We start from the raw sequence: 70,655 nt of genomic DNA on the forward strand, positions 1-70,655 counted from the left end.
AGTCACAGGTTGGTCATTTGTCAGGGCATTAGCACCACATTAGGTGGAATGTCTAACTGGAGATTGGCTGAGATCTCTTCTCTAAAAAGTGCAATGCTGACATAGTACTAACTGTGCAAACATCAGTCACTGATTGATGACTTGTGTCACACACATATCCACAAGAAATGGACAGAAATATCTTGATAGAAAATTGAATCAATTTGAAAAGCGTTTTTACAAAGAACCTTTTTGCAGTTTTCAGTGAATAGCAGAAATGACACTCACTCCAGTGCATGGTCTTGTCATACATTCAAGAAACAGCCCACCATCTATTTCGTTCCAACGAGAAGCTTCTCTCTTCAGAGCTGCTCTCTAAGGCTCAGGGCATCCCAGGTAATGAAGTGTGTCCTTACAAGAATCCAGCCAGCCGGTCATTAAAGAGGCAGCAAGTCACTTTGATATGGAAACCAACACAGACCAGCAACAAAGGGATGGGAAAAATTGTCTAAAAAATGCATGCGAGGAGAATGACTAGATGTCGTCCCTTTTAAAGACATGCACAGAGTGTTTCACAGTAACACAGCTGTATTGTGATGCCATGCATATTGCTACATGGCTAAGCAGCTGTCTATAAACATCTGTTTGAATAAGGGGAAGTTAGCTGACATCACGGTGTTAACAGTGTTTCTTTGCCATGACCCTCTAACACAGCATTAGTCATTATTATAAATTATAAAGTCATTATTTCCAAGCTCAACCACCCACAGAGTCTATAAACAAAAGCTGCTATGAGCTGTAAAAAGAAGTAGAAGTTCAGAAGTGACGGTCAGAAGAAACCAGGAGCCAGCCGTTGTAGGAAGTTTTGTTTCGAATGCAATCCATGTCAACATCGTTTGCCTCATTTCTATTGTGACTCGTGTCAATGACGTTTGCTTCGTGTCTATTGTGACCCATGTCAACATTGTTTTCCTTATGTCTGTGACCAGAGGTGTCAATTCCAGGTTCAGAAAGTAATAGTCCTCACCAGGATTTTGCTCAGGCTTCCTTTTACTTTCCGAACCTGGAATTGACACCTCTGCTCCTGTCAACATTGTTTGCCTTGTGTCTATTGTGACCCGTGTCTACGTCGTTTGCCTCGTCTATTGTGACCCGTGTCTACGTCCTTTGCCACATGTCTATTGTGACCCGTGTCTATTGTGACCCGTGTCAATGTCCTTTGCCTCATGTCTATTGTGACCCGTGTCAACATTGTTTGCCTCATGTCTATTGTGACCCGTGTCAATGTCCTTTGCCTCATGTCTATTGTGACCCGTGTCAACATTGTTTGCCTCATGTCTATTGTGACCCGTGTCAACGTTGTTTGCCTCATGTCTATTGTGACCCGTGTCAACGTTGTTTGCCTCATGTCTATTGTGACCAGTGTCAACGTCGTTTGCCTCATGTCTATTGTAACCCATGTCAGTTTTATTTTGGAGCAAATACAAAGAAACAGACGTTTTTCCCAAGGGAAATCGGGAAGAACACCTGGGAAAAAATTCAAGACATCACCTCAGAAGGACAGAGAAAGATGTTACGTTTCTTTGTAACCTCATGAATCTTCTGTAATGGCATAAACATTTCCTCTTTTCTCCCTATACACACATAGGTGTACCCACTGGCCCTAAGGGCAGAAGACATAAAGCAGACCAGGTTGAGCGTCTGACTGTTCCTTTGTATTATCTACACAACAATTGTGTTCGCGCTAACGTAACCTCTAGCATTTCTTATGTCAACATGTCAGCTGAAAGGTTAGAGTGGATCAGAGCTGGAATCATAGCTGGACAGATGAGGTGGACTGTTCTGACCTCAGCTCCCAAATAAATGAGAGAGATGACCTAACAAATTGATATGCTTTATTACATTTTGTCTGCGTTGGGGGCTGGTGTATGTGGGGCACGTGAGCGTGCCTCTCCGTGTGCATGTGAACCTATATCTCTATAATTCCAGCAATTGTCCTGGAACTGTGGAAGATCAGGCCAATAATCTGTGTCCTAATCTGTATCTATGTCTCTAACTTCTGGAAATATCACTGGTATGGTCATTGATGGGCTTCACAACATGCCTGCCAATGACAGATCTAAAAGTTCTTTACTTTTAAAAGGCTCTTTGGATTTTTGTTAGCGAGAACGCAAAATGATGAGTGGGAACCCGAGCCCTGTCTTCAGTAGGCCTTAATCTGATCCGACATTATTCAGTCATTTACTTCTCCCCGGCCCACCTGAATGAAACTCGGCGGTCAGAGCAGCACCTGGGTACCGTTGTTTCTGATCACATCCTCTTACACCGCTGTTGGCTGCAAACAGCGCGTTATATGGGCTGGACCTCGAGTGTCAGGCACACTCAATTGGCAAATGCCCGCCTGCCCACAGGAGTGCAGGGAGGCCCATATGGGGCACTTTAATTCTCAGAAAAATGCATGAAGGACCAAATTGAAAGAGTAATGGCAACGTGACGTCAAGCCTGCGGCTCAGTGCGGGAGGACTCAGCCTCGATTTATCAAGAGTCATTCCGCCATCATTAGCTTTAGGGTTTAAAAGGCCACCCGGCTGCGGGCCACAACGCTAGCTGACACCCCCCACCCACCTACCACCCTCTCACCCTCACACCCCCCCCCCCTCCCCATCTGTGCCACTCCCAGTTAACACACACAGGGGAATACAGGTGTGAGCTATTCTATGGAACCGAACCTCAGCCAATGAAACATCACCAACCACAAAACAGGTATGTACCGCTTATATGTAATAAAGAGATCTATTTCTAATGTTGTGGATCAGTGGTATGTGCAAGTCAATTGTGCATACATGAGGGTGATTTTTGTGAGTGCTATTACAGTCGAGGCAGAGAGCAGGTTAGACACAAGGCTTGCCAGAGAGCCAGTGCCTGACTTCAAATTCAACTCAGAGTTGATTCAGGATTATGAGTCTGAACAGTCATGTCTGGGTGTGATATGGGTGTGATTTAAGAGCACTAAAAATAAGTTGTTTTAATTATTACTGTCTATTTCTAGCTGGCGAAATAAGAATCGAATAAGTAATTTGGTGAGGCCGTCATTAAATTCCAGCATTTCAAATTCAGTCCCAAAAACGGAGTTATACAAGCATGTCGTTAAAACATGCCAGTGTGATCAGTCCCAGCAATACGAGGACTGTTCAAGTGAAGCGAGAACGATCGGCTGGAGAGGCACCACAGGTTCACACTTTTCGCTTGCAATGCCATGAGACAGTGGGAGGTTGACGCTTCCTCGTGACCTTTCCACAGCAACCGCTCCCTTAAGCGCTTTCATTTCACGTTATCATCGTGACTGAGACTTAAGGAAAAAGAAAAGAAAAAAAGTGTTAAAAGCAATTGTTCTACACTACATAATGTGTTATGAATTGGCACGTTCGTGCCGGTACAATAGTGGAACAATAGGTGAAAACCTAATACTCTGTTTTACACTCTTTTATCACACTTTCTGAATAATTCTTAAATGGGTTCAAGTTTAGAGATGCAATTTGATCTATATGAAGTCTTTCTTTGATGTGGGATCTATGGGACACCAAAAATCCAGTAATCCTTTTACTATTTTAAAGCCGTTATTTATTTAAAGACTTCAATTATGTTTAAAGGACATTCTCACAGTACCTTTGGACCACTACAACAGGCCTACTAACCCTAACCCTAACCCTAACCCTAGCTGAACATAAAATATATTCAGTATTACACACTAGGCTTTAATCGAGGACACTTTTAACTGCATTTTTCATACCCACAGAATAGAAAACCTTATTGGAAAAACCTCAGTCTATTACTCAAACATATTACCAAAGTTTGATTGTCCTCTTTGAATCTTGACCATGATGACTTCATTTCAGTAAATGGTTTGAGATTCCCCGTTCCCTTGCTATCACAACACATCTATTACTAGTTGAAAGGCTGTGTAAAGCTGGACTAATTTCATGCTTTGTTCTACAAGTGGCCCAGCTGTGATCGAGACACTTGGAGTACATGTCTGACAGGTCAGTTCGGTGTTTATACAAGACGTTCAATCTCAGGTTCTCTCATCCCTAGTCCATTTTAAATAATTGCACCAAAACACACACTTACAGAGAGAGAGAGAGAGAGAGAGAGAGAGAGAGAGAGAAAGAGGGAGAGAAAGATTATATGACAGCATCATTGGACAGCTAATGAGCTGTACTGTTCAAGCATCCTCATGGCTTGTTTGCTTGGTAGTCTGCGGCTCAGTGTTAGAAAACAAGATGAATTTCAGTGAAAGTCTTTATGAGAATAATATTTTATTCCTCGGGTTTGTGCCAGTGGTCAAGAAAGACAGATTCCATATTTCTCTGACAGGCACACTAACATGTTTAGTCAAACTCTGATTATATCAGTGATGTAGTAGACTACTTCAGTGTATGTCATATGTGTATGCCCTATATCAGACCGAGTTGAAACTGAAAGTGTTTTCTTCCCTTGCTTTTGAATTGTACTACTTTGTTGAGATTATTGCTGGGGTATGTAAGAGTTGCAAAACAGAAAAAAAAGGTCAGTTAAAACAGGTCAAAATTCTATTAATTCAATGGTTCCCAGCAAGAAGCAATATTTTACAAGATGTGAGTAGTCACAAACTTGAAAAGCTGTGAACTTCTAAATCGTCCCAAGGTTTTAGCCGCGTAAACACGAGGACCACACTGGGACCGGCTGCTGCTCACATGTCAGCGGAGTGTGTTGACATGTGTTGTGTAGGAGTTTACGTTGTAATAACACAGGAAGAACGCGTCTAGCAGCCCCTCATTGTCTCATTGCAGGGACCCTATGCCTCCTCCCGGGGTTTCCATGGTTACAGGCATCCCACACCCCTTCCTCATGGCTGTGACATCTAATTTTCTCGGGGATGGTCTCAGAGAGGCAGAGTGTAGCAGGATAATGATATGCTTTTAGCCTGTGCTGACTAGCAACGCAATCATGGTCCAGCACCCCGGGGCTCATTAGCTCCTGCATGAATATCTATTACTCCAGAACTGGTCACCTGTTCAGCTCAGCACAATCCCCGTAAGCTCGGTTCGACCACAGGGACACCCGCCGACGGGATTCGTTGGTCTCGCTAACACTAATGTTAATGGCCATGCAGTGCTTTTCTGATTAGAAGGCAGATGGGATAAAAACTTGTATCAGTTGATTTGAATTTGCTCACAGTCACAATGGGATGAGTTCATACGGCACGGCTGATCCATTTTATTTTATGACAAATAGTTAATGTAGCGGCTCTGTCAATAAAAGCAATTAAAATCATTATTTACAAATGATGAGCAATGCTGAATATTTTAGGTTATAGTCATTGCTTGTTCCTCATATTGTTCACAGCAGTTTTATGTTTTCAAACAAGAATCTTATATATTGCATCATATTCATCACAAAGCATCATTTTCATGTATGATTCCTAAGTGGCAGTAATCCTGGCACCTAAGTCCCACTCAAGGGTCTCCTAATATCACTCTGCCGTGTCACCACGGCATGGAGCTGCAGTCTCTTCGTGCCCTCTCATCACGCTCGGGGGAGAGAAGCTGCCCGTGTTCGTCTGACTTCGCGGTCAGATGTGAGCCAAAGCAGAGACCGAAGCCACGCCACTCCGTGGGGCTCTCTGCACAAACACGCACTCATGGCATAGATGGATCGATCCTCTGTCATTTACAGCCATTTTTCCATAGACGACACATCATTCGTCCTCCTTTGTAATTTGTTTGTGTGTGTGTGTGTGCGTGTGTGTGTGTGTGTGTGTGTGTGTGTGTGTGTGTGTGTGTGTGTGTGTGTGTGCGTGTGTGTGTGTGTGTGTTTGTTTACTACTACTACTCAGCCCTTATGTGTTTGCACAAGGCGTACTACTCCTCCCATCTTCAAATGTCACTGCTAAAACAAATCAGGCATAGCTGACTATGATAGATAAAGTTGCCGGGGGCAATAGACTGCCATAGTTACCATGTTGCAGAGAGGGTAACCTTGGAAGCTTATAGCCTGAGTAGCACGGAGCTAACATGTATCCATATGCAGTTTATTTAGGATTTAAAACATTAGTTAGCTCTTACCTGCTGAAAAAATATAAAAAGTCTATGAAGGAAGAGGCAGGCCAGATCTTTTGATTTACAAATCTCACTCCACTGACTCGAAACGCATTACACACAACGACAAACGAGAACAAAACAAATGCCCAATCTCTTAAAAATGTAACCGTGTGTCCTTTCCGTGTCCTTTGCTATCACCTTCCATTTGTCACCTCTGAGGTAATTTCCTCTCACTTAGGTAGTGATATTGTTCTGGCAGGGAGCAGAGGCATCATAATAAATGAGTGGCCCCTGGTCATGCCCTGCCTTCTCACACGTTTCCTTGAAAGAAAAGGTTTCAGAAATGAGGTGCGAATTTCACTGCCTCAAACTACTCAAGGCCAGAATAAGGGGGAGTGTGGCATTTACCCCTCCGGAGAGGTACATACTGCGTGTGTGATCTAAACAGGAAAAGACGTGGAGGTGGCGCTCGACACCTGTTCAAACACCGTGCCCGTTACGACTGACAGTCGTTTAAGGAGGAGCTTTAGTTCAACTTTAAACGAGATAGGACTACGTAACGTACTGATTTAAAAGTGGCACGTGCCTTAGCTGAAAAATCTGTCATTTATTAGTTTGAATGCAATGCTCTGTAAATACTAAATGTAGATATTTTTTTAATTAATTGCAATAGCTCAAAAGTTCTTTATAAATAAATATATTTTTCACCAAAAACATGCATGTTAACCATTGCTTTAAATGGTTACATTACAAGCATATTAAAATGAGAGGCACATACCATATTCACCGGCATTCAGTCTGTGATCTTTACACATCTCATCGATGGGTTTAATAAGTGGTTTTGACTAATGTAGAGTGCCAGGGATGTTCTACAGCGATGGAAAGGCCAGCTTCATATTTGTCCAGCACAGTGTTGAGGTCCTGCAAATAGAGTCCCCAACATTCACAACACACTGGGCATATATGACAGATTATAGATTACACGTCAGAATGTTGCTCTTTAGAAAATTCTTTTTTCATACAAACCTTACCTTTAACGTCATTCAGTGAGAGAAATTGCAGTCATTTTGCAGTCAGGGAACCTCTTCGTCTGTGGACTTCCCACAACTAAATGCATCAGGACTTACATACAAATTTCTAATGCACATGTAGGTACTGCATGCCTGTACATCAAAGGGAAAGCAATCAAAAAGATTTGGTTACAGGCTGCAGCTTTGATGTCTGTTCAGTATGCATTCATCATGGCTTTAGGGCACTTGCATGGTGGACTGGATTTCCTCCAATACACATAGCACTAACTGAAGTCATCCATTTTAATCAGTGCATCTATCAATAGTCTAAATAAAAGCGTGGAACTGGAGAGGATGAAAAAGCAGACATGGGCAGCACAGACACAAACAGAAAAATAATGACTAGTGGTAGCAAACTAACACTCAGTGCTGACGTTGCCCGGGGCATCGTGATCCCCAGATGAACCCTGACCCTAACGCTAACGCTTCCCTTTACTTACCCACAGAGGCCCTGGTTTGAGGAGGGGTGTGCTGACCAAAGTGGCGTGTAAACAGTCTGTTATGACAGCAAATTCACCAAACTGCCGAATGGCATTTGAACAGGATATGATCCTGTGGTTTTGTGGTAGTGGGTTTGAGATCACCCCCACAGTCGAGGGAGAAGTGGGAATGTGACAATGTGGCATCCAGTATTCAGTACAGTAATCGGTCTCAACATCAGTGTACTTTAGTAACTCCAACGTTTTAACTGATATTCAATATTTGTGTTATTGCTCATGCCAATTATTTACTCCTTTAACAAGGGCCGGGGTTCTCTAAGCCTGGTCAGATAGCAGGGGTGGACAATAGTTCTCATTTCTTTTCACCCTGGTACTAATTTGTTCCATGGCTAGAATCATGATGCCAGTAGTAACTTGTCTTCTATACATACAAGATTTATATTTTGTACATAAAAGGGGTCATATCTTATATTTTAATAGAAATTAAAGAAGGGTTTTAAGTGTTTAATGTATCAGTTTCATAATAGTACAGAGTCAAAACTTTAATATAAAAAGTAAAATAAAGTAAAATAAACTAATTTGGCATGTCTAATAATTACATTAATTTAAATAAAGCACTTTTTAAAAAAGCACTTTAGAACTTCATAACATTTAACTTCATTTGACTTTGAAGATTCCACCTCAATAATATTTCAATAATTTCAATAATATAACAACATTGGAACAAAATTTTAAATATTGGGATATTTAAATGTTGAAATATTTAAATATTGGGATATTTAAATGTTGGCATCTAAATGGGCACATTTGCTTTGTTGTGCATTGTCTTATTAAACTTTTACTGAACATACAGTCAGCTCTAACTGATACACTGATTTAAATACGCCTATAGCATCTAATAAATATTACCAGTCCAACAAAATAAACCAATCAGTCACTACTTTAAAATAATGAAATAACATACTAAATGTTTCTGGAACAGACCAAACCTGGACCTCCTCACTCAAATGTATCTTCCTAAATGCGTTTCCACCTATTTCTATGATCATGAGAAGGTTTTCATAGCTGTTATCCTCTCTGCTTGTCACTGGACACACGGTTCTCACGTTTTCAAACCAAACATTTAAAAATGCTGTTTGATATTTTTTGTTAACCAAATGTAATAAATTTCAGAATACATCCAAAACATTAATCGCAATAACAATCTGTCACGGTCTGGGACTAAGCAGTGATGATATGAACAGCAGAGCAACAGGAACAAAATGTTTCTATGCAGATATTCATAGAAGGCAGGAGGACCCAGCGGGTCAGGGTGACCTGGTGAGGTCGGACCTGAGCACTGTGTGGGTGGGATCACAGTCTGAATGGCTTATCGTGATTGGTGTCAAAGTCATTAATTCCCTCAGCCTTGTCTCTAGTGCCTTAGGCTATACCATGCTGAGGTGAAATACCATATTTGTTTTCCGCTATTTTATTCAATTTTTTTTTCAGCAGGAGAGAAGTGATTAAATAAGTAATCATTTGAGGCTTTATTTTCTTTTTCACCAGCACTTTTTTGGCATTTGTTAGACTGGAAATGGTAGCAGTAGCTTTTCTAGAACATGTAATACCAGCCAGTAACAAACCAACCGATTACACGTTCAACCCGGTTTGATCATATGCTACATGAGGGCAACCTGAAGCACAAAGAGATTCTTTCTGAACACACATGAATATAAATCAGGCTTTCACAAAGTCTGCTTTGCAACCTCAAACTTTTCTCATTCAAATGTATGCTGCTGAGTCATTCCTGTGAGCACTTGGGGTGATTTGCGTTCACTGAAGGTTTTGGACAACTCTGTCATGTCTTGACGTCATTCCTACATGCGTCCATTTCAGGGTGTTGCGGGAGATTAGATGAAGTAAGATGGAGTTGGGAGGTGTGGAATATATAAGACTTGCTTCACATCTTCTGCTCCAAAATCGAAGGCTTATTTACACTACAGGGAATCAAACATAGATGCTGCGTCTACTGTGTTACTCATTCCAGCAGAATTAACGTTGTGTTTACTGACACACGCCTGAGATGTCTGCTGCATTCCTGCTCTTATATAATGTACTCAACACATTTTAGCCAAGAAGCTCATTTTAAAAACTGTAGAAAAACGAAAATGCTCCGTCCTGCACCTTTTATATAGTGCCATGGTGTCAGAAGGAGGTGCACCTATCATGAGGAGTGAGTGAGGAGTGTCCAGCAGGTCAGACGCCTCCTACTGGTTGATGGGGGCTCTGCACACTGACGCACATCACATAAGACAATCTCCTCATTGCTCTTTTGCCCACTGCTTACTCCTGTATCGTTTGAAGTATAGTTTTCAACACGAAAACAGGCAATACAAATAATATAGGACATAAAGAATGTTCTGGATGAATTAGCATTTCCTAAAATTTTAATTAATCCAGTCTCCCAACATAAAAACACAAGCATCTGACCATGTGATCAGTAATATGTTTATTATCCATAGGGATAAAATGGTTTAATGCCTTTCTGGGGGAGTTGACCACAGAGAATGAGACGTATCATCCCGTATCAAAAAGCAAATATCTTAACCATGCTTTATTGGTTTGTAATGCTCCAAAACAGACAAGGCAATTAATAAAAAATAAATAAATAAATCAGAAGATGAATAAATAGATAAATATTATCATCGATATCTTTAACGAACCAGCTGCATCAATAAAGTCCAGTGAGACCCTTCTTTCTGATGGTGCTGATGGTGTGTACACTGTACGGTGTAGACAGTTCATGTTGGATTTTCAAGGAGGAGGAGAGAGGGGTTTATATGTCAGGAAGCTGTTAGCACGACGTGAATGTCTTCCAGAAGAAATTCTTGCAGGGGGCTTTGCGGTCCCTCTGGGGCAGCTGCGTTAGCCGGTTGTAGACCGCTCTCCGCTCCTCCAGCCGTGGCTCCACGGGTTCCTCCACGTCGAGGGGCATCTCTGCTTCGTTGTCCACCCCGTCCAGCAGGCTGGAGATCAGTTTCAGGATCAGCTCTTTGCGCTCCTTATTCAGCTCCTGCAGAAGGTGTGCCCGGGTTAGTCATGGGTCGCTTCTCACAAAAGTGAATTAACGAACCAAAACAACATGTGAGTCAAGTGAACGTGACCAATTAAACACTGGATTCCATGTCAACACTCTAGCACCCTCGTCAACAAGAAACACACATTCAAAATAGGTTGAATTGTGAATGGTCGCATTTACTTTTTTATAAATTTTAAACATTTTAAAGTTTAAATTTAAGTTGAATTGTTTTTAAATCTATTTTATGTTAAATTTTAAATAATGCCTGTTTTACAACACTTCAGTGCTGGTTTCCAATACTAGATAAACTAATAATAAGAAAAGAGTGCTCCAGGAAGTGGAGTGATGGAGCGGAGAGGCAGACAGAAGATGAGTACTCACCCTGGGCTGCACGGGACTCCTCTCCTCCACTGGGAGCACAGACGCTGCTCTCACACTGTACAGCACCAGCAGACAATTCACCAAGCTGGCCAAAAGCTGCATGTTGACCGGAGGACAGGAACCGTGGAGAGAGGACAGGAAAGCACGAGATAGAAGCAGAGCCGAGAGACAGAGAGAGAGAGTGAGAGAGAAACAGAGGGGGAGAAAGAGAGGGATAGAGATAGAAAGAAAGAGAGAGAGAGTCTGCCCCAAAAACAAGAGCCCAAGTGTGACAAAATGCCAGTGGTGGAACTCGCGTTCGGAGTGTTGGCAGAGTCAGAGTTAAAAGGTGTGTGTGCTTCTCCTCCTGTTCTCAGCTGGAAGGTCTTGGGCTGGGGATTCAGGTGGCAGGCTCTTATATAGCTCCTGCTCCTGCTCTCCTCTTGACGTAAGGGCTACTGGGAAAGGGGAGGGAGCTGAGGGTGTAGGAGGATTAGGGAGTACAGAAGCCCCCAGGTACCAACCCCCTAACTGCAGTCACTGCGGTGGAGCACCGGGCCACCGTGCTCACGTCAGAAGTCTAAAAATGGTCCCAACATCAGTAAAATTAATATGACCCTCACTGACAACCATTTCAAAAAAAGTTTGGCAAGTCTTTCTTTTGGGTGTCAATGCAGAATTAAATCTATGTCCAGGATGTCAAACATTCTGACATTGAATTTTCAGATGTGATTTTTATATGTCTTACAACCTAGACTTACTCAGTCCTGTAAAGAGCTGTCATTTCAACATTAATCAGCTCTCCGAGTTGGATTCTGGTCTCTCCGATGCCCACAGATTGCTATTGAACTGTCTGACACCTATACTGGCTGGGGGGAAGAGTCATTTATAGCCTTTTGTAAAGGTTAGAAAAAAACAGATGGGAATTCAAAGCACTGCACAATAAAATGTATTATTGTCAATGTAGATTATTTGCATGGTATGTGGAATCGTCTGATCACTTTGTAAATATATATAATATACTATGATGTGATTGAACCAAATGGTGAAAACAATTATGGTTAAGATTAGGACTAACGTGTCATTCATCGTTTCATAACTCCATTTGTACAGAATTCTATAATAGTACTTACTGTAGTTCTTGTTTTTTGGTGAGATCCATAATTTTGTGTTTAATGTGTTAACCAATGTCACCCCAGTGACTGCTGTTTATCTGTATGCTATAAGCGTTTCTGCTAAATGTTTATATGCAATAGAATATTTCAGCCAATCACTGTTGAGAACTTTGAGTTATGCCATATATATTAATGTGTGTGTGTGTGTGTGTGTGTGTGTGTGTGTGTGTGTGTGTGTGTGTGTGTGTGTGTGTGTGTGTGTGTGCAAATCACAGGCTTTACTGAATTACTAAGCCTTAAGCGATAATGATAAACCACTGCATAATTATAACATGACTGATAAAATGTAAAATTGCAACAAAACATTCTGAACATTTTGTTATTTTCAGAATGTTAGAAATATGACTGATCAAATCTGAGCCATGATTAGAAATTGGTCATCTGATTACTGGCAAAGTTTTCTTTGTATCCAATAATAATTAGACATCTTTAGCATCACTTCATCATCACTGTATTTCTGGGTTTCTTGCAGTGTTTTGCCCCCTGTTAGCACAGGGAAATGTTTCATTTGACAAGTAGCTTAAGCTCAAATGCTAATTTCACTAACAGTAAATGAAAGTCAATAGCCACCCAGCAGCATGATATAATTTACATAATACTAACTGATGGCTGTTCACTTACATTCATTTCTAGTGATACAAGGACAGAATTAGTGTGATTTAGCATAATACTCTCATTAAGGTCATCCTCCTCCCAGGACAAATGTGGGATGTTAATGGACACCATTTTGGATTTGCAAGCGTGTGCACACACTCACACATACAAGTATGCACACACACACACACACACACACACACACACACACACACACACACACAGCTGATAGTTGAGGCTTTTACCCATTTTTCACAGCAGTTTGGCATGGCCAGATTTTAGGGCCCAGGGCCCTGCAGAGATTAATGCAGTGCCAAGATGATCTGGCCCAGTAGCACAAAGCTTGACACACGTCGTTTGAAGAATTCATGCCAATTGCCCATCGCTGAACAAATATATGATGTGTGGCACAGACGTTTGAAAACAACACCGTTGGCTCTGCTCACTTGACTGTGTTCTACATTTGACTGGAGTTGGGGGGGGGGGCTCTGTAAGATAAGAGGACCATACACTCACTTTCTCATCAACAAAGTGTACTTGAGTCAACAGGACACATGAAAAGTTTTTAAAGTTTGAGGAATGAAACATGATTTGATATGTCTCAGTGAGGTGGTCGGAAGGTCTTCCAGAGATGAAACTGTTTTATAATAATAATAATAAGAAGAATATTGTTGTTATTAATAATAATAATAGTATCACTATTGATCCTCTCAAAATTAACTCAAGATTAACTTTGATTTCAATACCATGAAGAGATATTTAAAAAGTATTTTTGTTGACACAGACACAGGAAAATGTACAAGAAAAAGATTTTATTTATTGACATTAATTACATCAATTAGCCTCACAAACCCTAGTATTCTTGTAAGCAAGAAAAGGTAGTAACAACTGCTTGACAAAGATTATGCCTGAGGCAAAACAAAAAAAAAAAAAAACAACTGAATCCAATGTACAATGAACCAAAACATTTTGTGTTACCCATAGTTTATGTTCCAGCAAAGTCACATACGGTCACATATACTGAGGAGAGTGGAGGCCCTCAATGTTGGCAGCCTGTTGCTGGACAGTGAAGAGGGGAGTTCTGAGACCAAATACAAGCATTCTTCACATTTTAAGTGTAATACCAGCTTCATTTAAGCAGTAAACACTTATTGTAAAATGTATTTGATTTGTTAACTTTATAGGAAGTGCAATTCATTCTAAAAACAAAATCAATTTCAGTGTAAAAGTATTAAAAGGTCTGCTTATTTTGCTTTGGGAGGAAAATCATTGCTCAGTTTAGTTATTACGATAATACAAATATGAAATGTAGACCAAAATGTATATACACACCTCTAATATATTTATTTTAAATGCAGGCTTACTCTGCTATAGCTATTTTTATTAGATAAATAAAAAAATGACATACTCACCAGCCACTTTATTAGGTATACTTGTTCAACCACTCCTTAACACAAATATTGAATCCCAGGGAATACCCTGTTTAGGCAAACATGATCAAGATGAACTCAAGATAAATTCGAGCATCAGAAGGGGGAAGAGAGGTGATTTAAGTGACCCTGAATGTGACATGGTTGTTGGTGGTAGACGGGCTGGTCCAAGCATTTCACAAGCTGCTGATGTACTGAGATTTTCATACACAAATAAAATAATGTTTCAGAGAATGGAAAAAAAATATCTAGTGACCAGAAGTTCTCTTGAGCAAAGATTCCTTGTTGATGCCAGAGGTAAATGGCCATACTGGTTTGAGCTGATTAAAAGGTAACAGTAACTCAAATGACCACTCGTCACAAACAAAGAATGCAGAAAAGCATCTCTGAATATACAACACATCAAACCTTGTAGCAGGTGGGCTACAGCAGCAGACCACACCTGGTGATACTCCTAAGAACAGGAACAGAAGCACGGTTCACACGAGCGGTTCACACTTCTATCTCTATCCCCCTCTTTCTCTCTCACACTCTCTCTCTGTCTCACGACACCTGTACTGAGGAACAATGAGAAATCATCTTCCCGTCTGATGAGTGTTGATTTCTGCTATACTATTTAGATGCATTATGAATATGGCATAACGGATCCATCCTGCTTTGCATAAACACGTCAGGTTGGAAGAAATAATTTCTCTTTCAATAATAATGTAGGGAAAGTTTCTAGGAATACTTTGGGCCCAATAAATACCTAATTTAGCATTAATTAAAGGGCAAATGCATTGCTACTTACCACGGTCATCGCTTTATGACCAATGTACCCATATACCACTTCCAGCAGGATAACACGACACATCAAATCATCTCAAATTGGCATCTTGATCATGACAAAGAGTTCATTGTACTCAAATGTTCTCACCAGAGCTCAGTCCAATAGAGCGCCTTTGGTGTGTAGGAACAGGAGTCACATCACAGATGTGTGAACAACACAACTAGAGCAACTGCACGATTCCATCATGACGGATCCATCATTACAGAACAAAATCTCAGAGGAATGTTTCCAGCACCTCGTTTATTCTATATGCCATGAAGGCAGCAGCTGTAAAGGCAGAAAGGGACATATCCTGTACTATCCAAGTGCACCTAATAAAATAGCCAGTGAGTGTATATACTTCAGTGAGTGGCTACTGTCCTTTTAGAATTCCCAACCTTCCTTTTAACACTTTGGATTTCACAGCAATATTGGCTGTGCTAAAGATTACTGCTGCCATCTTGTGGTCAGCAATTCCATGTACACCGACACCATGTGTTCATAAATGCTTCAAACGTGCACTCTTACTTCGCAAAACAATTTTTGCTGGTCGTAAATGTGAGATTCCAATGCTAAGATTTAGATAAATGACAGCATTTTATTTTGTAGTTTATTATTTCAAAAGAATTTATGAATTTTGCAAAATCTGCTTAATCTCATGAATATTATGATAAAGGACGGACACGTTTTCATAGCAAAACAACAGCAGGTGGCTGAGGCAAACGTGTGCTCTTGAAAGGTGAAATGCCCTCTCACACAATTTAAAAATGTTAGCAGTGCCTTGCTAGTTTCGGACTCTTTCATTTGACAGTGTTGCACATTGCACTTGGTGATTTCTTACCACAAAAGGTTAGGAATATGAGTGACAGCTCACTTTCCACATGAAACCAAGATGCACACAAAACTTTGCCAAAATAAGAATACACAATTAATACCATATGAGATGCACATAATTCAACACAAGTGTTATACAAAATACCTACATTTCTATGCAAGTCAGGCTCACTTTGCGTTTTATCACTACTCAGGGTGCAGGGCGTCAAACCAGCGAAACACAGTTACCTCCTACATTCAGAGCCCCACAGGTTTAGATCACCCACAGACCAAACACTCAATGATCATAAGAAACAGCATCCACTTTAAAAGGGAGTGCCAGAGGTCATTAATAATTAAATGGCTATATTAATAACTTTTGAATGAGGTTATTTGCATTAGCCTACATTGACTACAACTAGTAAAATCATATTAGTTCATTATCTTATACTGTCTAACTGGCCAATCATTCGCCCTCTCTGGGCTCACCATGAATACAATGTTGTAAACAGATGCAGGATTTCTCTTCAGCTGCGTGTCTTATTGCAGACGGACAGAGCGACCCAGAATAATGACGGCCTCATTCCTAGCAACGGCAGACTGATCCTTAAACAGTCATCAAATTCACACGCTGCTTCTCCCATTCGACTGCCATTTTAAAAGTTGTTTGGTTACCTTGGTAGCAGCAAATAACAGCATTAGTGGAATGTAACACCAACTTTCTGAGGTTATCCAACATGATATAAGACTAATTTAGCATTAATCCAAGCCAATAACCATGTTATGCTGAACGCGTTCCATAACGCACAGATATGTTTCTGATGAAAAAAATTCACCCGGAAGATACCCATGAATGTGATCAGGAACAGAACAAAGCAAATAAATAAACAAACAAACAAACAAACATATGGCAAATGGCAAGTCTGTATCGCAGCAATGAAAGGAATGAGAGCCGAGAAACTGTCCAAAACATGCAGAAAGCACCCCCCCCCCCCCCCCCCAACCCGACGTTCCCTTTGTCCTGTTGAAGCAGAGCAGCAGACCGGCTGGGGGTGGGGGGTGGGGATGTTGCACGGGTGGAGAGAGCCAGGAGAAGCACTGCCACTCACACCTCCACCCTTTTTTTCTTCCCAGAAGGCAGTGCAAGTCAAGATGGCAACAGGAAGGTTCCATTTATGCTTCACTAAGTACCTGGAAAACAAAACACAGGTATTCAGATACTGGACTGTTTTTGCATTATTGTGTTTTCCACAACTGTGTTGTACAAAAATTAGACTACTTTTAGATGACAAAGGAAAATGAATGTTAAGAAACTGGGCATTATTTGTAGTTTGGTGCTGTGTATTTTTCCATAAGTTGAACCTTTCTGGCAAATTCTGGAAGGATGAATGCTGCTCTGTGGATTTCAGGGTTGTAGTATTTTAAGCTCATGTTCTCAATCTCATCCCCAGACAATTCTCGCACTGGCTCCCGGAAATTAGTTTCCTGGAGGAATTGAAACACACAAGCATGAAAAACAATCTTTCTGCGGAGTTCAACATTCAGATAACCGGGGAGTTTGAGGAAGAGTGGAACAGTCACCGAGTTTTTACTGCAGAGCATGAACCCGATCTGGCCGCTGGGGTACGTGGGAATGGTGCAGTAAGCGTAATCCACCACTGGAAACAGCGTCTTACAGAAAGTTCGCATTTCTTTAATCAACTCCAAGTGAAGCCACTGACATTCTCCTGCAAAAACCCCCCCAAACATCCTTACTTATGATCACACATTTCTCCGAGAGATTTTCCACGATGAAAAAGTGTGGAAGTGTGTGACTGCATCAACCTTGACAGCAAAGAATTCCACCATCACGAAGCGCCGTCTTCATGAGTTGGTAGTAGGACTCTTTGAACAAGCTCTCTGCTGGACCTGAAACAAGGAAGTCTTCTGTCAGTAACAAACCAAGCACCTCTCACAGCTACACTTCACGATAGACCAAAGGCTCGTTCCGAGGCATCCACACGTCATTTGTTCATACCGACAGGGTCTGAGGAGTCCGTTATGATGACATCAAACGCATCCTGGTTCTGCTTCATGAACTCAAAACCATCCCCTACATTCAGAGTCAGCTTGGGACTGAAGAAACCCTTTGCCATCCCCGGCAGGTACTTCTTTGACACGTTGATGACGTCCTGTGAGGAAATCACAACACAAAACAGGCACAGCAGTCAATGGAAAATACACACTTGTAGGTATAAAAACTGAAAAGCACAGAGACATATCAGCATTTAATATCAAAGAATTAGTTTTTAATAAGTCACCCCCAACTGGAGCTGAAATTCCCTCTGCTACAAACCTCATCAATCTCACACTGAACTACAGACTCAACCGTCGGATGCTTGACCACCTCTCTCAGCACACCACCATCTCCTCCTCCAATAATCAGAACCTGCACATAAACGATGAGAAGAACGTGTGCGAGGGGGCCAACAGGCAGGGCACGCTTCACCCGCTCACTCAATATGGTCCGTGTTCCTCTCACACGTTACCATGGACGTGTGTTAAACCCTCCCACACACTGTTCTGTAAAACAGACTTTTCCTTCCATCATTTTGACTATTCAGAAGTGTGTGCGCAGATCTAAATGAAGCGATTACCTTTTTGGGTGAAGGATGACTGCACAGGGGCAGGTTGGCAATCATTTCCTGATACGAGAATTCATCTCGTTCTGTACACTGTATTACACCATCCAGAACCAGGACGTTACCATATGTCTTACTGCACAAGAGAAAAGAGACAGACACGTTAGTTTAGAATAATGTGCACTAAAAGCAGACACATGGCCTTGAACACAGACATGCAGGTATATAGTGCAGTTATTTCATATCTATCTGGTTGTATTATTTTAACGTTGGGCTGTGGCGTGACAGGGCACAATACTGGACATGTGGCCACAACTAGGACTGGTGCACATCTGAACCAGCTGGATACGGATCATTAAGTTAAAGGAAACGACATGTACGTTGACCCGAGGACCGCACACAGGACACCGGGCCGTCACACTCGTGGTCAGGGGCCGCTGGAACAACTTGATGGCCGCTTGGCTTGGAGATCTAACATCACCAGCAGCTAGCCAGCTACTTTAGCCAACGTGGCCGTTTACATCAGCAGGGCTATTTCTGGAGACTTCAGAGAAAACGAGGATGGCGATGATGGTTCGGCACGACGGTTGGACCACCCACCACCACGGCCGAACCAGACCAGCACCGGCCGAACCAGACCAGCACCGGGCGGACACGACTCACCTCTTAAACACCATCACATCCTGAAACTTGGACCGTTTATCGTACAGCACCTCCTCCACCTGAAGACTCATCGCTTGGCCGGGCCATAACGTACACGTCTCGGTGAACCAGCCGTCTTTTATGTTGTCCATGGTGAACGAGTATCGGCCCGGTTATCGGCCCAGTTACGCCCGCGGGTCTCGCGTGTTTCTTCTGAAAACTATCGGTGGATCCGCTACACTGACACGTTGGGCGTTCTCCGCACCGCAACCAACCTAGACACGGGAACTGGCCAATGGGAGCGAGGCTACTGCCCGCCCTCGCACCGACACCAGCCAATCAACCGCGAGTACGGCGGGGTCTCCGTACAAGCTAGTGCGGCTTTACAGAGAACAAAATGAACCCACGTGAAACTTGACGTTCACGTTAAAGTGTCGCGACGTACGTTGTGCTATTGCGTATGGGTTTTTTTTTTTTTAGAAAGAAAATGCGTTCATATGTATTAGGGAGACGCAAAATCATTGTTTCCGATATGTATTTATTATTTTTCTGTGCATTTATTAAGTTAAACCAACGATTCAATTTGCAGTTAATACATGCTACATTCAAACTAGATGTGCTAGTTTTCACTTACACAGTAGGTAGTTCAGAAGATCTTGGAATGAGTTTTCTTTGTGTTCATCATAAGAGATGGCAAAGCAAGGCACGATATTTAAAAAATAAAAACCAACCACGCAATGCATCATTGTAACAATTGCAGACTCTTGGAATGTAAACACACAATATTTGACCACAATAACGTAATCAGCAGAATTCTTATTTAAATGTAGTTTTAGGTTTTGTGTGTGTGTGTGTCTAACATATCTGACAAATATTTTGTTGCTGCTCACGTGTCACCACACATCACCACTGAACAAACATCATTTAGCCACGCCATCCGTGTTGTGGCTTTTATGCACATGACAACTCTCAGAAGTACAACAACGATTCAAGGACACACACGATGGTGCACACATCACAGAGTGGCTGTCTGTTGGAGACTACAGAATAGTGCTGTCTAAAAACATGTATGTATGTTCTAGTGGTCAAAATCTGGTGACCTAATCATTGGGGTTTGGATTGGCATCAGGATACTGTGAGAGGTCAAAAGTCAGTACTTTGCTGATGACACAATCTCCTTGCTGTGAAGAGATAAACCATTAGAATTACCACACACAGTGATAAATGTAAAACCGGTATGCACTGGCATGCATGTATTTAAAGTGGTAAGAAGGGGTACTTTGCATTGTGTGCTATAAGAACAGCCATGTTTTTCTTTTACTGAAAAAACACAAACCTCGGGGTACACTCCTATGAGGGAGTCACCCTTGGTGTAGAACTCCTCTTTCAGGGAGATGACAATTGCCTGGAAATTCTGGACTGACTGGTCCTTTATGTAATTGGCCACCTGTGGAATATTTAAAAAATCAAATTACTGTGATAATTTAAACTTAGTCATAGGGCAATGATGAGCCGAATGATAATTTTTCAGGTCTATCCCCTAGCAGTTCCGATCTAATTATGAACGACAAACACAAACCTTGCCAATGTTGGTGTTATCAAGTGCAGCGTCTATTTCATCAAGGACAAAGAACGGCGCGGGCTTGTAGCTAAGATGGAAACAATATAAAACATTTCATTAGAAAAGGCAACATGTTTGCAGACTACAAACCATTCAGTCACAATAAGGAACAGTAAAGGACTTTAGCTGGTCCCGTCTCACCTGTGGATGGCAAAAAGCAGAGCGAGAGCCGCGACCGTCTTCTCCCCTCCAGACAGGTTGTCCATCGGCCTGAATCGCTTTCCTGGAGCTACACAGTTGTAATTAATCCCATCCAGGTAGGGTTCCTCAGGGTTCTCCGGTCCTAAGAATGCCTGAGCAACAGAAAGACTCGTCGCTAGAAGTCTCATTAAGAACAGGGCATTATATGTTGCACAGTGATGTCAGAATATCAAGATTTTCACAATTATTGTGGCCAAAAGAAACCACAGTAATATTACTGTGATTTCTACAGAAAATATAACACCAAATATGTACAAATCGCTGCTTCTTTGAGAGAAACTGAACCCACCAATCATGCAGCTGCTTGCTGTCTGAGCAGCCAGTTACAGAGCCTCATATAAGCAGGTTACAGCTTCTTTAGCTTTTCAGACGTTTGTGCTGTGCAAGCATGACCTAAACTAATATTTGTCTAATTAATATTTACTAACTAGATTCCAATTTATGCGCTAGAGCTAAATGTTTGTAGCTGTTTTGTTCTTTACTGTATATTTCAGATCACAACACGACTCAGGTTTCACTCCATTGTATTAAAATCAAATGGTCTTTCAAGCAAAGTTAACTTCCAAAATTAACATGCAAACATCTGCCTTAATTATTGGTACTGGATTATTTACAATATACTAGATTATTTACGTCAATACCAGAGCATCACAACACGCTGAATGTGAATTAGGCAGTTACTCTAACACCCAGCAATCACTGTAAGACAGTTTTATTGTTTTTAAAAGGAATGTTGGTTACTTCAGACCTGTGCACTGCTGTTCCGGGAGAGGGCTTTGTAGATCTCATCAATATTGGTGGCGACAGACTCAAAGCAGGTGTTGAATCGGTCAAACCTTTCTTTCTTGATCTGCTCAAATGCCTGCTTAGCTTTCTTAGCTCTCTTCCGTGCTGCCTCAAACTCTGGAAAACGCAAAAACAAATAAATAAATGTTTCCTCATCCGAGTACCTACATCAAAATCGTTTACCCAGAAGATTTGTATACAAATCTTTCCTCCTATAGAAGGAAACTTTCCGGGCTCACCGTCGCTGGTCTCCTGGAACTTGTCCCTCACGCTCTCCAGCTTCTCCATGGCCTTCATGTTGGGCGCGCTGATACGCTGCAGGACGCTCTGCTGCTCGTTAAGACGTTGTTGCAGTGTGTTCATCTCAGCTTTGATCTCCTCCTCACACAGGGCGTCCTGCGCGCACACACCAAAACAGTGCTGCCTGCTTTGTTCTCACTAGACGCCACATTTGCAAGAGCGTGGGATTTGGGATTTTTCAGCGCTTGTAAATACCTTAAGGTCCTCGTTAAGGTTGCTGTAGTCGATTTCTATGAGGGCTTCCTTGGCATGCACAGAGCTGGACGTTTTATGGCTACTGATGGACTCATCAGTTTGGGAACTTCCCTGGATGTAAAACCCACATCACAACAGCATGCTATCATTTACAGCGTGTGACTTCAGACATCTGTGGTTCCTGCCTACATATGTCTGTTCACATTAATAGCCATGGTCTATATACCCACTAGACTAGTAATGTTTGTCATAGCGCTCTATACAGTTACGTGACTCCACCTCTACCTGGCTGATGTCGTCCATGGTTCCCGATTTGAGAGGAAGGCGAATGTCCTGCATCTTGCAGGCCTGCAGGAGGTTGTGTCTGTCACTGCGCTTTTGCTCCAGTTTGGTCTCGATGGCCGTCACCTCCTTCTGGAGCTGGGTCAGTTCTCTAACATCACACCACAGGATCACACACTATGAGGACAAATTATTCTTAACGGCTACACATTTACAAACAAAGCAAGGTTTTATTTGTAATAGATGCCAGATCATATACTAGATTACACTTGATTCAGATTTAGACAGATTCAGTGATCTGAACACAAAGGCAATTAAAAGAAAAAGAATACTATGTAGATCAGCAATCGTTACTGATCATTTCTCACTTGTTGGCAGCCCCAAGTTTTTTGCGAATATCCTCCATCTCGCGGTTCTTGTCGTTGACCTCTCCTTTCTTCGTCAGGTGCTGGTTTTTAAGGTCCTGCAGCTGAGCCATGGTCTCATCAATGATCTTCATGTGTCTGTGTTCCTCCTGAAGTACATTTGAGAGAAGAAGGCTGCACCAGTGAGAGCGGCTTTCAGGTGAGCACGGACGCCATCAGAGGAAACATCTCTCTAAGAGACTAGGACAACTTGCAGTGATGAAAGGAATCCAGTTGGAGACACTGTTGTCAGATGTTGGTTTACTTCTCTGTGTTACAATCACCACATGCTGGGCCTACCTTTTTTTTTTTGCACACTGGCACATACACCCGAGCAAGTCAAAACCTCTTACACCACCACACACACCTTTTTGAGTCTTTCGATCTCACTCTCATCCTTCTTCACCGTCTGTTCCCACATCATCACCTTCTCCTGGTCCTCCTTCAGCTGGTTCTTCTCATAGTCCAGCTGAATGCCCAGACGAGTCTTCTGGGTCTCAAATTCAAGTCTTAAATGTCAGACATAAACTGCTGATGTCAGGGCAGAAATAGACACTCGAGTAAGCAACAAAGTCCAAAAGTCAGAATCAGAATCAGAACCTTTGTACCAGATGTGATGTGATGTGTGCTGTGAAGTGCATGGGCGAAAAAGACACGCATGTCAAAAGCATACTCACCGTTTCTTGGCAATCTCATTCTGTCTCTTCACTTTCTCTTCTTCAAACTCTCGAATGTTTCTCACCCCAATTTCCTTGCAGAATTCAATGAACACCTCATCCTCCACCTAGAAAATATCACCATCAATGACAAAGTGTCACTGTCAGCAGCTACAGAGAACAGCTTGGATGGACGCTCACCCATCAGAGGTCTTACCAGGTTCATGCGGTCTCTCAACTCCGTGATGTCTCTCTCACGTGACTGGATGATTCTCCTGATGTCGTTGATGCGTGGGCCAAAGTTTGCCAATTCGCTCTCCAGCTTTGACTTCTCCTGCAAAGGGGGGGGGGGGGGGCGGTGTGACACCTCACAGTGTGAGACCTGACAGAGACGGCATTAGTTACTAGAGACCTACTTCCTGCAGGCCTCGTTCCGTGGGCGCACCTGCAGATTGAGGGACAGGTGGCGGGTCTTGGTCTGTTCCAGGTCACTCTGAGAGTACTTGAGCCTCATCTGAAGTCCGTGAGCCTGAGACTGCACCTGCCTCAGCTCCGCCTCCTTACGTTTCGCCTTCATCTGCTCCTGAAACGAGCAGTGACCACAAACCAAGCATTAGGAGACCGTGACAAAACAACATACATCTTGTTCAATTTGAGCTTAACATAAACGAGCCATCGCTCCATACGCCACTTGGTCGAACGCGTGCTGCTGGGTTCAGTAAGTCACCTTGAGCTCTTCTGTTAGCTTCTCTTTCTTGTCTTTGAGTTTGTCCACAGCTTTCTCATCCCAGCGTCGGGCCTTTGCTTTCAGGTCACTGGCTCCTCCAGAGATCACGCCAGACTTCTGGAAAAGTGTGCCATCTAGGGCCACAGTCTTCAGAAGAATAAAAAAGGAAAGTGATCAAGACCAAGATGGATAAGGCACCCTGTTCAACCCCTTAGTAGAAAATGCTATACTTTAAAACCACATCCAGATGTGTGTGTGTGAAGGCCTATTGGATTCCATGTTGTTTTCACACTGTATTCTGTGAATTCACACTTTTCTGTATGTTGTGTTCATAGTGAATTCTGTGTGCTGTGTTCACACTGTCCTCTGCGAATTCACACTAGTCTGTGTGTTGTGTTCACACTATGTAATCTTTTCATGTGTGTGTGTGTTTGTTTTCACCTTATGGCGGTAAGGACCCCCAAAAGCGATCCTGCGTGCATCCTCCACGTTCTCACACACGAGAGCGTTTCCACAGGCGTACTGCAGGGCTTTCTTAATGTGGGGCGGCTCATAGCGGATCACGTCGATCACCAGCTTGGCCCCACGCAGCTCCCTCAGCTTCTCATCTGTGGGCTTCACCTTCAGGGAGGAACACGAGAGGAACCGTGCTGAGAACATCTAGCATGCGGCAGAAGATATGGATGGCCAATCGGCTGGTTCCGCTAGTGTCTTGAAGAGAATGCGGGTCAAACCTCCAGGTAGTCCAACGGCAGGAAGGTCTCGGGCTCTCCTCGCTGCTCCTTGATGTACTGGATGCAGTCTCTGCCTGTCTTCTCAGAGTCCACAATGATGGCGTCCATATTCTTTCCTAGCACCTTTGTCACAGCAATCTGGTATTTCTTTTGTGTAGGTTGGCACAAGTCAATCAGCCTGCCATACTGATTGGATACATATAAGAAAACAAGTATTAAACCCAAGCACCCCCCCCCCCCCCCCCAAAAAAAAAAAACAAGCTAAAAGTCTTTTTTTTTTTTAAAGCACCATTCACCACAGAGCCGGGGTAGAGTCTCTTAATGCTCTCCATGATCTCAGCTTTGCGCTGCTGACGGCTGTTCTCCTGCCTATCGATTCTCGCATCGCCGAGCTGCTCCATCACCTTGGTCAGGCAAAAAAAAAGGAGACACACAAAACATTCACCATTTGCATTACTGCCATCAGGAAACAGTGTTCTTGGTGTGAGAGGTCATGTTATTGTGTGAGTTTTCACCTGGTTTAGTTCCATGTTTATCTCATCGATCCTCCTTTTGGCAAGTTCCACTTCTCCCGTTAGTTCCTCCTCCATCCGTCTCTGTTCATCTAGAGATTGTCTGGGGAGGCAGGGAGATACATGAAGAGCAACACTTTGTGCAGCATTACAGGGAAGCAAAACACGAACCACTCAAAAGATAATCACATGGATCACCTGCTGGTTGCAATGTAATCCTCCAATTTCTCTATGCGTTTCTGGTTTTCCTCGATCTCTCTTATTTTCTGCTTAATTTTGGCCTAAAAATCACAGTGGATCACATCATTTAACACTCATTTCAAATCAAGTACAATTGGTGAAACGCCCAGCAGCCTGTGTGTAGAATGACCCTTAAAACCACAGGATCACTGTCTGACGGGCACATTCCCGCTAAGGTCTGTCTGTGCGCTCATGTGTGAGGCCACCTCTGTCTCCACTTTCTTCCTCTCCTCCAGGTCCAGTCTGTCCTGGTCAGCCTTCTGATCACGGTTGAACTTCTCCAGCTCCTGGGCCAGAGTCGCTGCCCGTTTGCTGGCCTCCTCCTTCAGCCTGTGGTACTGCTTCACCTGAGGACCATGCAGAAGGTCACAGAGAAGATCACATGATACATACATTATTTTTTTTACTGAGCTAGTAACAATGAACTGAAAACAAAAAAGCAGGAAGTTAAGAAATCTTAATCCAAATGTGCTATTTCTGATGCAGCCATTTTCTCAGAGGCACATTTCTGTCACGCTGTGTTGAAACTATATTCTGAGTGTCAGTCTGGTAGGCCCATTTTAACCGTAGCTCCCCCTGGCTAAAGTCCAACCACATATGTAACTTTATTCTTCCCTGACTGTTGTTGTGACAAGTACACACCCCAATGCCTCCCTCTCTTCACTCTTTATTTTTGTGTCCATTTCTCTCTCTTGTCCATACCAGAGGTCCTCGGGACATGAGCTAGGACCATCTAGAACCGTAGTCTAGATTCTTCCCGGACCCAGGCTGCACCTCAGTCTGGTCGGTCCATTTAGTAAGACACACATAAATAAAATGGAAGGAAACCTTTCAGATGCTCACCTGGTTCTCCTCCAAGGTGAGATCTTGGCCCTGACTCTGAGCCTCCTCCTCCATGCGTTCCTCAAACTCCTGCCTGGCCATCTCCACGGCACCCTGCTCCCTCTCCAGCTCCTCCATATCAGCCTTGCGCTTCTTATACATCTTCTGAGCGTTCTGCAGAGACTTGCGTGCCGCCTCCAGCTTCTTGATCTTGTGAGAGGTGTTCTCCTTGGCTTTGATGTACTGTGGCCGTTTCTGGTTCAGCTCTGCATCCTTCTCTCTGTGATGGCACACACTGATTTCAGACTGACAGAATATCCCAAGGGCTTATTCCTAGAGTACAGACACTGGATCAAGACTACTGTTGGTTTTTAAAGGTACTTTTTCATAGTTTAACACCCTGATCTCGGGCGATCTCAAAGATTTAAGAAAGTTCCCACGTACTTTATTTCCTTCTCAACGTTCTGCTGATCCCTCATCATCCTCCCCAGCTCTTTCTTCTTCTCCTTCAGTTCCTCCTCGATATGATCCATCTTCTTCCTGTCCTTCTCGATCTCGCGGTTGCGCTGGGACAGCTCCCGGTTCAGCTTCTCGATCTCCGCCTCGTTGTGGTAGAGCTTGAAGAGCTGCAGCTGTACGTGGGCTCTCACCACCTCGTCCTTCAACCGCTGGTAGCGCTCAGCCTGCATGGGGACACACAGTTCCCGTTTGCTATTTTTCTGAATGAACAACACTGCAATAACATACTACAGTAGAAAAAAAGACACAAATGAGCAAAACTGAACTGGCTATTATATTCTGATATTCAATATCTGGTTTTGTAAACCATAAAACGTTTAGCAGGCAGACCTCCTCTTTCTCCTGTTTGGCTTCTTTGCGCTCAGCTGCAATGTTCTTTTTACGGTGGTAATTGAACTGCGTGTCCTCCTCGGCCTTCACCATCTCTTTCTTGCGGCGGTCGTACTCCTGCGCCAGCTCCCCAGAGCGGGAGATCTCCTCAAACAGAGCAGTCCTCTCTTTCGGGTTCTTCATGGCTATGGACTCTACTGCACCCTGGGGAGAAAACAGCAGTGGAAGAAAAAGACCAACAAATGATCTCAGTGAGGATCCATCTTCCAAATTATCATTTCATCATCCAGTGATGATGCTCTCATAAAAAAAATTTACCTGAAACACTAGAAAATTCCTGGCCTTGATTAGGATACCTAGTTTCTCGAGTTCCTCACTATACTCAGAGAGTCCAACCACCTTGTTGTCAATCCGATATTCTGAAGAGGACCCTAAAAACAGATACACAGACTGTCGGTGTAAGGTACCTTAAAGAAAAAGATTACTTATCGAAATAAAAACAAACGTATCTAAATTTGATTGTACCTATTATGACCCGCGTAAATGTGCGTTCACCCCCGTTGTCCTCGTAATACACCATGCTCACAAACGCCCGGTTAGAAGCTGGTTTTCCTACTGGCGCGCCATGGATCAGATCCTTCAGGGTTTTGACACGGAGGTTACTGGTCTTCTCTGCTAGCACAAAACTGATGGCGTCCATCAAGTTTGACTTTCCTAAATATCGTTTTAAATGAAGTGTCGAAAATGAAATAAACCACATAAAAATATAAATGTTAAAAATATTTGCGTTTGTGAATTGCTTAAGATTTTGACATGCAGAAGGACACTATTTTGCTATTGAACTAGGATAGGGGGTGTGGCTCCAATCAGAAATAAAATTACAATATGTTTCCCACACTATTGTGTGAACCCTAAATCTACTAAATGTTTTGTATTTGGATTAGGGAAGCGCATAAAACAGGACGAAATGATAGGCAATGTAATTCTATGATTTTAAATATGATTGACAGCAAAACAATCGAGAGACAATCTTTTAGTGCGAGTCATTAACATCGGACTTCACATCCGCACTTACCCGATCCATTTGGTCCAATTATGGCTGTAAATTTGTGGAAAGGTCCTATTATTTGTCGTCCTTTGTAAGATTTGAAATTTTCGATCTCAATTAGTTTCAAATAACCCATGCTGACTCGCACTGCGACACACAAGCTTCGTTTAAAAAAGAGTCTTCGCTTGTCTTCTGATTATAGAGCTATAATAGCTCTATGGTTTTTTTGTGCCATTTTGTTGTCGACTGGAGTTATGTTTTTATTTTAAAATTAGCCCCTGCAGTCAGACCACCTCCGTCTGGCGCGTTACCTCCAGCAGGTCCAGATCTCTGCACGTCCCTCTCGATAAACGCAAATTAAATCAGTACATAATAAAAGTCAGCTCTTCATCGAAACACTAGCAAGGTTTTGGAATTTTTTCTGACAATCGGGTTATTTTATAAATGACTGGTTGATTGCCACATAGACATTTGATACTGCCTAACAGAGGTCCATTAGGAGACTGAAAGAGTTGTTCACGATGCTAAATTATTTTCCTTATTCCTATATTGAGAGCTAAAAGAAAATATGCACTCGCCAATCTCAATTTAGTTTACATTTCTATGGAAATAGGAAATTTCTTTTCGTTATCATCTAAGGGAACTTTGCTCATATTTGAATTTTGAGGGTTTTAATTTTGGAAATAATAATCATAATGTCCTGATCCTATCGTGATCTGTCGTTATTTTATAGTGGTCTGTGGAAACAGAAAATGGCCTTTTAATGGCCTCTTAACCCATATGACATTTAAAAGGTCTTTACGTTTAAAACGAACAATCATAACGCCCTGATCGTGTATGAGTGACATTGTCAGACTGATGTGTTAATTGACCTGCGGCAAAATATCCTTTCTCATTCTCATTTGAAATTGGAGAGAATACAGATAATTTATGACGTTTTAAAAAAGCTTTATTTTTTAAATGAAAAAAAAAATGCAGTTCAATAAGCGTTTAGAGCTGTCTATTAGAACTTTCACTAAATATTAACACAATTGAAATGACAAAGCCTTTATTTAGTATCCCTATATTTTACGTATTCGCGTATTTATTATTTATTAATGTATTCATTGGCGTCCTATCACGTTCACCGGAGCGGCGAGTTTGTCTCTTGCCTAATAATGTCCACACATTCACAACAACGTGGACAGGCGTGACCGCAGGGTTTATACCACAGACCGTAGGCCTATATAGATTAGACAGTCTCTGGTTTATACACAAACACATTCTGTATATATTTTACAGTCTATCTGCGTGACTGCAGCTTTTTGAAGGATTCCTCATGTACTGCGCATGTCTGATTACCATGGACACGCAGACCTCCCGAACACAAAACCACCGAAACTGTGTTGCGCGTCTCACATAAACGCGCTTGGCCAGTTTGGGTTTTGGTTGCGGCTTCGTTCGTCGTTTTTCGGTGATAAAGTGGCAAAGTGTGACGCTCGCAACTTTCGTACACTTGTCACTAAGACTACAAGTCACTCTGTGAGACATTTAATGCCATAGAACTCAAAACATAGAACAAATTTAGATATCTAACGAGACCCCGGTAGACCCACTCCACCCTGGAGGATGTTCAGGCTGGACCTGCCCGTGGACGAGACCGCCATGAAGGCGCTGCAGCGGCGACGCTCCGCGGAGGCGGCCCGCCAGAAGCGAATCTTCAACACTAGGAACCGAGTCATGGGTTTGGACCTGCAGACGCTTGAGCGACAGATGGCCGAGCGGCGTGAGAGGGTCGAGATAGAGAAACAGCGGGACGTGGCCCACGGTAGCCCTTCAAATGGGTCGAGGCCCGAACTAGTGAATAAAGCAAAACTATAATGTACAATTTTAAGGTGACTTAAAGCGCATTTTTTCGTTTTCCCTCCGTTATACAGACGCACTGCGTGTATGCGCTGATGAAATGCTTATGAGGCAGCAGAGAGAAGAGGAGGAGAGGAGAAGAGATCTGGCTCGGGACCTTGTGGAGTATCGGGCAACGCAGCAGCGCGCAGGAGACTCTCGTGATGCAGATCTTAACTGCAACCGCCAGGGGGCGCCTGGCGTCAACGCACTTGCTCCAGAGTCATTCGGGCCTGCAAGCATGCAGGTGTTTCAGGTGCAATATCCCCTGTGCGATTATTAAACATTAATTACTAATTTTATGACCCAAGGAAACGAACTAGGCATTTAGATTTAGAATGTTAGAGGTTTTTGGAGTGATCTGTATGTTTTTCGCACATGTGGGTTCAGGGAGAGGGAGTTGGGGAGGTTGAGAGGAGGAGTGTTCAGATGGAGGTGAACGAGAGAACGCTCCGAGCTCAAAAAGAAGAGCGGGACAGGCAAAAGGAGGAGCAGAAGCACAGAGGTAAACACACACACACACACACACACACACACACACACACACACACACACACTCCCTCATTAGATCAGTGCTATTACCTCTGCCTCTTTATTGCATCCGTAATTATGCGTATGTTGGGTAAGCAGTGAATGTTGTGTGTGTGTGTGTGTGTGTGTGTGTGTGTGCAGAGCTGCTAAGAGGCAGAGAGGTGCTGCAGCAGGACCTGCGTGCTGTGCAGTTGGATGTTCTGGAGACAGAGTGTAGACGAGCTGCCTCCATCGCCCTCAAAAGCTACAACCAGGCACAGGTGGGTGGGAGGGTGGGGTCAGAGGGAGATAGAGAGAGAGGGATGGAGAGAGAGAGAGAGAGAGAGAGAGAGAGAGACAGACAGAGGGAGATCGATCTCACAGGGCTCCTCACAGAATCTTAGCACATCAAACAGTGAGCCAGTTCCTTTGAGTATATATATTTTTTCATGTGACAGAGCTCATTATAGTTTGAAATGTTTTTCAACCCTATTTTTATTATTTTAAACTGCTCGGCTTTCGGTTGGTCACTGTCATTTTTGATCAATAGTTAATAACCCTCCAAGGACATGAGATGAGATGGGAGGGTAAAAGCTGATGAACTCTGACCTTGAGTGGCATCTTTGTAGGCGGAAGAGAAGCTGGAGAGAGAGAGACAAGACAGGATGAGACGGGAGGGGGAGGGGCTGGCGGAGATACAGCACATGGTGACCTCTGACCTGCTGACCGAGTGCCCGGAGGCTGCAGAGAGAGCCCCTCGCGTGCTACCCGACCGCTGGAAAGGAATGAGCCCCAGTCAGCTCAGCGCCATCTACAGGCAGAGAGAGGAGCAGCGCGCTGAGAGAGAGGTACAGGAACATCTCCCTTGCTTTCAAACGGTGTTCTTCTGTCTCTACTGTGGAAGTACATCCCTGTCCCCCCCCCCCCCCCCCCCTCCCCGACCCCTCCCCTCACCCCAGAGGCTCACACAGCTTGAGAAACAGAGGGAGAAGGCCTGGGGTTTGCTGCAACTACAGCAGGCCAGGCAGCAGGTGGAGGAGGAGAGCAGTGTGAGGTTGATGGAGAAGGAGAGGAGAGCACAGCTGGACTGCTACAACCAGCAGCTGGCCAGAGAACAGCAGGCACGGTAAGGGCCACATGCCATCCGTCACACGCCACACACACGCCACACACACGCAGAGAGCCCCGCCCAATGCTAGCCCACACCTCTCAGACCCTTTAGCTTCTTCACACTGAAGGTTCCTCTGACAATGTGAATGCTTGTTCTTTTGCCATTTGTGCGGTAGTAAGTCATGGTGGTATATTGTTAAAAGTTTCCTGAGGTGATATTTTGTTAAGCTCATATGATGTTCGTCTTTGTCATGTACAATTGAACAAAAATCAACAAAGTATTTTTCAAAATTTGTTTCGTAGATACAAATGCCACAAAGACATTTTTAAAACATCTGTTTTAGAATAAATTTATAATTTAGGGAGGTTTTGAGCAGGCACTGTACTTTCCTTTAAGTGAAAACTTAATGTTAATCTAAAAAGAGAATACGTAAGTGATTTTAAGTGGTTTAGTGATTGACACATATATATCCATTCTCATACAGCCAACAGTACCTCAGGAATGAGATTTACACCAACCGGCCTACTGCACGCTACTTCACCCAGTTCAGCACAAGCTCACGCTAGATGCCCCTCTCTACATCTTCTGCCCAGCAGCAGGTGCACTGTGGATATTTGAATTTCAAACCACACAGAATGTGTGGCCTTGTTTAAATGATGAATAAATTATGCTTTTCAAAGCACTAATAAATCGTGCCGCAGTGTCTATTTTAACGTAACACGCAGAAATAACAGCTACAGAAGCACAGGCTCAAAAATGTTCTTCAGTGAATCCATAGCGTCTCACAGATTGTTGTGACAACATTGCACCAGGTATAGATCGCTCCATTGATTTTTATTTTTGAAGCATTTACAATACAGTGAGTGATTCACATGATTCATGATTCACATACACTAGTTTTCCAGGTCAACCCCAGGCCCACCCGCACCCCTCCCTCAGTCATCACTGACCCCCCCCCCCCCACGCACAGACAAACACACAACAGAAAAAGTGACATGGCCGTTTATCAAGACAGTGAACTACAGTGCCCTAGTGCACTCATCAATTCTTCTCATCAACTCATCCTCTCACCCTGACCCAATTGCATTTTCTTCTTTATTTTGTCAGATTTCAATAACCTTTGATTTATGTCAATCAAACAAAGGGTACATGTGACTATTGAAATATTTTCAGTGAAGTGATGTCTAGTCCTGGACCTCTTCAGAAATTAAACTCCAGTAGTTTAGGTCAGTTTAAGACGTGACATCATTTAAAACCACATCAAGTAGAATACAACAGCACAAAGTTTAACAATGTTTTACAGAGGCAACCCAATTGATATGCGGCCTTGAACTCCTAAACACGAATAGCGAAACAGCAGTATAGTGAAGATGTGTATATCCACGCTTCCCTCCAAGGCCATCACACGCTCGGACACCAACAACACAAATGGCTAGCAGCAGTTTGGTTGACATGTCGACATCGTTCACACCACGTATTCCTCCTGTATGAAAATAGACCTCTGCGAGAATTTTGTCCTGAGTGTGTCTGTACAGCATCAACAAGGGAGGCCGACGCAGAGTCTATTAAAACCAGCAGTTCAGACTGACCACACCACCCCAACCTCCCCTCACACACGCCCCCCAAACTACTGCGCACACGGACTGGTTTGAATAAACTCATCAGCACATGGCAAATTCTCCCTGTGTCTATGACTGCAGTGTACAGCCAAAACTAGAGCATCTCTGACTTTTCTCATGGGTTTTGCAGGAACTGCTTTGTAACAGATACACACAATACCGCAATTTTGAGTCAAACAGAAAACAGTTGGAAATGTGGGGGAAAGTAACATTATTATGGTTGGCTTGATTTGAGGTTAATGGCCATTAATGCATTACTTTGATTAAAAGTTTTTTTTTTAGCAATTCGTCTTTTATTCAGGCATTATCAAAGGACAGCTTGTTTAACTTTTTTCCTTTTTTACGTTTTTGAAAACTATTCTCTAGTTATCCAGAACAATTATATCACAACAAACATTTTAGCCAAAAAAGTCAAAGATTAAGAATCAAAACATCAACAAACTCTAAAATCAAGTCCAAGATAATCAATGGTTACAAATCAGTGCCGTAGCAAAACAAACGTTTGGGTTTTATTTACATTCAGGTAAAAACAGAGAAACTTCTGCCCCCCCCCCCCCCCCCCCCCCCCTCATCGTTACTCACTGTAGGTCCTTCATTCTCGTACTTTACTGGATGACTCTTGTTGCTCTTTGAACGTATGTTCAAGTAACACTGCTCACCAAAACTTATATACCACACAGCGAAACAGAAACAAATGCCATTTGGTATGCTGGTATGGAATCGTGTTTTCCATCCCAACAAAGCATACATTCTCTGTGTGTGACGTGAATTATAATAGTTACCTATATGATTGTTTTACATGATCAAACCAAATTTTTGTTAACAAGTACGAGTGTGTGTTTGTGTGCATGTGTGGCGTCAGAACCGTACCGCACACCCGATTACACCTTTGGAGTGTGTATTCACGTGGCTTTACACCAACAGGACCGCAAGAGATTTGTCAGTACACATAATTTAATACACTACGCAGAGTACAATAGAAAGACAAACATATAGAGGGCTACATAAAAATAAATATGGCAGAATGCGATGGCAGGGGGGAGAACATTGAATAACGATGAACCTTCTGATGACATCTGTTATGGAAACAGGGGAACCAACAGAGATGACGACTCTAATACTGCAAATGGATAACTGCAGGGTGTCACTATGTACAGCTTGATATAAAGCACCTCAAGTTAACATATCATTGCATCTTTTATATTTACAATATATAGCGTGGATATGGGGACCCAGATGTGTATTTGCTCTTGAAGTATGCAGAAAATCAATCCAAAATCACATATAAGTTATGGGAAACAGGAGAAAACATCATAAAAACATAAAAAGGCATACAATCTTAAAACAAAGCAACATAAAAGATTAAAAGGAAGCTGGGCACCAGTCATCCAGCTAACGGTGCAACATAACAAAATGGCAAAGAACAACTATATAACAAGTCCACCTGTGTAGTCCATATGCAGTGTGCACCGGGGCGTTATGTCTGCATGATGTACCGGCCAGGGCCTGAAGGCCCTCTTTCTCCCTGTTCTGGTCCTTCTGTACTGACAACTGCTTTCGGTATTTGGCATTAACCGTGGGTTCTCCTGGTGGCTGAATTGTCACTCTAATGGTCATCAATAAAGTCATTGGCATTCACTAATTTTTGCTGGCAGGAAACTGGGCGGCCAAGGGAAGCCAGTTGTCACCTGTGTACACCTGTTGTTACGTGTGTGTGTGATATTGTTGTGCTTGCTTGGCTGTTTTGATTTGCTTTGGCCCTGTATCTGTCTATCTGTAGCAGAGGTGATTTTAGTTTAAGGTTCATCAAAATATTGCAATTAATGTTCTGCTGAAAAGCTCAGTGTTGTGGTTGATTGTGTATTGTCTTTCTGCATGGGATTCTTGGGGTTGAACTATCATTGCTGTAGTGCTCTGTTGTGTGTATGGCGAGAATATTTATCTTTCCATGTATTGCTGTTTTAGTAATCGCTATTTATAGTGATGTAACTGAAGAGTTTATCAGTCTGCTACAAATTAGTTAATCAGCTAGTCGAATTAGATCAAATCATCACAAAGTTATATAATTTCATATGTTTTCATATGTTCTGAACCTATACATTACTGTTGTTGTGTGTATGGAGAGATGGAGTTAGCAATAAACCTGATACTACGAGACCGAAAGTCTCGCAGAGTCATTCCTCGCAGAACTATTACAGGTGCCTAACCCTAATCCTAACCCTAACCCTAATCCTAACCTGGATGGCGGATTAATAATTTTAATCGGCGTTCCAAGACCCGTACGATGGCTGTTGCTGTCTCCTGCTCGTTTTACGCACTATTACGTCTCTTTGTTTCAGTTTCCGATATTTGGATGGCGATGAGGTTTTGTCAACCGTGTATAAAGTAACTTTTATTCGGGTTGTTCACTCGAGAGTGAGAATAGGGAAGAATTGTAGGCCTACATCACATAGGTTCGAGCTCACTGTATAGACACATAAAGTAAGTGGGCGGGTGCCACCCACCGTATATTCTGGTTAGAATAGAAAAGTGTAGTTTATTCCCGATTCTTTAGGTGTAGGATTAGCTTTAAATTCTGACAAGGATAGATTACGTTTTTGTTCCTTTCGTTGCTTGGGCAGCACCTTGGTATTCTCTCTAGAGCAACACCCATACAAGGTTTCACTTCTCGTTTGGTTGCTTCTACGTAGTGTTTTGGTGGGTGTTGTCTTTTGGTGGTTATTACACCTGGCAAAAAAACCCATTCAATGCACTTTCTGTGTCCGTGTGCTGGCTCACACCAGATGCCTTGATGTCGCATCCACTCTGCTGCCTAGAACCCAAACCTACCAGGTGGGCGCGTAACACCTTTGTGTACCTGTGTTCACCTGTGTACACCTATGCTACGGTGGGCCGCAGAGTCACAACACAACGGAAAATGGGAAGCAAACAACAGATGACAAGACAGTGGGTTTAAGGGATGATGCAAACGTAGCACTGAACCACTAAGTGACAACTTGTTCATATTAAGCCAAGACCGACAGCATTAGCCCAAATCTGATCAAAACCTCACACTCAGAGGTCACGTGCAGCGGACGTTTCTAAAGGCCACTCACTGCAGACATCACCTGGCACAAAGAAATATATGTGAAGATCTACAACTAACATACATGCATATTTTCCACTAAGTGATGTTTTAAAGATCTCAGTGCAAACAGTCTATGCAAACACTAATGAGGCATGTCTTTTTCTTTTCCTCTATAGTAGGTTATTAGCCATACATTGAATATTTGCTTAGCATGAATAGATGTGGACACTACAGTGTTTTCCCGGCTTGCAAAATATTACAAAAAAGCTCAACTTCTACACGCTGTTAACTTTGCATAGCTAGCTATCATTGGTTACTTCATGGCATAGAGCATACCTACCATGAGCTCAAAGGCAGAAGATTCACTTTGGCTAATGTTGTCACTTACAGCTTAATGTTGTCATTTCATTCCGCTTGAATTTCTGATTTCTGATTGGTTCCACAAATGCAGTGATTTTGTTTTTGGTGATGTGTTCACATATAGTGTGTTGGTTATCCCTTAAATTATGATGTTTGTCATCTTTTGTTTGATTCGCTGTTACTGCTTTTCCGCCACTCTTTTGGTCACTGTACTGTAAACGATTATGAAATGACATATTTGAAAGAGGAATTATCTGTAAACAGTTCGCAGGGCAGTCCCTACCCATACGGATGCTTGTCTAATCTATTGTATTTCCCTCCACCTATGCCTGAAGTACATCAGCTGATCCAATTATGTCTAATTTCAGTCCCAACTCTATATATGGTGTTTCATTACGTGGGATTTGGTTTGAGTGTACATACCGATGTTGTACTGCATCTACTGATCGATTGGTCAGTCCCAGATATGAGTTAGCGGACACGTGTGTGAATCCCGGTTGGAAGTGTGGCCTACCCTGCCTTGCTAGTCTAAGACCACGGTGGATTTGGGCAGGCTGTGGCTGGCGGGCAGGACCGTGGCAGGGTGAAGGTCTGAGCTGTCCTAGGGCTCAGTCTCGAGCACATCTCTGGCACCGCTGTACTGACTCGCCAGGGACTCGTCCATGATCACCTCCGTCTGGACGCTGTTACTGTTGCCGTAGTCCTCCAGACCTCCGTCGCTGCACAGCTTGCTGTCTTCGCACAGAGACGGCAGACTGGCCGTGTGTTTCTCCTCGTTATCACTTCTCAGGAGAGACAGACGGAGGGAGAGAGAGAGAGGGACAAGAGAAGAAATTGAGAGATGGAAACGAAGATTGAACAAATGGCACCGGAGCAAAGAGGGTAAGCTCAGAGCGGCTGGGGAGCTGGGCGGGGTGATGGAGCCAGCGTTTAAAGAAAGACACCACAAGTCATACCTCTCTAGAGATCTGGAAAGCGTTCGAGTGGGACGGCATTGGGAAGAGAGAGGGAAAGCGTGAGGAACACAGAGAAACTCGCACAGAGGAACACAGAGGAATTCACAGGCAAGCTTCATCATTAAGGAGAGCACTGCTGAGCATCTCAAGGCACCTCACCTGTACTCCCCGAACGTCTCGTCTTTCATGGGACGCGCCTCTGAGTCCACCTGGCCCTCCTCCTTCTCTTTGACTGAGACAAAAAAATTTGCAGAGAGTGTCACTTACTGACTGCTTCTACAACAGATACAAGTAAAGTCTGAGTACAATCGTAGTGCGTGATAAGTGGGTCAGGGCTCACACCTGAGTACTTTCCACCTTTACTCCTCTTGATGAAGCACAGGATGAGCAGTACCAGTAACAAAAGCACAAGGGCGCTGATGAGTCCAATAAACCAGCCTTCAGTAGCAAAGCCAGTCTGCATCTCCATCACTCCTGCAGAAAGGCGGGTATGGAAGCAGACGCAGGGTACCAAGGATTAAAACAACACAGAGAAAACCTGTGTAACCTAACAGTCTCATATTTGGAAACAACGACCAGTGACCTGGTCACTGGTCTAAAGGCTGGAAGGCTAGCTCAGTGCTCTCAGGACCAGCTCTGACCCTTAAGTCCTGATTACACCATTGTAGACTACATTGCTTTGCACCACTGTCTCTGTCTGAAAACCTCTGCTCTTGCAGTATCAAACGTTTGTGTGTGTGTGTGTGTGTGTGTGTGTGTCCATGTTACCTGCCCCCGTAGTCTGTATGTCAGTCTCCCAAAAGGAGCCGTTGCTGGAGATGCCCTGCAGTATGTAGGTGGAGCCAGGCTGCAGGCCCTGCAGGGAGTAGAAGGTCTGGGAGGAGTTCACCTTCTCCGAACGCTGCAAGCCTCCCTTGCCTTAGAGACGGAAAACCCAACACACACGATCCCATCGGCACGTTAGCAGCAAGCACTGAGCCCCTCGCTCCAGGTCTGGTAACACCAACACACCAGCGCCAGGACTCCTGAAGTTGGTGAAAACTTTACAGCAAAACTTTACAGCAAAGCTTTACTCCAAACTCCCACCAGTGCATTCACATCGGATGCCCTTTCACATAAGAACAGGGACCATATCAAAGGGTACAGATCTACTCCAGTATGATCGTGTAAACGATAACGGCTCCATTAGCGCGTTCACAGTGTGCTCCGCTCTGGCAAAGCTCTCACCGTTCTTCCGCTGGTAGTGAATGTGAAAGCCCACATTTCTCTGCCTCTCATGGGAAACCCACGTTAGGTTGACGTACGTTTCTCCAACAGACAGACTAAAGTTCCGCGGTGGACCTGTTCACACACACACACACACACGCAAAATCACACAAACACTAAAATGACGGGGTGAAAAAAACATTTCATTTCATGCAGGTTTCCATTCTGGATGTTTTCCCTGTAACATAAATGGTATCAGTATGGTGTTCTCCCTGCAGGAATAGAGCACGCAGGCATTTCTACATTTACCCTGTAATCTCAATCACTGCACTTCTAGTGTGTCCATTACTCATGCACACTGCTTTATTTAGATTAACTTTCATGCTTCATGGAAACTGAAACTGTGTCTCGGAAATAGCAGATGGTTCGCTGCTGGATTATACTTAGTTTGATAAGATTTTTTTCTTTTTTGTTCTATTCTTGAACGTCATGTTTTATTCATTGTTCAGTGATTTTCCATTGCTGGGTGATGCTGGCTTATCAGAACACTTGGTACTTGATACCAGATAACAGAACATAAAACTTTGATGCTTGTTTCTTGAAGAGAAGGAATCAAGCTTCCTTCCTTTCATGGCTGGTCTATCTGTTTACTATTACCATCCAATTTGTAGTAATATAAACAAGATTAAGCAAATGGCTCAAAAGTACAACAGATAAAAATAAGCACTCGAGCTCAAGAGCAGAATTCAACTTGTGAGCAAGACTGCTACATAAATGAGGGACCTCCATCAAGGGTGGTTGCTCCCTCTCGGGTGATGGGCAGGCCATTCCCAGCAGCAGTGAGGCCATGGAGGTAAAACCGATACCGGCCATGGGGGTCCAGCTCTTTAAGAGTGAGCTGGGTCACTGTGTGGTCATCGATCCTCTTCTCCTGCATCGGACTATATGCATTATCCACTGCAAAGAGAGAGAGAGAGAGAGAGAGAGAGAGAGAATGGAATGGAAAGATGAAAGAGAAAGCACAAAGACTTAATGGAGGAGTTCTTAGTGAGGTAAACTTCTACATGTCCGGAGATTGAGGATTTAACAGCTCCCAACACAGCTCAGCCAATGTGGTTTCAGGACTACAACTATCCCTTTTATAATGCCACATTACTAGAACAGATGTTTATCTTTGTAGAATGAATGACTAATTACAAGGAAATTAATGGTATTTGAAAGTAAAGTAGTGCCTCTGATATGCTTTGAAGAAGCACTATAAGGCTTCCTGTACAGCTAATATTCCTTGTTTAAATGCTATGAATCTTGAAACTGTTATGGTAACAGTGGAAATGAGTAGACATACGTTGCTGGTATTGCACCAAGTATCCAATCAGAACCCCGTTGGGTTGAGCAGGTGCAGTCCAGTGCAGGGTCATCTCTCTCTCAGAGGGGCTGACCAGCTCCATAGACATGGGTGGACCAGGAACTGTAGGAATACAACGACGCCATAGATGATTGGAAACCGCCTGCACGCTGGATCTGTTCATCTTTCTCTGTGATTCTGAACAGACCTGAAGAAAAGCTTGAAATGCTCGATAATTTTCGGAGGACCTGAATATCAGGAAAAGTGCAAAACTTCGACCGGGACTGGGAACCAGTAACATAACTGTACTGGTTGAGACATGAGCGGTGCCTCACCCCCCTCTGGTGTCTGGAAGGTGCGGGCCTCCGACTCTGGTCCGTCCCCTTTGCTGTTGAACACGCTCACAGCGAGAGCGTAGCAGGAGTACGGCTGCAGCCCGCCCAGATCCTTCTTCTCCTCGTTAGCGCCTGTCGTCACGACGACAGAACTCAGGGGCGGGCCCTCCGTCTCAGCGTACGCCTGCCCGTGTCTGCCGCAAGGGCCGTAGTTGGTCAGGTGGATCTTACGGAGAAAAACAACGTGGGAAAAATTCACTTCACTTTGATTCTCAGCCAGTGGAATGCTGGAAACGAAAGTCTCATTTCATCAGAGTCAAATAAAAAATAAGGGCTTGGAAAAAAAAAAAACTTTTGTATCTCTTTCTAAAACTCAAGATTCAAAAAAGAATTTTTATAATCAGCCTTGGATTCGCAGATTAAAGGAGCTCAAACGTTTCCCTAGAGGAAGGACTGCAGACACACAGATGGACGTCGGCTTTTCACCACCCCGGGAAGTCAGACTACTTCTCCTACATTTTGAGTTGTGACGAGTGTGTGATGGGATTTTGGGTGATGGGAATTTGGGAATATTCTACTTAATTCTTATATAACTGAACCTTGTGTTTTTTTTTAAACTAAGGCTGAATTTATTAGCTCTTCAATCCTGTGACATCTTATGACATACAAGGGAAAACGTATATCAACCTCACACTCTGACTTTTCTTTATAAACATCTTAGTTTAAAACTCCCTTTCGTTCTTGGCTCTGTATCACTGTATCACTGTATGCAGAGCTTACAACAAGTAAGCTGAGTTTTTATTTCTTCTTTGATGAGGGGCTTGTAAAGGGTTTTATCTCAGTGGTACAGTACCTTATAACCCAACAGTGGTACAGTACCTTATAACCCAACAGTGGTACAGTACCTTATAACCCAACAGGTGGTACAGTACCTTATAACCCAACAGGTGGTACAGTACCTTATAACCCAACAGTGGTACAGTACCTTATAACCCAACAGGTGGTACAGTACCTTATAACCCAACAGTGGTACAGTACCTTATAACCCAACAGGTGGTACAGTACCTTATAACCCAACAGTGGTACAGTACCTTATAACCCAACAGTGGTACAGTACCTTATAACCCAACAGGTGGTACAGTACCTTATAACCCAACAGGTGGTACAGTACCTTATAACCCAACAGTGGTACAGTACCTTATAACCCAACAGTGGTACAGTACCTTATAACCCAACAGGTGGTACAGTACCTTATAACCCAACAGGTGGCCCCTCACTGTCTCCCTGTCCACTGGAGACCACGTCACCCTAATGGCAGTGCTGTTGTGCAGAATCACGCCCACATTCAAGGGAGATTCCAGAGGATCTGAAAAACACACACACACAAACACACACACACGCAGACACACAGCACATACAGGGAGGCCCAGAGGACCCATATGAGAATTTGAAACTGAGATGATCAGGACATCTAAACTAACCCAGTCACTTGCATGATTCTAAATATTCCCTTCGGTTTGCTTCATTGACCTGTAGAATGGCTGGAACTGTTCAGGTACACCTAGATCAATATAAAGCACTTATCGAAAGCTGAAACCCCTCATCACGCCGTAGCTATCGCAAACAAGAGAAGCCTGACTCACAGTCCTCTCCAGAGTAGCCGATGGTGGACCTCGGTTCCGGCCCCTCTCCCACGCTATTAACAGCCTGCACCTTGATATCAAAAGCGGTGAAATGGTCCACGTCCGGGACAACGAAAGGCGGTGAGGTGGTGTTGGCGATGTGCCAGGAGGGTCCGCTGCCAACCACCTTCCTCCACATGACCTTATAGCGGAAACCCGGCCCATTGAAGCTCATTTTATCCATCTCCTGCGAGAAGACAGAGCTGTGAGCTTCGTAGAAATCGTTATCGCCTTCAGAAATCGTTATCGTACACAGAATTTGCTTATGCAGCTGGAGCGCGGACGTTTATGGCAAAGGCTCAAAGCAGCATGGAAGGAGACGTGATTCAACAGTTGGCGTGGTAGGAAGAACAGGTGACCAGGGGCACACACACACACACACACATACATACATACATACATACATACATACTTTATTGATCCCAGAGGGAAATTCCTGAACGCACCTTCCACGTGATGACGAGGGTGTTCGGGTCCATGGACACACTTTGCACGCCTTCAGGGTTACTGTCTGGCCCTACAGAGGACACACGGGAGTCTTAATGCACAGAGCCCTCTCCGATAAAAGCCTGTCACTTCACATCAACAGCAAGGACCAAGGGCCTTCGCAGAGAGAGCTGGGATGATCACTACTCTGAATGACCATGGCCCCAAAAAATGTTGGCCTCAGTTCTAGGTCGTAATTGAGCATAAAGCTCGCTGTCTTACGGTCGGCAGGTGTAGAGTACGCTTCAGACGGCGGGCTGGGGTCGCTCTTGCCGACGTCATTGATGGCGATGACCCGGAAGTGGTAAGACAGGAAGGGTCTCAGGGACAGAGACGCACGCTGGGAATCTCCAGACACACGCGCAAGCTCCTCCCACTCCTCCATGTCGGCGCCCGTGTCCTCAAACTCCACGACGTACTCTATACACACACATACACACACACGCGCATACACAAACACACACAGCAGAGAAGGTTGTGAGAGACTGTGGGCAACATAAAAAAAACACATATTTTGTGTAGTCCAATCCAGGCAAACTCTTTCTGGCAACAGTGTACACATCTCTTTGTCTCTTTATACCCTGGTATGATCCGTATGGATAAAAAATGAATGCTACGTTAAACACAAATCAAAAGGACACTGTATATTGACAAGTATTGACAGTCTAATTAGCGTGTGTACCAAAGACGGGGCTTTTGTGGTAATCTCCAGGAGTCCAGGAGAGAATGACGGAGCGTTCTCTGTTCTCGCTGAGGTGGAGTTGAGACGGTGCGTCTGGACGGTCTACGTGGCGCGGGGTAACAGTAGACCAGGACATGAGGGGCAGGTCAGAATGTAAACAGCGGTTAGCATGCAGACATTCTTAGAGACAGCTGTCCATGTCTGGGGAAAAAAATGTCCTTTTCCATAGGTCAAAATTACAATAATACACACATGGGATATTATCTGTGGAGAAAAAAAACACATCACATACTGTAAGAGGCATAGATTGGTTGAATAGATTTTTAAATGTCATACCGACCACGGTGATGGAGCCCCTGGCCTCATCCCTGTCGAGACTCGTCATAACCTCACAGGTGTAGACGCCCTCGTCCTCTTCCTGAACGTCATTCACCATCAGCTCTGATTCAGCTATCCTGTACCTGGAGCACAGAGACAACTGCAACATCCGCCCTCAGTGTCCCGGTGAACGTCCGGTGAACGTCCCACCGTCGGTCCGATCATGCGGTCTGATCGGGACGCGTGTCCTGGGCCTTACTTGTCGGTGTCGGAGGGCTCGGACAGCTTCTTCTGGTTTTTGCGCCACAGGACTTGTGGCAGGCCCAGACTGCTGTCCGTCTGGTAGTGGCAGGTAAGGGTGGCCGTCTTCCCCCTCTGAACGCGCAGGTCCCGGGGCGGCTCCACGATCTGCGTCCTGTCTGAGGGTGGGTGTGTCCACATGTTACCCATCACAGCCAAGTTACCATGGCCCACTGAATCCATGGCAACGGATTGATTCACAGCTTTGTTTTCGATTATAAGGACAATTGTTAAGACACTATTAAAAATGTTAAATTAGAGATTATGCAATGAAAATATATTAATTACCCTGGTTGAACTGAAGTAAATGTTTACATTTAAATAAATATGTGTAAAAGCATGCACAGTACTGCACTGATACTGCACAGGGCGGTGTGTGCATAAGGGGCAAGTGTGTGTGTGTGTGTGTGTGTGTGTGTGTGTGTGTGTGTACTGGTGACTCACTGAGCACTTTCAGCTCGGCAGTAATGGTGAGTTTGGCTTCATTAACAGAGCAGGTGTACAGGCCCGCGTCGCTGTGGGAGACACTACTGATCAGCAGAGTGCCGTTGCTTAGCTGAGTCATCCTCGGATTGGACATAACAAAGTCCCAGGACTCACCCTCCCTGAGAAAAACACACACACACACACACACACACACACACACACACACACACACACACACACACAAGCATATTGCTATATTGTTACATATGCTCATTTCAACATGCTCTCAGAATTACATCCTCGGCCTTCAACTCGTTTACCACCTTCCAAGTGTCACCTCTCTGCTCCCAAACCTCCACCCCCAGCACCCCGCAGCCTTGTGGGCTGTGCGGGAGGGCTGCCGGCCCAAGACCCTGTCACCATGTGCCATCACAGCTTGAAGCCCCTCCTCCCCACCCCCCCTCTCACCATGTGACCCGGGGCCGAGGGGAACCAAAGGTCTGGCACTGTAGCTCCACCGTCTGGCCCTCCACCCCCCTGTACGACAGGTCCTCCTCCGTCAGGATCTGTGGAGGAAGCTCTGGAGACAGAACCACGCCCTTTCACCTTCAACTCACTTTCACCTTAATAGTTTTTACTGCATTGCAGTTACTGCCTGGAATAACAATATTGTTATACATCAGAAATGTAAGTGTGAATCTGACCTATGACAAGGACGTAGGTGTTAACTAGTATAGTCCCGTGGATGTTGGAGGCCTTGCATTGGTACACTGCCGTGTCGCTGAAGGTCACATCCTTCTGGATGAGGACACCCCCCGTCACCACACGCCTGGGGTCAGGGTCTGTGTCTGCATAGAGGATACAGCCTGAGCACACCACCTACACCATACACCCACTCAAAATACATCCACTGTACACCCGCACACTATACACCCACACACTGTACACCCACACACCGTACACCCACACACCATACACCCACACACCACACACCCGCACACCACACACCATACACCCACACACCATACACCCGCACACCACACACCACACACCCACTCAAAATACACCCACCGTACACCCGCACACTATACACCCACACACTGTACACCCACACACCATACACCCGCACACCACACACCCACACACCACACATCCACACACCACATACCCACACACCCGCACACCATACACCCACCATACACCCGCACACCACATACCCACACACCATACACCCGCACACCATACACCCACACACACACCATACACCCACTCAAAATACACCCACCATACACCCGCACACTATACACCCACACAGCATACACCCACACATCAAACGCCCACCATACACACACACACACACACACACCATACACCCACTCAAAATACACCCACACACTATACACCCACACACTGTACACCCACACACCATACACCCACACACCACACACCCACACACCACACACCCACACACCACACACCCGCACACCATACACCCACCATACACCCGCACACCACATACCCACACACCCACACACCATACACCCGCACACCATACACCCACACACACCATACACCCACTCAAAATACACCCACCGTACACCCGCACACTATACACCCACACAGCATACACCCACACATCAAACGCCCACCATACACACACACACACATCATACACCCACTCAAAATACACCCACCGTACACCCACACACTATACACCCACACACCATACACCCACACATCATATGCCCACCATACACACACACACACACACACACACACACACCATACACCCACTCAAAATACACCCACTGTACACCCACACACTGTACACCTGCACACCACAGACACGCACACCACACACCTGCACACCACACACCCACACACCATACACTCGCACACCATACACCCACACACCATACACCCGCACACCATACGCCCGCACACCACACACCATACACCCACTCAAAATACACCCACCGTACACCCGCACACTATACACCCACACAGCATACACCCACACATCATACGCCCACCATACACACACACACACACACACCATACACCTACTCAAAATACACCCACCGTACACCCGCACACTATACACCCACACACCATATGCCCACCATACACACACACACACACCATACACCCACTCAAAATACACCCACCGTACACCCGCACACTAAACACCCGCACACCACACACCCACACACCATACACCCACCATACACCCGCACATCATACACCCGCACACCACACACCCACACACTGTACACCCACACACCATACACCCACCCAAAATACACCCACCGTACTCCCGCACACTATACACCCACACACCATACACCCACCATACACCCGCACACCACACACCCACACACTACACACCATACACCCACACACCATACACCCACCATACACCCATCATACACCCGCACGCCCACCGTACACCCACCATACACTCACACACCATACTCCCACACACTGTACACCCAGACACCACACACCCACACACCACACACCGTACACCCACCATACACCCACCTGAGAGGAGGATTCCATTGATACTCCAGGTGACCAGGGGCACTGGGGTTCCATCTGCCTGACACTCCAGTCTCACTGTCTCTCCTGGTGCATACAGTTCACTCTGTGGTTCTTTAGTCCAGTATGGAGCAGCTAGAGTAACACACACACACACACACACACACACACACACACACACACACACACACACACACACACACAAATACACAGAAGTGAGCAGCCAACCAGAGAGCTGTGCTGACAAAAAAATATTCCACCAGGCAGAAAAGAAACCGCCACAGTATTTGGCAACTACCGCAGAAGACAAAACTCTGACAGACTCTTCATGTTCCTGGCTCCCCAAAAAACACTAATTAGAGGATGTTTATCGGTACGGCTGCTAATTAGTGCGTACAGCACAGACACACTGCGACACTGCGTCTGGAGTCAGAGCCAGATGTCCTCCAACTGAATGCCTCACTGAGCGAGTGGACTGGTTTACTGCACATATACAACGGTTAAGGCGAAGTGGGCCGCACCTTCCACGGTGACGGTGTACGTGTGAGTAGTGGTGCCCTGGGAGTTGGAGGCTGTGCACTGGTATTCTCCATCATCGCTCTCTGAGATGTTGTGGAAGAGCAGGAGCCTGCCAAAGCTGGCCACGGTGGTGCGGTACTCAGAGAGCACGTCATCTTTCCTCACCCACTGGATGGAGGGAGTGGGTCTGAGAGAGAGATGGGGGGGGGTGGGTAGATAGGAATTAAGTCACACAAAAGCCAGACTTCATTTTGACACGCTTCAGTAGAGAACACACGCACACTCACACGCAGAGGAGTATAAACCATGTTCAGAAAGTAAAAGTCCTCACCAGGATTTTGCTCAGGCTTCCTGGATTGTGTTGATTCCACTAATTTTACCTGGATTGCACTAATTAGAAAATCTAGCAAGCTTGAGCAAAATCCTGGTGAGGACGTTTACTTTCTGAACCTGGATTATACACCTCTGCTCACACATTGTGCGCACACTTACACGCCCTGGACGATACACTCCAGAATCAGACTCTGGCCCCTCAGGACCAGGTAGGAGGTGTGGGAGCCCGTGGGACTCATCATCTGTGGCCTTCTGTTCCGCACCACCGAGTTAGCTGCAGACGGAGAGAAGCGCAGAGAATAAAGACCACCAGCAGCAGAGAAGCGTGTGAAGAAAAACACAAACATCGGCACATGTGACATGTGGAAACAAGCAGTCACCCGAGCCGGGGATGAAAGAGACGGCCTCTAGGCGCCACGTCAAGCCCTCCCTCCTGACGGCCCCCACCTGGCGCCTGCAGGTTTAACCCAGTCCCTGGCCACCTGGGGGGAGGGCCACCCTTAGCCCCTCCTACTTACAGGCCACGACATTGAGGCTGATGGCTTCTTTGACCACAATGATGCGAGCGTCCTGGAACTGGACGTTGCAGGTGTAGTCACTCCGGCTGTCGTTGCGGGTCACGTGGGAGAAGTAGAGGTTTCCGTCACGTCCCTGAGTCACGCGCTCACTCTGCTGGATGTGCCGGAGCCCTGCGGTCGGGAAACAGGAGGGTCACGCGCCATAGACGAATGAGAAGCGTGCAGAAGAGGCAGAAGAGCTCACGTGTGCCTCACGCAGACGTATTGACAGCTTATCAAAGCCGCGGGTGGGGGTGAGCGGAGGCGGCTGGCTCACATTTATCCATCCAGTGGATGAGGGGGGTGACGGAGCTCTTGGGGGGGTTGCAGTGCAGGACGAGAGGACTCCCCTCCTCCACCGTCTTCCTCTCCTTCTTCTCCTTCTGGATGGCGGGAGTGTCTGAAAAAAACGAAGGGACGCCCGGAGTTCAGCGGGAAAGGGACATAGGAAAGGTCAAGGGTCATCGTCCCCAAACCCAAAGCCTAGCAAACAAACACAAGTTCCAGTGTCGATGTGAAAGAGCTCTCTGCTGTAGTTCTGGTGAAGGCAACTGAACTCATAACAGCGTCGTTCACAGGTGGCGTGTCAATGAAGGGAAGAGAATCAACAAAGCATCTGTCATCCTGGTGTCAAAAGTATTCGGAGACACCCACCGAAAAACGGAGCGAATGATCATGTCTAAATATGTAGTAAAGCACATTATATGAATAGATTAAATAGATACGCTGCTGTAGCTGCCCCCCCTCCTCCACACCCCAGAGGCTTTAGGCTTTAGGCTATTGTTAGTCACATGTATGCTGAGCGCTTCTGCTGTACACACACATTAGTCCCAGGTGGCCTTGCCCCTGCTGAAAGACATACATACCAGCTCAACCTGGTTTCTGGGGCAACTGTTGTCACGGAAACTGAGAGTGAGGTCAGAGAGGATCATGAGAGGAACAGGTAGATGGCTGGCACTGCAGAGCAATTGTTGCCGGGCCGTCTCTGATGTAAGCAACCGTCGCTTTGCACAGACGCTGAAGAGCAGGGGTGGGACAGGGCGTGGTGTTTGATGGTGGGGCAGGGCGTGGTGTTTGATGGTGGGGCAGGGCCTGGTGTTTGATGGTGGGGCGTGGTGTTTGATAGTGGAGCAGGGCGTGGTGTTTGATGGTGGGGCATGGCGTGGTGTTTGATGGTGGGGCAGGGCGTGGTGTTTGATGGTGGGGCAGGGCGTGGTGTTTGATGGTGGGGCCTGGTGTTTGATAGTGGAGCAGGGCGTGGTGTTTGATGGTGGGGCATGGCGTGGTGTTTGATGGTGGGGCATGGCGTGGTGTTTGATGGTGGGGCGTGGTGTTTGATAGTGGAGCAGGGCGTGGTGTTTGATGGTGGTGCATGGCGTGGTGTTTGATGGTGGGGCATGGCGTGGTGTTTGATGGTGGGGCATGGCGTGGTGTTTGATAGTGGAGCAGGGCGTGGTGTTTGATAGTGGAGCAGGGCGTGGTGTTTGATGGTGGGGCAGGGCGTGGTGTTTGATGGTGGGGCATGGCGTGGTGTTTGATGGTGGGGCATGGCGTGGTGTTTGATGGTGGGGCATGGCGTGGTGTTTGATGGTGGGGCAGGGCGTGGTGTTTGATGGTGGGGCGGGGCGTGGTGTTTGATGGTGGGGCGGGGCATGGTGTTTGATGGTGGGGAAGGGCGCGGTGTTTGATGGTGGAGGGGGGCGTGGTGTTTGATGGTGGAGCGGGGCGTGGTGTTTGATGGTGGAGCGGGGCGTGGTGTTTGATGGTGGGGCGGGGCTTGGTGTTTGATGGTGGGGCGGGGCGTGGTGTTTGATGGTGGGGAAGGGCGCGGTGTTTGATGGTGGAGCGGGGCGTGGTGTTTGATGGTGGAGTGGAGCGTGGTGTTTGATGGTGGGGCGGGGCTTGGTGTTTGAAAGGACCCTGGATCTTTTCTCAGTCACTCTTGACTTTCAGAGTTGGAACATCAGTTGCCTTCAGTCCTAAATTTGTTATGTCAGATTGTACTTTCTGGTATGAACACTCAATTGTTCAATTCAGTTTTTTTCTACAGTATTCATGACCAATTAGGTACACAAAAAAATAACACATTGAGGCACAAGGCATTCTGCTGACAGTGTGAACAGAGTGAGAATGAGACAGACACTCCGTTAGTGGAGTGTATGCAAAGTGAGACAGACACTCCATTAGTTGAATGTATGCAAAGTGAGAGATACTCCATTGGTGGAGTGCATACAGGAGTGAGAGGGAAGTTCCCTCAGTGGAGTGCATACAGGAGTGAGACAGACGCACCCTCGGTGATGATGCGGGCCTCATTGGACACGGCCGTGCCCAGGTCGTTGGAGGCGTAGCAAGTGTAGTTTCCTTGGAGCTGGTGGATGGGGCCGTCCTTAGCCGCAAAGTTCCCCGAGTCAGGAGACATCGACACTTTGGACATTTCAAACTCCATTCCGTCCTTCACCCAGCGGAATCTAAGGCGGGATTGGGAAGACAAGCGAGACAAATGAGAGCCTGCAGCCGATGGCAGACGTGTTTCTGCTTGAGCTTATCTGTGACCGTGGTCAAACACACTCAGGTGTGAAGGACCCTGGTTCATCTGGAGTTAAACATGAAACGTGTCTCTATGGATACTGACGCGGGAGGGGGGTTCCCGGTGGCCTCGCAGCTCATGAAGATGTCGTCAGAAGAGAAGGCAGTGATGGACTCTGGTTGGGCAGTGATCACTGGGGGCCTCTGGACTGCAGAGAGGGACAGAAAGTGAGAGAGTAACAGAAAGGGAGTGAAAGTGTGAGTGGAGAGAGAGAGAGAAAGTGACACAGAAACAGAGCGAATGTGTATCCAGGCCGTTTCCACCCAGTGTGTGGTGATAAGAGTGTGTCTGAGAGATCTCCTGCTGCTCGAGTCTCTCCAGTGGAGACCATGGAGGAGTGATGTTCGAGTCTCTCCAGGGGTAGAGACCATGGAGGAGTGATGTTCGAGTCTCTCCAGGGGTAGAGACCATGGAGGAGTGATGCTCCTTCAGCCACATCTCATGACTGCCTGCCTTTGAAAAAAGGCCACTCAACTGATTCATGTGACTCCCACTGAGACCCTTAGGCACAGCAGGCAAAGTCTCTGAGACACAATCGCACATGCACACGCACACACACACACACACACACACACACACACACACACACACACACACACACACACACACAGTTCCCATGGGTGTTTCCATGAAACAGAACATCTCTTGAATCATGCCACCGTCTTGGGTGAGCAGGTGTGAAGAGGAGCACGAGCTCCCAGGCAGAGGAGTCTGACACTTCACACCCGAGTACCTCGCAGGTAGGCGACCTGGACAGACGAGGACGGGGATGGAGGAAAGAACCGGAAGAATGAACGGGGGGTGTAGCGAGAGAGGAGGAGAGAGAGGTGGAGGAGGAGAGAGAGTGGGGGAGGTAGGGAGAGAGAGGTGGAGGAGGAGAGAGAGTGGGGGAGATAGGGAGAGAGAGGTGGAGGCCTTTGGAAGCTATTTCTGAGCTGTTTTAAAGTTTCCAGGTGGATAATCCAATTCGCAAATAACACAGATCAAATCATGTGATGCTAAGTGGGTGAATGCAGCACTCTCCCAGTGAGTCTTTTATGTACTGTAGACTTTTATCTACTAGGTCAGTGTTGGATATTCAGTACTAAAGGGGCTACTGGGATAAACCACCGTACCGCTAGTGCACTGTGTGTTTCAGTCCCCAGGAAGCAGTTTCTCAGCATTGCTGTTTGAATGTGAAACTTGAGGGATGTGTTTACACATTTAAACAGAAATGAGAGCTTGAAGACACAACCAGAGAGAGATGAGGGCTTGAAGACAGAGGTCTCCACTGTAGTTCATCTCAGCTGCAGGCTTTCTTTACATCCTAAACACATCCATATTATGCATCTGTATTTTTACTATTAACATTTTTACTAGTTGGTGATTCAATCATGTCTCCCTAAACCCAAACACAAAAAAAAACTAACGACAAACAAACACACAAACAAGCACATTCATACGAGAGCCACAAGCACTTACGTTCTTTCGTGCGATCTGTCCGGCATGTCAGCAGAGATGAAAGAGAGAATCTTTATGCATACTAGATTCAATAAACATCTACATACACCCACACAATACACATACACCCACACAACAGATGCACCAGATTCTGGCCTCTGTGCAGGCCGCCGTACGCCTCTCTGCAGATAGCTTGCAATAAAATACAAAGCACAAAGTTCTATTTTCAGATTCAGAGTTCTCTCCAGAGAAAGTGCAGCCCGGCCACAGGAGGGAAGGGTCCGTGGTGGAGTTTAAGCATTCACAGTTGTTGAAATGATGTGAAAAATGAACCAGTACAACGCAACCAGTTCCTGTCAAAGTGGTGGAATTTTTGCTTTGAGAAACACAAATATCACCACGGAGTTCCATAACATGATAAATGAAGTAAAACCAAACAAATTTATCTCAACTAACATCTCATCTCCTCTCATCATCTCCTTCTCACTCCCGCACATGTACACCGGCGCAAAAATGTGCTAGGTTCAGAGGGACGTCTTGCCGGCAAAGTTCGGGAACTGTTGGGTTTTCACGTCTCAGCATTTTGACAGCGGCTCTCTTTGTGCTGATGAGCACGTGCAGGCTTGGGGAGATCAGAACAAAGATGTGACATTGTGCCAACTAAGACACCTGGATTCCACTTGGCTGGCCAAGACCCAGCAGCCCTGCGAGACAGAATTGAGCTTGCTAAGCAAGACCAAAATAGAGGCTCGCACTGGGCCATCATGCTCTCCTCTGTCCCTCACAGACCCAGGCTTTATCCTGTCGGCTTGGACACAAAACCGGATCTGTTTCGCTCTGCAAGAGTGCGATATCTTTCTACCGGATTGACCCTGTGGCACCGGACAAAAAAATGATTATGATTCAAATGCAGGTGTGTTTCTGATTCGTCACATCTATATTCACCGTTCATGGTCAGTCAGCAAATCAACACGTGCCTTGATGCCATGACCTTTACCTTAGCCCCGCCCTCTCACAAATTACCACCTTCAACCTGTGTATGTGTGTGTGTGTGTGTGTGTGTGTGTGAAGGGCTATTCTTAGCCTGTGATAAATTACTGCAAGCTTAAACTGCAGAAGACCAGCACTTTCTTATTGAAAGCTGTGAATCACTAACACATCTGCACTGGCAAACAAGATCGATGATCACCACGAACGCGCCACACCACCGCTCGCAAGGACTGAATGTGGTACTCACAGTTGTCTGGAATGTGGATAACAGCCTGGCCTGGCGTTGGAGCGAGGGCCAGGGAGAGGAGGACACAGAGGACAGGGAGTGGGGGAGGCGCGTGGCGCCCCCTGCTGCCGACCTGCTGCTGTGACGTGGTAGGCATTGCTCACTGTTCCATCAAAGCTGCACCTGCTCTCGGGGTGGAGCGCACTGTGAGGAACGACTTCCGACGGGCCCACGCGGTGACGGGCCGCTGTCTTCCTCCGCTCTCGCTCGCTCACTTCCTCCGACGCGTCCGCTTCTCCTGGGTATCCTCCCTCGCTTCTCCTCTCTTCCTCGTTGGGTCTCTCTCTCTCTCTCTATCTTTCTCTCCCTCTCACAGATCCACACCCTCCTGCTGTTAACTCGCTGGAAGAGAGAGAGAGAGAGAGAGCAGAGGGAGTGAGGTGGAGAAAAAGGGAGGGGCAGAGAGACACGTGCCACATGTCAAAGGAAGAGAAAAATGACCTGACCAGCACACGGCCCAGCAGGGAGCTGAGGAGAGACAAGCAGAGAGTGAGCAGAGTGAGGAGAGTGAAGAGAATGAAGAGAGTGAGGAGAGTGAGGAGAATGAAGAGAGTGAGGAGAGTGAGGAGAGTGAAGAGAGCGAGGAGAGTGAGGAGAGTGAAGAGAGTGAGGAGAGTGAGGAGAGTGAGGAGAATGAAGAGAGTGAGGAGAGTGAAGAGAGTGAAGAGAGTGAGGAGAATGAAGAGAGTGAGGAGAGTGAGGAGAATGAAGAGTGAAGAGAGTGAGGAGAGTGAGGAGAATGAAGAGAGTGAGGAGAGTGAGGAGAATGAAGAGAGTGAAGAGAGTGAGGAGAATGAAGAGAGTGAAGAGAGTGAGGAGAATGAAGAGAGTGAGGAGAGTGAGAAGAGTGAGCAGGGTGATCAGAGTGAGCAGAGAGTCCAGAGCCTGGCACCACTCGCTCGTTACGTTATCGTCACGTTCCTGTTAAACAGCACGTGAGACAAAAACAAACCAAACCAAGCGTGTAGTGCTGATGGAAGCGAGTTCACAGCAACATAACCTCCTCAAATATAGCAGCACATTGATCCTTCTTATCAAAGCCATCTCTCCCTCAGCGCAGAAGGGCTCGAATACGGAGGAGGGGCCAGGCGCTAGCACACAGGCGCTAGCCCAGCGCCTGGGGCAGGAGTGTTTGAAGTGGGTCACTACGAGCGCGGCGGACGATAAGCAGCTATTAGAGACGGTATCAGTCATGCTGCAGGGGTGAGGGCCACACTCCACGAAGAGTTCAGCAGCTCCATCTGGGGCCGGGCCTGCCAGCGCACAGCAGGAGCGGCTCAAGAACGCAGCCCGCTAGCGTCAATGCTATCACACTGCTCTCCCAGACCAGAACTCCCTCTCTCTCTCCCTCTCACACACACACACACACACACACACACACACACACAAAGGGGGATCCCCCGAGGACTAGAGCACGAAAAACTGTGAAATGCACAAAGATGTGCGAGAGAGTGCAAGAGGGAGTAAAATAAAGGAGGCGTGGGGGTGTTTTCTGGCTCGGCTGATGCAGGTTTAGAAGCAGCAGGCAGCAGGAGAGGCACAGCCTGAGCTCAGCTGTAACCTGGCAGCGGCCAGCACTCCGCTACGGAGCCAGCCGACCTTGGAGAGAGCCAGAAGGTTGAGGGAAGGAGTAAAGAAGAATAACACACACACACACACACACACACACTCACACACACACACACACTCACACTCACACACACACACACACACACACACACACACACACACACACACACACACACACACACACACAAACACACACTCACAAAAATGATAGGAAGGAGATAAGCTTTCCAGTCGTTTCTGGCAAAGCGCCCGTTTCTTTGAAAGCTGTTGGCATCAGATTTCACTGGTGTTTTATATTTTCACTGACAGTGTTTGAATTAGCAGGCGTGAAGCACACCACACCATGTAATAACACTTAAAGAAGGTCACGGCGAACAGATGACAGGAATAACACTGGTATGGAACATGGATTAGATGGGTTATTAAGCCCATCACCTGCAATCAGCCTGCTGCCTCAGGAGCTCCTTGAGAAATAACTGGGAGAAAGAGGGAGGGAGAGACATAGAGGGAGAGAGAAACAGAGAGAGAAAGACAGACAGAGTTGGAGAGAGAGAGAGAGAGAGAGAGAGAGAGATAGAGAGAGAGAGATAGAGAGAGAGAGAGAGAGAGAAAGAGAGGGTTTGCGGGAAGGCGACAGCATATCCAATAATCCCCTCCCTGACACAATCACACAGCAGCTCTGCCCAGTCAATGCATCACGTCTGGTGTGGCTCCCCTCTTTCCTCCCTCTCTCCTCCCTCTCTCCTCCCCTCTCTTCCCCTCCTCTCCCCTCTTTCCTCCTCTCTTTCCTCCCCTCTCCTCCCCTCTCTTCCCCTCTCCTCCTCTTTCCTCCCCTTTCTCCTCCCCTCTCTCCTCCCCACTCCATCCTCCCCCTCTCTCCTCCCTCTCTCCTCCCTCTCTACTCCCTCTCTCCCCGAGTCGCTGCCCTGGTGCTGATAGATCAGAGCTCCCTCACAGGAGGGTGTCAGCAGCCAATTACAGCAGGGCGAGTCTCTCCCGGCCTCTAATGAGTGCTGCTGAAGGCGGATGAATCGCGGGGTACCGTGTCAGTTAGCCAGCGGTGGGAAACCGGCCCGTGTGATAGGACAGCGGACCAGCAGGATTCAGCAGGACCAAAAAGGCGCCGAGCATGGACTGGATTAGCCGAGTTCCACGCACGCACCCGCCAGAGCCGGCCGCCAATCAAACTGTGGTCCGGCCACGCCCGCCAATCAAACTGTGGTCCGGCCACGCCCGCCAATCAAACTGTGGTCCGGCCACGCCCGATCAAACAGCAGACGGTAACAAGGTGACCAAACCGAGCGTGACACGCTTGCAGACAGTGAGGGTGGTGAATGAGAACAGAATAATGATGGTAAAGAGATGAAGGAGAAAAGGTGGAAAATGCACACGCACACACACACACACACACACACACACACAGGTACATACACGCATGCACACAGACACACACACACCCTCCCCCTCCTCTGTCTCACTATCAGCTTTGTTTCTCACACAGACACACATGCACACACACACACACACGTGCACATTCCCGTGCAGCAAGTGTCTGGGCTTCAGGCGCAGGCTGTCTTAAGCCAAGCGTACAGATAAGAGCTGGGTGGGTCCGTAGATGAGACGTCTCATCCCCCGTAGTGATGGAGGAGACTGACACAATGAGCTTCAGAACTGTCCACCCGTGCTTCAGCTGTTGCTGATGTCATCTAAAGTCCATTACCTGCTTCATTGGCCTTGGGTCAGAGGACAGACAGTGGCACGGGGCAGCTGTGTGATGTCAAGGTGACCCTGCAATCCATCCTGACCTGGAACCTCATGTCTAACACGGAGTAATCAGGCTTAGAACAGGAATGCTTTTCACACAAAGAGATTGAGTCATACACCAATCTCTCTGGCAGTCTGCCTCTTTCACACAGGCATAGAAGTATTAATTATAGTATCAATCTACAGTATGTGCATTGAATCACAAGAACAATGACCAAATTGTTTTATCAATTATGAAGAGTGTCGACAAAAACCAATAATATTGTTTTTCGTGTCACAATTATGTCACACATGCCTCGAAATCAGACCTTGGAGTTTTCCATGTGTACCACTCGCTCCTTAAAAAGAGAGATTGTAAATTAGCATTTAAATGCATCTATAAACAAACTGGAGTCTCCAAGGGTCATGTGGGACACGGGGGGGCATGACCCCTGACCTCCGCCACGACAGAGCAAGAGAAGCAGGAAGGTACCCTGCTCCTCTGAACTCCACACTCTCCCCATCAACCACCTCCATCACATCTCATTCATTTCTCATAATTGGTTCATTTCTCCTCAGCAGCTCATCCAAACACAGCGATTTCTCCAGTGTGGTTTGGGAAGGTGTTGGCGGCCCATCGTCACCCGCTCCCTGTGGTGGACATCTTCAAACCACACCGAAACGGCCTCCGAGTTTAACCCTTAGCGAAGGGGTTTTCACGAGGCTTCAAGTCCGTCGTCCACCTACGCAGGCTGTGGCCTGTCATGCCTTCTCTTTAAATATTTACCACCTCCCACTGTGAAGATGTGTGTCAGAGGGGAGGAGGAGAAAATAATGAATACATGGGAGTCCTCTCCTCAAGCCCCCCCTAAGGGTCTGTCTGTCTGAAAAACCAAGAGACCAAAAAACAGAGTGTGTGTATGTATGTGTGTGTGTGAGAGAGAGTGCGGAGTGCTTTTTGTAAAAGAGGCGTAAAGGAAAGAAATAGACATTTAGATGACAGGACCAGAGGGGAAGGGTAGGATTGAGTGAAGGTAATGGAGAAAGGAGGAGCTATAGCAGAGGACAGCAATGAGTGTGTGTGTGTGTGTGTGTGTGGTGCAGGGGGTTAATTCATAGAGACCCCCTACAGAGTAAATTATTTATAGCCTTCCCCTTTCTGTTTGCCCTGAATTCACTTGAATTCATAATTCATATCCCTGTATTCATCACATATTTGGTTTGGTGCCAGACTGGCCCAGTCTGTACAGCGGATGCAGTTGTGTCTGTCTGGGCATCTTCCTGGAAGTCAGCGTGTCTCGGGCACAAGCCTGTGGTGCTACGATAAGCCCGGGGGTTACGGCTGTGTCGACAGCAGAGGCAAACAGCCACGTGTGTGTGTGTGTGTGAGAAACAGCACATCCCCTAATCCACTCCAGAAAGCTTCCCCCTCACAATAGGGAGGACTGGATTACACAAGGTCCATAAGCACGCATTTGATCTCATTGAGCGGTGCCTTTTGGAGAGAAAGTAGCAATTATCGCGCCTGATAAAAAGCCCATAATGCCTTGCTCCAAAGCCGCCTCTGCAGTGTGTGTTACTGAACTCCACGACTGCCTGATGCGCTCAGAGACGAGGAGATGCTTCCCCTCGTCTTTTTCACCAGCGTGTCTCCTCCGCTCTTCACCCTCGGCCCCTTGACACCTCACGCTTTGGTTGGAGATGTTTTACTTCACTCGGATCTGTCCTGCTCTTGGAAGCAGTGAGGTGCACACAGACCAACACGCAGCTGACAGCAGAAAATGTCTTTTTTTCTGCTTTAGTGACTGAACATCATATGTTCATAGCGGGGCCGTCCTAAAGGCCACCTGCCCTGCACAGCACCTGTGTCTACTCACCTGAGAACTGACCTGCTTTAGACGTGCTAGCATAGGACAGCACCCCCCCCCCCCCAACAACACTGAGACCAGCCATATAGACAGAGTGAGGAAGGAGAGAGAGAGAGAGAGAGAGAGAAAGAGAGAGAAAGAGAGAGAGAGATGAAGAGAGAGGGAGAGGGAGCACTTCGCATTATTCTTCTGCCACTTACATCTTCTAAAATCTCCCTCTGCCCCATTCCACACCCTCTACATCTATTATCTCCCCCCCTCCATCAAGGGTTAATATCAGAATGACAAAAAGCCGTGGAAATATAAAGGTTGTCAGTGGGGGCTACCACCCGCCCTCTCTTTCTAGGTTTCCATGACAACAGGGTCTTTACAGCTGCCCCGCCCCAACATATAAATTCAGTTATTCACACACATGGACACTAACAGACAGACACGTTGCTGATACACGTTCAGACATGCGCATGCACACACACACACACACACACGGCAAAAACGCTGAACATGCTTTTCAATTTGAAAGGGACCCATTACATATTCTCAAATACAAGTGCACGGGCAGCACTGCTGGGTCACCCTCTCACCCTCTCACATTCTCACCTGCCCACTCTCTCTCTCTCTCACCCTCTCACATTCTCACTCCCTCACCTGGCCTTGTCGCCTGTAGTCTGGAGATCAGTTCTGGGATCAGTTCTGGGATGGCACAGAAGACCAAGCAGGCTGATTTATTTATTGATGTTTTCCCCCTCAAGCCACAGTAAAGGAATGGAGACTAAGAGATGTGGTGAATAATTAAAGGGTGCTAGTATACTCATTAAGGGGGGGGGGGTGTAGTGTACTCATTAAGTTGGGGGGGGGGGCTTACGTTGGACTTGATGGGAGAGAGAGAGCGGTGGAAAAGGACGACAAAGATTGTTCAATATCAAATGGGATTCGGGTAGAATAATAAGACTTAAAATTTAATAAGGTCTCAAAACATACACACACAATATATACACTCACCAGCCACTTTATTAGGTACACATTGCTAGTGCCGGGTTGGACCCCCTTTTGCCTTCATAACTGCCTTAATCCTTTGTGGTATAGATTCAACAAAGTACTGGAAACATTCCTCAGAGAGTCTGGTCCATATTGTCATGATAACATCACACAGTTGCTGCAGATTTGTTGGCTGCACATCCATGATGTGAATCTCTCGGTCCACCACATCCCAAAGGTGCTCTATTGGACTGAGATCTGGTGACTGTGGAGGCCATTCGAGTACAGTGAACTTATTGTCATGTTCAGAAGAAACCAGTCTGAGGTGATTCGCTTTATGACATGGTGCGTTATCCAGAGGTATAATCCAGGTTTAGAAAGTAAAAGTCCTCACCAGGATTTTGCTCCTGCTTCCTGGATTGTGTTGATTCCACTCATTTTACCTGGATGAAAAATAAAAATCTAGCAAGCTTGAGCAAAATCCTGGTGAGGACTTTTACTTTCTGAACCTGGATTATACATCTCTGGCGTTATCCTGCTGGAAGTAGCCATCAGAAGATGGGTACACTGTGGTCATAAAGGGATGGACATGGTAAGCAACAATACTCAGGTAGACTGTGGTGTTGACATGATGCTCAATTGGTACTAATGGCCCAAAGTGTGCCAGGAAAATATCCCCCACACCATTGTACCACCACTACTAGCTTGAACCCTTGATACAAGGCAGGATGGATCCATGCTTTCATGTTGACGCCAAATTCTGACCCTACCATGTCGCAGCAGAAATCGAGACTCATTAGACCAGGTGATGTTTGTCCAATCTTCTATTGTCCAATTTTGTTTAGCCTGTATGGATTGTAGCCTCAGTTTCCTGCTCGTAGCTGACAGAAGTGTCACCCGTTGTGGTCTTCTGCTGCTGTAGCCCATCTACCTCAAGGTTCGATGTGTTGTGCGTTCAGAGAAGCTCTTCTGCTTATCTTGGTTGTAACGACTGGTTATTTGAGTTACTGTTGCTGTTCTATCAGCTCAAACCAGTCTGGCCATTCTCCTCTGACCTCTCGCATCAACAAGACATTTGCGCCCACAGAACTGCCGCTCACTGGATATTTTCTCTTTTTCTGACCATTCTCTGTAAACCCTAGAGATGGTTGTGCATGGACATGCTAGTATATCAGCAGTTTCTGAAATACTCAGACCAGCGCGTCTGGCACCAACAACCATGCCACGTTCAAAGTCACTTAAATCACCTTTCATCCCCATTCTGATGCTCGGTTTGAACTGCAGCAGATCTTCTTGGCCATGTCTACATGCCTAAATGCATTAAGTTGCTGCCATGTGATTGGCTGATTCAACATTTGTGTTAATGAGCAGTTGGACAGGTGTACCTAATAAAGTGGCCAGTGAGTGTGTATATCAATAGTTAGGATGACAGCCACAAACCCATGGTGAAATGGTCCCAAACAGCAATAACAGACATATGTGAGGTATTATATGATTCCAACACTCTCTGTGGTTCTTGTTGTGGTTAATGCTGTACAATATGCAGCTGGCAAGTAAAATATTATTTCTTAGCATGAAACAAAGCAATAGCGATTAGAATAAATGCAGAGTAGTAGAGCCAGGCAGCATCTGTGTAGTATCACACAATTAAATCACATTAAATGAGTCAGGTACCACTTCAGAATGACAAAATCAAATCTTGGACCTAAATTAGACGTGGTAACATGAAACGCTGTGTAGCACCATGTGTTCCACAGTCAGAAGCTGTGTCTGTGTTTCTGTAAGACACATTAGTGGACTGAAAGCAGCATCCGTCTCTCTCTCAGCCACCGTCACTTTGCTAGTGCTGAACCAGCCAAAGTGACAGACGGTGTGATTTGAACACGAGTGTTCATTAAAGAAGCACACACACCTCAGGTGCTTTGGGATTACATGTGACCCGGACACGGGGCCACACAATTAGACATTCCACGCTATACAAAAGCCTTTCATTAACACGGCGAATAATCACTGACGGCACAAGAAACATTTATTAGACTACACAGGCAATTAATGTGAAGATAGGAACTTGTAGCTTTCCTGAAGCTTAAAGGAAGACTGGTGGAACTCAATCTCAAAGAAACAAGAGCTGTAAATACCAGCCAGTGATAACGCTAGCAGCAGTTCATGAGAGCAATCACAACACGAGGAAATTAAGCGGAAAGTCCATTACTACCGAGCTTCTCCCCTCCCCCCCCCTGCTCGGAGGGTCACTTCAAACGCCCTTTAGACGCTACGAACTGAGACCTGCTTACCATCCTGTTGTCTCACTCTGATCTTTCGTATGTTTGTTTGTTTGTTTATTAAGAATGTGAATCAGTCAGTTCCTCCTCTGGCCTCTGTTGTGTCTGGATGCAGGACGTGTGAACAGGAAGTGGCCCAACTGTGGCTTCCTTACCTACAGAAGGCCATTTTGCATTAATGACATTCTCTTTTGAAGAGCTGATTATTTAAGATCCTGAAAGAGTGGTTTTCCCCCGGATACCTAAACCCATAGCTTTCTGTTTCCATGCACCAATTTAATTGAGTTAATTTAGTGTGAGCAAATATCTGTGGGCAAATGTATTCATTTTAAAATGAAGCAATTATACTGTGTTGAGATGCAGATTATTAACCAGTGTTTTTTTAATCAGTTTTTTTGTTTTTGAAACTGACAAATTGTATTCAGCTTCAAACTCAACACTCTGCTTTATGTGACGATGGCTTAAGTTTAATGTCAGAGACACTCAAATGAGATTTAACGAAAGAGCAATCATTAAAATAAAGCATATCTGTGTCTGGCATTTACATACCATCATCATCATCATCATCACAGACAACAAAGCAAGACCTTTGTGTTACTGTAGATGGATACGGAAATGTTTCTGTACTTTACTTCAGATGACAAAACCTAACGAACGTCTACAGCTCGACACACTGTGGGGGTGGGGGGGGTCAGCACACTACAGAAAGGGGAAGACAGGTGTGGTACATCACAGCAGTGTAACGCTATGCTTAAAACAACAGTCCACAGCAAAACACTTCTCAGCACAATTATGAACACACAGCTGAATGGCAAAAGTGCTTTAAAAGCATTTAAACCTGACGCATAACAAAACAGGAAACATAATGGAGGCTTTCATCAGACCTGAAGAGCCCTGGCCGCCATTAACATGCTACATGTCCTTATGGCTGTCAGGGTGAAGATGAGGCTTTGTGCCTGTGCGTGTGTATGAAGGCGTGAGTGGTCCCCTGGGCTGGGTAATAAGTGGGCTGTTCTAAGGAGAAGACAGCTGTCCCAGGATTGGGTGACATGCAGGACCAGGTCAGCAGCTCCTCAGGGAGAAACACACACACACATACACACACACACATGCATGCACGCACGCCCCATTAACCTCTTACATTACCAACATTTGTGGCAGCCAGCGTGGTCATATGAAAACACAGCACTGGGGAAAAGTACCAAGCTGAGCGTTTGCACCATTGTATTAGTTCGCCCAGCACCTCGTCTCCACAGCTAGCAGACATCACCCGCTCTGATTAGTCATGATCGCCTGGTTGCTCCATCAGTTGGAGAAGCAGCATCTAAACACTGGCCTCTCCCCATCGGCTCTGTGAGATCAGAGGGGAAGTGTTTGTCGGCCATTCTCGGATGCAGCTGACCAAAGGCACAGATCTCCTCCCATATGGAAATTGGGGAGTATTGACAGGACAAGGTCAAACCTGTTTTACCACATCATTTGCATGAGGACTCAAGAGGGCCGCTCTCATCACCAGGACCGAGGGGACATCAGGAGGCAAATGAAACGTTTGTTATGCGAATCACAAATCACACTAGAAAGCAATTGAAATGATTCGTGCCGCGAATCCCAAATCAATACAAAGCAGAAGGACCGTGCTAATGGTGGAAGCTTGCTTTTCCTCTGTAGTGGATAAAATTCACAATCATATATGATGATTACACGTACCGGTGGGTCTGTGAAATGGAGGAACGGAGGAAAATGTGGTTATCACAATGTTATCAGATGTTCAATTAATTTAACCTTTCGATCATTAGAGGCAGGTCAGATAACTGCATCTCCACGGGTCCTTTGAACTCTACTAAAAGTTTCAAACGCACGTCTAGAAAAACCAAGCAGCACATGGGAATGATGTAGGGAGGGAGAAAGAGGCGTCGGAGTTGTGTGAGGGTTAGAGGTGAAGGTGGAACGCACCACGTTAGTCAGACTGAGTGGCAACATGAAACACTGGGACTGGAACAAGAGATCATCTGCTTACATTAACAGCAGGACTCAACAGACACAGGCACATTACCAAGAACCAGTGGTGCATAGACGTCGACATTTCCCTGACATTTATATGTACATAGCTAGTGTCACTTACCAATTTCAGTGCTAGAAATACACTAAGCAAAAGCCTGAAGGTACACTAAAGCCTTAATGCGTAGCCGTACTTTAATCAGAATCTGTTGGTGAAATTAGTGTCGATGTCAATAATGGATGTTCTTGTAATTATGTGGCTATGTTGCTGTAAGTATTAGTCATTTATTACAACTTTTATTTTGAAAGCTAGCTAGGCCTTCTTATTTGGTCTCCTGAATTACTGCTTTCATTCCCATTATCTGTGCTGGAGAACATCAAACCACAGCGCTGACTGTCAGCGCCGTCGTCTAACACGCAGCTGCAGGCAAGCACAGACACACAGACCATCACTAGATCAAATTGCATGGGCAATATAGTGCCAAGCAAAATCGGTTGAAAATTGATTTGACTGCCATTCAAATGTCCTGGTGGTCAAACAGAGCAGAGACAGGGCGGGTGTGCAAACCACCCTGAATCCCCCCCCCCCCCCCCCCCCCCTCCCGTAAGCGTGAGCGATGGTGAACCCTGGAGGGGAGTGTCAGAGAGGCCACAGTGCACCTGCCCTGTGTGGGCTGCTCTGCCCTGTGTGATGTGAGCTACGCTGAATCCCACTGGCCTGGACATCAGCTAGGTGTCAATAAAAGCCTTTCTTTCCTGCACCAATCACCATGACAACCCTCTGACTCTAGCACATGCACATGCTCCATCCCCCACATCATTTCTTTGACTTTCTCCCTTTTTCTTTCTTCTTTTTTTTTTTACTGTTCTAGCTCGGCATCTGTGGCTAAATTCTCCTTGGCGCAACTTCCTCTTTCTGTTTTTGTCACCAGCAGCATAAATCTGATCTCTTCAGTTCACCCAGGCCAGAAGCTCTGTGCGAGTAAAACGCCCGTCTTCCTTAGACCTGTCAGTAATCTCTCTAACCCACCACTACTCCTGTCTCATCACCCTCAGCCATCAGTACACATCTCTCTTCCTCCCACCCTGTGAACAGCCCCACCCTGCGTCATTCATCACTCACATGGTTTCTCTCACACACACACACACACACACACACACACACACACACACACACACACACACACACACACACACACACACATCCATCAGCTGTGGAGACGGGCGGTTGGAAATCAACACTCTGTGCTTCATTAATTGATCCCCAAGAAACCTTCTCTTCCCAATGATGTCAATAACAACCTATGAATTCCTAAACATGTTTAGAATTTTTATGCATCACCTCCTTATAAGCGGTGACCTCTGCTAACCCCGTTCTCCTATAACGAGCCATTCTTCATTGCGTCGGGATTCCCGTCAGTCTGTGTGCGCTGTGGCATATGCAGCCCTGTAGCCGAACACTCGGTTATCCCGTAAAGCCACGCTGCGGTGACTGACTCTGCCCGGTAGCAAATTCAATCATGGCTAACAGAAGCAGTGGAACTCCATTTTAATCTCAGCTGGCCCTGCCTTTTCAACACAAGCTGGTTCACACTGTGTCTCCCACCAGAGTCCCAGCTGCACACAGCTCAACAGGTTCCACGTGTCTCCTCAGACACCATCCGGCACCATTCGCTGACCAAACTAAAGCAGATATCGCTTGGCAACAAAAGCAACTCGGAGGACACATCTTGAAGAACACTACAGGCCGGCTGCCCTTGCCTGGAGAGCATTTCAGTTGTGTTCTGAGAAGAACCTCCCTCCGGAAACACGCTCACTCGCTCCGAGTCTAAAGCCAGTTCCTCCCGGTTCCTCTTACTGGAAGGACAGTGGCCTTGGCTGTTCCCTGTTGGTCCTTCGGGGTTCGGCCTCCCGGGGGCAGCCTGGCCGTGGCTCCACGCCTCTCCTCTCCCGCTAGCCGTGCTGATGAGACCCGACAGCACAAGTCATCCACGATTCCTTGGCTGTGCTAGGGGCAAAGTACAAGCCGGGCGAAACGGAAAGAACAGCGCGAAAACAAAGAAAGAGGCGAGGGACGCCTCGCTAACCTTTCACTCTGGTTAAAGATCATCGAGAACATACACACACGCTCGCATAAAAGACAGATGGGATGGAGGGATTGCGAGAGAACGCCAAGTAACCATTCCCAAACTCAATTGAGGCGCTGTGATGGCCTCAGTAACACCGTCTGGTTCATAGATACCCCAGACAGAACAGATCACCATGGGATGTCCAGCCAACCTGCCCCCCGTCTAAACGAGGTTAGAACCAACCCTCTACATCTGCTCAATCCAAAATCATTGATCATATTGCTAACAAGGTGATAATATTACAGACATACATAATGACACACACCCACACGGATGAACTAGATATGTGATGAACTAGATATGTTGCTGAGAATGGCTTCCCATAGAGACAGACTATGCACACATTAGAGGCACAATAATAGCTCTATCGTCATAGGAATTTGCGCTTCATTGTAGTGTCTTCACACCAGAGAGGGTGAAGAGAAAAGCGTGTCTAATCCGTATAAATAAACCCGACAGGTGCTTCCACCGTGGCCACGCCACAGGAGCGGCTTCCTGCCACGCAGCGGGGCAAAACAAGAGACCACGCTCAGAGAACAGAGAGAAATAACTACAAACACGCCGCTCTCTCCAGCCCGCGGGCCCGGGCCCAGGGAGCCTCCCCTTCCGCTGGGTAAATATTGTGAATGTCTTGTGTGCGCTTTGCTTTTCGAGTTAAAAGGACGCACTTTAATTAGCGCCTTTCAGAGGGAAATGAGGGAAAGGCCGTGTTCCGTTGGGCAGCCAGCGGCCACGTAGCACGTCTGCGCGTGCACCTCGGCGACAGGTGGGCGTGGGCGCCCCGGTACGGTCCAGTCATTGTTTGTCACCATCTTCTCTGACAGTTTAATTACTGCGGGTTTCATCTCTTGCTTTCTCCTTCCTTTTAAGTACACACACACACACACACACACACACACACACACACACACACCCTCCCCCTCCTCTGTCTCACTATCAGCTTTGTCTCTCCACCCTCATCCCCCGTGTTCTATTCAGCTACCTCTCCTCCTCCACTAATCTCCACCGCTCTTTCGCTTTTTGGTTCTTTCCCCGGGCCCAACATGGAGCCTTCATTCATTCCTTAACGACCACCCCATCCTCCACTGCTCTCTGAGCCACGCCCATCTCCTCTGGCCCAGGGACATTACATTAGTTAACTGCATGATTGCCTCATTAGGCTTGTTAGCGTTGCCTTTCTGATCTCTGGCCATCTTTCTCTATTTCAACCCGGATACTTCACCCCGTCCCTCCCCGCACCTCCTGACTGCTAGAGACTGTGGAGCTACTGTTGCGTACATTACTGTACACTTACTAACCGCCGCTGGCACTCTGTTTTATTATATTACATGATTCTTTTCTTCAGACTCTTATCCTGCAGGACATGTTAGAGATCTGCAGTTTATCTTAATATAGTTCACAGAATACGTTACACTGTGACAGCCAGAGGACATATTGTGATTAAATACGAGAAAATATAATAAAAAGTAAAAGTTTAATTTCACACCTATGATCTTATATGTGCCATACACTAATTACATTTCAATAAAGATCTGCGATAAAACATTTCCCCTTTTGTTTACGTCTTCAAAAACGTAAAAGGTAATTCCACAATGTCTGCTCAGGCCAGCATATCAAGGTGCGTGGCCAACACGCGCAAACACACACCAACACGCGCAAACACGCACCACAACACGCACAAACACGCCCTTTGACCTTGTGCCACTCACTACAGTGCGCGTCTGCTCGAGAGGAAGACTGTTCCTCAAGTTTGATGTTGTTTATCTGAAAAGCGCGTTGAAACGAAGCCGAGCTGTTTTCAGCCAACGCTGGCAGCAGCCCTGCAGAAAGACGTTACAGAAACAGACACTGCTGCTGAGAAATACATGTTCATCATAGCCACCAAGCACCCACGCGACCAGCTCAGCGTCATCTTCTAACCACAAGCAAAAGATCAAACTTCCAAATGAAGCATGAAACACGTTTACAAACGATGGCAACAGGGCTCGCGCACTTGAAACATGCATGTTGCTCGCGATGTTGAGAAACGGTGATCAGCTTGGTTCCGCTAGCGTTGGAAAACATTAAAGTCATGGAGGGTTTTTTTCTCAGCGCTGCAGACCCGTCAGCCTGTGTGCGTGGCGAAGGGAGATTTAGACATTAATATATGCATAAACATAGTGGGGAATTTGAGATTTACGCATAAACATAGTAGGTGATTTGATATACGCAAAGATCACTTCGATCTCTTTGCCACAAGATCCATGCCAAGATGACCATTAATGCGTATCTGATTACGACGCATTTAATCCATCTCTTCAAAAAGAGCAATGACGCACGTGAATGACTCTCTCGCGCCTTTTCTCCCGAGGGGAGGTTTTCTGCATTTGCAAACTTGAGTCCCTCAGTCTCCGTGCTGTAGGGTGTAGCACGGCAGGGGATGAGAGAGCTGCCCAAACTCCTCTCTCCATCCTCTCTCCATCCGTCCCGGCTCGCCCGCACCTCCCCGCGGACTGGCGCGAGCCTCTCAAGGCGCGTCACACTGAGAAATTGGAAGGCGCAGTAGGTGAGATTAAATTAGCCGCGTGTGTAGGGATTACAGTCGCTGCCGTGCTGATCCTCTCCCACACTGCCCTTAATCCACACGTAATGAATATATCACGCCCGACAGTTCTGGAGCCTCCAGTGTTACACGGGCGCGCACGCACGCATGCATTTTCCGCAGTGCACGTACAGTCACCTGACAGTCCCGCACGCGCACGCGTAGTTTCCTCCTACTTAGAGACGTCCAGGAGACACATCTTCACTTTGGCAGGAGACCAAATTTTACCCCAAGAATGAGAAATGTAGGATTCACCTTTACACTGGCAATGCATTCTTATATCAGAATGGGGAATATGGATCTATCACCTATTTCATCACAGTGGGTAATTGCTTCTTTCTAACAATTGTGTCTCCCTCTTCCCCACTTCCTGTGCATAAAGCAGTGGACAAAACGTTTTACATGAACTCTAATGTCTGTGTTGATCAGCTAAAAGAATGTAGCACACAAGGCTCACTGGCTATTTCACTATTTTGGGGGTGTCCCACCACATTGCAAAGTTTGTTTCATCACCGTTTGTTTAATCTCTGAAATAAACTGTATTAAACTAATAAATGTATTAAACTCCCCAGTTCTGCTACTCCGTAATTATTTAATCAGTGGAGTTGTAATCGGTTTTTAATACGTATACATCATCAGTTTGAAAAATCTGTCCAGCTTGCCTCCAGTTTCCGTCAACCCACCTACTCTTGTTCGTTTTTATGCAGCGCCCCGAACATTTCACACGAAATTTACTAAATACAAAATGTTCATGCGCCACAACACAATACAAACAGAAGGAGCCTTGTTCCATTTCGCAGTGGGTTGTTTACCAGCGCCCGCACCATCGCAGTGGTGCACTTGTGGTTGTGGACGCTTGAATGTGTTCTGGAGAGCTGTGCAGCGGTGGCGCTCTGTGACACTCACCAGAACCGCCTCTCAAAAGGCCAGTCATCACGTCACGCCAGTCCAGTTCATCACTGGTTCATCAGTGGAGGCTCCGCAACAGAGCGAGAATTCATGCTAAGTTTAGTCCCTCATTTAGACAATAATGGGCCTTTCAGTGGAAAGGAGAGATAAGACATGGGCAGACAAAGATGATTCACTGTGCCCTCGCCTCAACAAAGACATCATTTCATTTTGGCCTTGACAGGGAGGAAATGGGAGTCCTGGAGACCAGTGGACATCAAGGCCAGACGCGAAGGCTTCTCTGTTGTCTTTTGTGGGCTCTTCTGCTGTGGCCTTCATGTGGTGATTCTCTGCAGTTCCACCTGTTTCCTCTGATGAGGAGGAAACGGTTTTGGTCTGCCTGGTTCTTATCGTTTTGAAGGACTGCCGTCCTGCCGAGATCCTGTCTTGGGACTGATGTAAAGATATGAAGTGAAAAGTAAGCTTCGACCTGATGTTCGCATCATGAAAACACCTGAGGGTTACTACGGCATTTAAAAATATCGATATCTTGTTTGTTTTGAAAACAAGATTGTTGATTAGATTTTTAGGTCTGCTTTTAAGAGATTGAATATGGGGGGCTGTGACAGATTTGA

General features: G+C 45.8%; 5 protein-coding genes across 7 annotated transcripts; 1 reads left to right on the forward strand and 4 right to left on the reverse strand.

Annotated features, from left to right (window-relative positions):
• Positions 1-10,066: 10,066 nt before the first annotated feature.
• On the reverse strand, positions 10,067-11,382 carry sst6.1 (somatostatin family member 6.1). The gene is made up of 2 exons (XM_077020872.1): positions 11,012-11,382; positions 10,067-10,624 (listed from the first exon to the last, which is right to left on the reverse strand). Exons 1-2 carry the CDS (start codon positions 11,111-11,113, stop codon positions 10,406-10,408), a joined length of 321 nt encoding a protein of 106 aa, XP_076876987.1. The 5' UTR covers positions 11,114-11,382; the 3' UTR covers positions 10,067-10,405.
• Positions 11,383-14,164: 2,782 nt separating this feature from the next.
• srm (spermidine synthase) lies at positions 14,165-19,363 on the reverse strand. Its single transcript, XM_077018501.1, has 8 exons — positions 19,095-19,363; positions 18,447-18,567; positions 18,146-18,238; positions 17,828-17,981; positions 17,635-17,718; positions 17,392-17,537; positions 17,173-17,295; positions 14,165-17,001 (listed from the first exon to the last, which is right to left on the reverse strand). Exons 1-8 carry the CDS (start codon positions 19,223-19,225, stop codon positions 16,984-16,986), a joined length of 870 nt encoding a protein of 289 aa, XP_076874616.1. The 5' UTR covers positions 19,226-19,363; the 3' UTR covers positions 14,165-16,983.
• Positions 19,364-19,585: 222 nt separating this feature from the next.
• Positions 19,586-28,883, reverse strand: smc1a (structural maintenance of chromosomes 1A). The gene is made up of 26 exons (XM_077018498.1): positions 28,478-28,883; positions 27,928-28,116; positions 27,721-27,833; positions 27,403-27,606; positions 26,998-27,236; positions 26,575-26,833; positions 25,938-26,078; positions 25,690-25,772; positions 25,495-25,594; positions 25,276-25,383; positions 24,980-25,165; positions 24,687-24,866; positions 24,246-24,392; positions 23,964-24,101; positions 23,736-23,852; positions 23,540-23,646; positions 23,230-23,371; positions 22,827-22,972; positions 22,456-22,609; positions 22,177-22,287; positions 21,921-22,077; positions 21,644-21,798; positions 20,836-20,987; positions 20,653-20,722; positions 20,410-20,520; positions 19,586-20,254 (listed from the first exon to the last, which is right to left on the reverse strand). Exons 1-26 carry the CDS (start codon positions 28,584-28,586, stop codon positions 20,174-20,176), a joined length of 3,699 nt encoding a protein of 1,232 aa, XP_076874613.1. The 5' UTR covers positions 28,587-28,883; the 3' UTR covers positions 19,586-20,173.
• On the forward strand, positions 27,230-32,625 carry ribc1 (RIB43A domain with coiled-coils 1). 2 transcript variants are annotated; one of them, XM_077018500.1, is made up of 7 exons: positions 27,230-30,257; positions 30,367-30,587; positions 30,722-30,836; positions 31,004-31,122; positions 31,471-31,689; positions 31,858-31,967; positions 32,437-32,625. In XM_077018500.1, the coding sequence occupies exons 1-7, from the start codon at positions 30,059-30,061 to the stop codon at positions 32,516-32,518; spliced, it is 1,065 nt and encodes a 354-aa protein (XP_076874615.1). In that variant the 5' UTR covers positions 27,230-30,058; the 3' UTR covers positions 32,519-32,625. The 2 variants fall into 2 exon arrangements, with proteins under 2 accessions (XP_076874615.1, XP_076874614.1); XM_077018499.1 differs by having other exon boundaries at positions 29,482-30,257; positions 31,801-31,967; positions 32,437-32,623.
• Positions 32,626-35,484: 2,859 nt separating this feature from the next.
• Positions 35,485-52,050, reverse strand: l1cama (L1 cell adhesion molecule, paralog a). Of its 2 annotated transcripts, XM_077018502.1 has the most exons (26): positions 51,317-52,050; positions 50,974-51,152; positions 48,962-49,084; positions 48,646-48,816; positions 48,287-48,401; positions 47,797-47,981; positions 47,279-47,410; positions 45,439-45,582; positions 45,203-45,314; positions 44,753-44,913; positions 44,268-44,427; positions 44,027-44,151; positions 43,691-43,792; positions 43,231-43,428; positions 42,969-43,039; positions 42,484-42,709; positions 42,091-42,206; positions 40,841-41,066; positions 40,506-40,628; positions 39,944-40,117; positions 39,182-39,295; positions 38,723-38,872; positions 38,297-38,428; positions 38,114-38,186; positions 37,955-37,966; positions 35,485-37,780 (listed from the first exon to the last, which is right to left on the reverse strand). In XM_077018502.1, exons 1-26 carry the CDS (start codon positions 51,640-51,642, stop codon positions 37,600-37,602), a joined length of 3,831 nt encoding a protein of 1,276 aa, XP_076874617.1. In that variant the 5' UTR covers positions 51,643-52,050; the 3' UTR covers positions 35,485-37,599. The 2 variants fall into 2 exon arrangements, with proteins under 2 accessions (XP_076874617.1, XP_076874618.1); XM_077018503.1 differs by lacking the exon at positions 37,955-37,966 and having other exon boundaries at positions 51,317-52,049.
• Between the last annotated feature and the right edge of the window lie 18,605 nt (positions 52,051-70,655).

This window comes from Brachyhypopomus gauderio, chromosome 10 (genome assembly GCF_052324685.1).
Source record: "Brachyhypopomus gauderio isolate BG-103 chromosome 10, BGAUD_0.2, whole genome shotgun sequence".
NCBI classification, from domain to species: domain Eukaryota; kingdom Metazoa; phylum Chordata; class Actinopteri; order Gymnotiformes; family Hypopomidae; genus Brachyhypopomus; species Brachyhypopomus gauderio.

Bases quoted from the DNA above. Each gene is read 5' to 3' on its own strand.
- srm (XM_077018501.1), bottom strand. From the start codon at position 19,225: ATGGACAACATAAAAGACGGCTGGTTCACCGAGACGTGTACGTTATGG. The intron at 17,719-17,827 runs GTATGAACAAAT...TCCTTGTTTCAG, and splicing joins GGACTCCTCAGACCCTGTCG to GTCCAGCAGAGAGCTTGTTC. The intron at 17,296-17,391 runs GTGACTGTTCCA...CAATTCCTCCAG, and splicing joins TGCTCTGCAGTAAAAACTCG to GAAACTAATTTCCGGGAGCC.
- smc1a (XM_077018498.1), bottom strand. From the start codon at position 28,586: ATGGGTTATTTGAAACTAATTGAGATCGAAAATTTCAAATCTTACAAA. The intron at 25,166-25,275 runs GTGAATGGTGCT...GTATCCAATCAG, and splicing joins GACTCTACCCCGGCTCTGTG to TATGGCAGGCTGATTGACTT. The intron at 22,610-22,826 runs GTGAGAAATGAT...GTGTGATGTTAG, and splicing joins AAACTTGGGGCTGCCAACAA to AGAACTGACCCAGCTCCAGA.
- sst6.1 (XM_077020872.1), bottom strand. From the start codon at position 11,113: ATGCAGCTTTTGGCCAGCTTGGTGAATTGTCTGCTGGTGCTGTACAGT. The intron at 10,625-11,011 runs GTGAGTACTCAT...CACCTTCTGCAG, and splicing joins GGAGTCCCGTGCAGCCCAGG to GAGCTGAATAAGGAGCGCAA.
- ribc1 (XM_077018499.1), top strand. From the start codon at position 30,059: ATGTTCAGGCTGGACCTGCCCGTGGACGAGACCGCCATGAAGGCGCTG. The intron at 30,258-30,366 runs GTAGCCCTTCAA...TCCGTTATACAG, and splicing joins ACAGCGGGACGTGGCCCACG to ACGCACTGCGTGTATGCGCT. The intron at 31,123-31,470 runs GTGGGTGGGAGG...GCATCTTTGTAG, and splicing joins AAAGCTACAACCAGGCACAG to GCGGAAGAGAAGCTGGAGAG.
- l1cama (XM_077018502.1), bottom strand. From the start codon at position 51,642: ATGGTCTCTACCCCTGGAGAGACTCGAACATCACTCCTCCATGGTCTC. The intron at 44,914-45,202 runs GTGAGAGGGGGG...TGTTTTTCTCAG, and splicing joins CCTCGGCCCCGGGTCACATG to GGAGGGTGAGTCCTGGGACT. The intron at 40,118-40,505 runs GTATGTCTACTC...CTCTCTTTGCAG, and splicing joins CTTGGTGCAATACCAGCAAC to TGGATAATGCATATAGTCCG.